General features: G+C 44.2%; 1 protein-coding gene across 1 annotated transcript; it reads right to left on the bottom strand.

Annotated features, from left to right (window-relative positions):
- Nucleotides 1-5515: 5515 nt before the first annotated feature.
- On the bottom strand, nt 5516-26205 carry Eif2s3 (eukaryotic translation initiation factor 2 subunit gamma). The gene is made up of 12 exons (XM_060376749.1): nt 25943-26205; nt 25144-25207; nt 23891-24018; nt 23668-23789; nt 21364-21458; nt 20256-20414; nt 19046-19180; nt 17010-17104; nt 15698-15842; nt 12028-12197; nt 11622-11794; nt 5516-7411 (listed from the first exon to the last, which is right to left on the bottom strand). The coding sequence occupies exons 1-12, from the start codon at nt 26009-26011 to the stop codon at nt 7348-7350; spliced, it is 1419 nt and encodes a 472-aa protein (XP_060232732.1). The 5' UTR covers nt 26012-26205; the 3' UTR covers nt 5516-7347.
- Nucleotides 26206-60948: the final 34743 nt, after the last annotated feature.

Raw genomic sequence — 60948 nt, 5'->3', positions numbered from 1 at the left:
AGGGTTAAGCAGGGTACCATGGCTCGCGCCTACAATGCCAGCAGTTGGGAAGCTAAGTCACGATTGCTGAAAGCTCCATAGAGAATTACTGGACTGCATGGAATACGGAGTGAGAACCTGTACCAAAACAAACAAACAAACAAACAGGTAGGTTGATAAATAAGCAAGCAAACAAGCTGAAGGTTTCAGGAGAGAAAGCGAGGAAACTGGTGGAAGCAAAGACTCCTTTCCACTTGAGTTTGGGCTTCTAATTTAACCAACAGGCATTATTTGCTTTGGAGATTAATTCAGCCCTTTAAAAATTTCAAATCCACTAAGGCTTTACAGTGCTGAAGTTACATTGTTTTAAGACGAGATAAGATTTCATCCTAAAACGAAATACAATAAGCATTCTTGCAACCCCCACCCCCAATTTCTATTCTAAAATTAACCCATCACGTGCTGTTGGCGTTATACTTAATTGGAAATCTAGATTTAAAAACCGGAAACAAATCAATCTTTTATTTCCAAGTAGAAACAAAAAAAAATGTGTTACTTAAGGTTTATGGCACACAGTTTAGGGGAACGCATCTAAGCAAGGAATGGGAAGCAGACATGGAGGCGTCCCAAGCAAAAGATACGTGCTGTAACACGCTCAGCGGGGCGGATGTTTTGCACAAGGTTGCCGTGCGCACCAGGAAAAAGCGGCGCATGCATCCCTGCGCACGCGTCTGGAGGGATTTGACTCCTTCAGGGCGGACGAAAGAGCGGGGACCTAAAGGAGGAGGCCACTCCTCATTCGTTTTGGACGTTCCACGTGGAACAAGAGCATGGCGTGCGGTGGAGGGGGGGGGGGGAGAGACCATAGCCTAATGGCTCCGCAGGCAAATTACAGAGAATGCGTCAGCTCCGCTCCCTGACTGCTCTGGGCCTACCCCCTTTTTCCCAGCCTCATCACTTCCTGTCTGACTAGCACACGCTTCAAGGGCTTGTTTCGGGCCGGAAGGAGTCAAATATCTTCCCTTGCTCGATCACCGGGGTGCTGCGCACTACGCAGGCTCGGCAGCACTTCGGGAAGTGGCAGCCGACTCGGGAGGGGTCGGTCTCCGCCTATACTCCCACGGTGGCGGCTGCGGCAACAAGGCTGGAGGGAAGGGGAGGGGCGGAGAGCGTGGGCCGGAAGTGAGCTCAGCGGAGGTCTGGGATTTGGCAATCCTTCCGCGTGGCGACTGCGCACGCGCGCGCCTTGGACACCGCGGCTTTTCGCCCTGTTGCCCCGCCCTTAAGACAAGGATGAGAAAATAAACTGGTTCCCAAACAACTAAGCATTTTTATTACAAAATTGTCTATTCCGGGACCTAATACTCCCATGTCTTTGGTATGGCTTTTTTGTTCAATGGATTTTTTTTTCCTGTTCAAAACAGGAAAAGCCTTTTTCCTCATTGACAACAAATGACTCCAATCAAATATATTACTGTAATTTTACATGTGGTTGTACTCTGGTGGAATGACTGATGTGTGTCTGCAGCAATAACACACTTATAAATATTATGTTTTTAGATCTGGTGAGATGAGTCAGCCAGTAAAGGTACTTGCTGCCTATTCTGACGGGGACTCATGATAGAAGTCCTCAGACCTCCACGTGGACTGTGACAGTGCCCCTCACACTATAAATAAGTGTAATACTAAAAATTGAATAAGCAAATGTTTTTAGATGTTCTAAAATGTCGGAACTAGAGAGAGAGGGCTCAGCGGTTGGAAGTACTTAACTGCGCTTGCAAAGGACTGGCATCCTGCTTTTAACAGTTCCAGAGGAATCCGATGCCCCTGACTTCTGCAGACACTTGCACACACGGGCATACCCAGACAATACACATACCCACATAATTAAAAAATTCGTACAAAGAAATCTTTAAATGGTACTATTATTATTATTATTATTTTTGACTGCATGTGTGTGCGTTTAGTGCACCGCGTGTGTGTCTGGTGCCTGTTGGAGCCAGAAAGGGCATTAAGTCTCCTGAAACTAAGGTTACAAACAGTTGGGTGGCCGCCACGTGGGTACTGAGAATCGAACCTGGGTCCTCTGTAAGAGCAGCCAGTGCTCTTAACTGCTGAGCCATCATCTTTCCAGCCCCTAAAAGAAAATCTTTAATATACATAAAAGTATATATTATATCATATATATTATATAACATATGTGTAGACTATACACACACACACACATATGTAGGACCAGTTTGAACTCTGGGCCTCTGCAAGAGAAGTAAGTAGCTTAACTGCTGAGCCATCTCTCTAGCTCCATTCATTTATAATAATAATAATAATATAAATATATTATTTTTAATTGTTTGTACATGTGTGCATTTGTGTCCTCAAACATGAGTTCAGGTGTTCACAGACACCTCCTATCCCCCCGGTGCAGGAGTTCTAGGTGGCTGTGAGGCACCTAATGTGGGTGCTGGGAACTGATTTTGGATCCTCTGCAGGTACAACATGAACTCTTTATTTAGCCACCTCTTCATCCCCCCCTCAACCACCCAACCCTATTTTTTTTCCTTTTGTTTGAGACTGGGTGTCATGTAGCCCAGAGAGGCCTGGACCTTGCTACTTAGCCAAATGTGATTAATCTTCATGGCCAGCTTCCCTGGGTTTAGAATCACCATGGATATACACATCAGGATGTGTCTAAGAGTGTATTTCCAGAAAGGTTTAACTGAGCAGACAAGACTCACCCTGAATACAAACAGCAACGCCTCCTCGTGGGCTTGTGGGCTGTGTTCCAGAACTAAATAAGGAGAGTGCAAGTTGAACACCAGCACCAGGTGTCTGCTTCCTGACTATGATACAATGGAGCTGCTTCACATTCTTCTGCTTTCACAGCCATCAAGAACTCCCAAACTATAAGCCAAGACAAAGCCTTCATTCCTTAAATTGCTTTTTTCCAGTATCCAGAAAACCGATACTGCTAAGGCAGGCTGTTGCTGTGGTAAACCTGCGTGGTTCTTGGATCTTTGGATATTATTTCCAGGAGGAACAAGGAAGTGTCTAGAACTAGGGCCTAGAAAAGCTAAAATGCTGCAAGCAGAGCTAAACTGGCTATTCTGGTGAGAATTTTTTTTAATTTATTTTTTTAATATTAGTTAGAGTTTATTAACTTTGTATCCCAGCTGTATCCTGCTCCCTCATTCCCTACCAATCCCACCCTCCCTCCCTCATCTCCTCCCTTCCCCTTTCCAAGTCCACTGATAAGGGAGGACTGCCTCCCCTTTCATCTGACCCTGGTTTATCAGGTATCTTCAGGACTGGCTGTAAAGTCCTCCTCTGTGGCCTAGCAGGGCTGCTCCTCCCTCAGAGGGTGGTAGGTTAAAGAGCCTGCCATTGAATTCATGTCAGAAATAGTCCCTGTTCCCCTTACTAGAGAAACCCACTTGGATACTGAGCTACCATGGGCTACATCTGAGCAGGGGTTCTAGGTTATATCCATACATGGTCCTTGGTTAGAGAAACAGTCTCATAAAAGACCCCTGTGCCCAGATGTATTTGGTCCTTGTGGAGCTTCTATCCTTTCCACGTCATACTAACTCCCCCTTCTTTCATATGATTCCCTGCACTCTGCCGAAGGTTTGGTTATGAGTCTCAGTATCTGCTTTGATACACTGCTAGGTAGTCTTTCAGAGGCCCTCTGTGTTAGACTCCTATCTTGTTACTTGTTTTCTCCTACGTCCAATGTCTAAAAAGACCACAATGCTTAGAGAAATATACAAGTGGAGGCCCACTTTTTGAGATTTCAAAAGGGAACATGGATTCTAGAGGTGATTCTTGTTATATATTTTGGTAAGGAGGGAACCCAAACAGAAAACAGGGGGAAAGTTCCCTGCTCTAAAACTACCACCTAGTCACAGAGGCCGCTGTAGCTTTAAGGAGGTTGACTAGAACCTAGATTGAGTTGACTAAAAACAGAACTGACAGCTTTGCCCATGTGGCCTTCATGCAAGATGCAAGAATACTAAGGGACAGTAGGGTGGTATCATAAAATTTGCTAAGACCCAATGAGACCAAGAAATGTGTGGCAGGGTGGGAATCCTTCCTTCTGAGGAGACCGAGAGGCCATTGTGTGACGATCTAGAGGTGAGGCCAAAATCGCTATGGAGACCACAAAATAGTGAAGCTGTCAGGACCATGGTGTACCTAGAATTTCTGAAGCCTGGATGATTCCCAACATGAACCTCAGGTGCCTGAGAAGGAGCTGCCTTTTTGATGTTTGCCCTGCTGGGTTTTGGTCTTGCTCTGGCCAGATCTTTTGTTCCTATGCACCTATTCCTCACTGTGCAAATGGGACTATTTATCTTCACAAAGCATGCAATTTGTATTTTGATTTTTTACAGGGGCTTACAGTTAACACGTCCTTAGGTCCCAGATGAGACCATTTAAAGGCTATGGAGACTTTTAGAGATGGACTAGATGTATTTTGTAATGAGGTGAAAATAGGGCTTTAGGGTAGATTCAAAGTGGTGCGGTTTGGTTTTATGTGTATAGTTAACAAAGGATGGAGTTGTGAAGATTAATCGTATCAATTTGATTGAGTAATGTGCAACCACCATGGAAACACATCTCTCTGGGTTTGCATATGAGCCTATTTCCAGAAACTGTGAGACCAAGGTCAGAACAAATACCTCACAGGTTGAAATAAGACCAAAACAGAGAACATACCTTGCAGGATCAGAGCTCTGTTTATAGTTAAGTTTTCTTGGTGCTAAAATCAAGCTAAGAGATAAGTCTGTTCTGTATCAAGGCCCTGCTAATTATGGTCCTGGTCTGATGCAGACTGCTGGTAAAGCAACCTCCCCCCAAACCTTGCCGTCTATCTTTGCCTTTGTTCCTCCTCCTTTCAATGTATCTTTTTAAACAATGAATAACTGCCAACTCTCTCACCCTGTGAATACCTTATCTCTATTTAAAACAAAAACATCAAGAAACCAGCGGGGGCAGCCCTCCAAAACTCCCAGCAGTGAGGCATGCCTGGGAGGGGGAGGCAGGTGGATTGTTCAAAGGCTGCCTAGGTCTACAGAGTCCAGGACAGCCAGGGATACTACACACAGAGAAACCCTGTTGCGAAAACAAACAATTGGTAAAATGTATACTTTGCTTCTCAAGATCTTTGCAGAAGCCAATTTAAAAAAAAAATGTGTAAGTATTTCGCTTACATGCATGTCTGGGTACTATGTGAATGCCTGATGCCTACTGAAGCCAGATAAAGGTGCTAGATTGCCTAGAACTGGAGTTAGAGTTATGAGCAGCCACGTGGGTCTAGGAATTGAACCTAGGTTCTCTGGAAGAGCATCCAGTGCTCTTAACCACTGAGCCATCCTCTAGCCCCAGACACTAGTTTTCAAAAATCAGTCTCATGAGTACCTTTTTTTCTTTAGACAGGGTTTGACTTCAGGCTGGCTTTGAATTCAGTCCTCCAGCCTCAATGCTCTGAGTGTTAGGATTATAGGCCTGTTGTTTTCACTTAAAAACAAAACAAAAAGTATTTCATTGAAAGCATCATTAAATGAAGTCTTTATTTTTTTAAAGAAATGAAGTTTATGATTTCAGTTATTTGCACTTACAGCTGCACTCTTTTGTAAAAACCAGCCACACATCTCATTGTTGGGGGATACATACAGAATATAGAAATAGAGAGCCTTTTAGGTAGCATATTGATGCCTCTTATACTTATCAGACTAACTTTAAATCAGGTACATTATACTGAGAATCACTGTATTGACTTAAAGTGAATTTTCAGACCACATGGTACGTTGTTGAAATTCACACAGATGCTTGAAATTAATGACAAGAGATTCTGGTTTCAGTTCGGATGAAATTACTTAAGCCATTCAATATTTTCGGCCTCATACCAGAATTTCTATTATAAAGTATCTACAACACATGGGCATAGATATAAAATTAATGCTTGATTCAGAACCTTATTTTATTTAAATATATTCTTCATGCAACCTTTCAGAGCCAACCAAATACATAATGTCAATAGGTTTTCTTAAAACTCACATCCACGGTTCTAAACCTCTATAAAGCCATTTCAGTAACCCAAAGAGTACAACACAGTAACTGTAGCATTAAATCCCATTTTATGGAAATAAAAATATTACCAACAATCAAAAGTCAGGGACACCACTATTTAGTATGTATTTCTCAACTCTCTAGAAACTATCAAAGCCTGTACTCTACCCCAGGGCCCTTTTTTTTTTTCCTTTAAACTTAAACAGCAATTCTCATGTCAGCTGGAGTTGGAAAGCATTGCTCTAACAGAGTATCTAATAGCATAATTCACACCATAATCCTGCCAACTAAGGAAAACTAGTACAGCTAGGGACAATGGAGCCAATGGTAGATTGCTTGTTCATCATTAAAGAGACTCCATGCTATCCATAGCTTACTAAAACAAAGACCTCAAAGAAACACAACCTGGACGGGAGTTTGTCAACTGTCATTCATCTCCCCGTCATAATACTATTTGCCAGTGGGGGAAGACTGAGACTTTAGGCATAAATAATAAAGACACAGTCTCGTGAGAAGTTCTGGTGTTGGATTTGTAGGGTTCCTTTCAGGAAAAGCGTAAGAAAGGCCCACCTGTGCTAAGGGAATGAGCACTCAACTTCTAAGAGCCATGCTCATTTGAGCCGCTGATCTTCTTCTCTGTTCAAATTTCAGATAACAGAACACCAGATAGGAAGACAAATAAAGGGGTGGGTCTTTAGTTTTTACTGATATAACTGTCCTTCACCACAGATGAATCATGAAAAAAAAAAAAAAGAGACTGTTTTCATTTTAGATAGGTTCATATGTATGCTATAGTAAAGGGTGATTGTAGCGAAGTTTCATTTCAAACTTTCATTGATTAATAAATCAGAATATTTAACTTTTGCTAAAATATATTTGATCCAATATAGTATATAGTATACCACTTTTCACATTTACTTGTAGGCCCTAAATTACAAGTAGAGGTTAAAATTTCATCACCAAAATGAGAATAAACTTACAGCTACTAGTAAGTTAATGAGCTACAAAATTAATTGCCTACGATTGCTTTAAAACAAAACAAAACAAAAAACCCTCCTAGGCTATTAAAAGAAATCCTAACTCCATCCCAAGGGATTGGTTTTTGTTGCTTAATTAATTTTTATGGGCAATGGTGTTGCGTGTGTGTGTGTGTGTGTGTGTGTGCTGGATCCTGGAGTTGCACACCATTGTAAGCTGACGTGTGGGTGCTGGGAATTGAACCCTGGTCCTCTGGAAGATCAGTCAGTGTTCTTAACTGCTGAGCCATCCAGCTCCTCCAAGGCACTGTTTAACTTTGATTCTTCAGTCATCATCTACAGTTGGCTTAATGGTCACTCCTCTTCTTATCTGACCCCAACCAATTAAACTGCAAAATAAAAATAGAAGAAATCATGAGCTTTATCCCAACGGCAATGGCATCACTACACAATCATATGTCTCCTTTCTAAATTCAGATATCTTCCCAAAGCTGCTTCTCCACAATGAAAGCTCACAGTTTCCTTAGATTCTAAAAACCAGATAGATGGCTACCAGACAGCATGACAAGAAAATAAAAAACCTGCTGTCATATACACCGGTAAGTTGGATGCTGTAAATTCAAGCATTTGGGAGACAGGTAAATGAGGAGTTAGTTCGTGGCTACGTATTAAGTTTGTGGCTAGCCTGGGCAACAGGAAATCCCATCTTAAAAAAACAAAAACTTGCCAGTTGTGGTGGCATTTGCCAGCACCTGGGAAGTAGAGGAAAGTAGAGTTCTGTGTTCAAGGACAGCCTAGGCTACAAAGTGAGACCTTGTCACAAAGAAAAACAAAACAACAACAACAACAAAAACCCTAAGTGCTAAAGAGATGGCTCAATGGTGAAGAGCACTTACTGCTCTTGCAGAGGACCTGGGTTCAGTTCCTAGAACCCATAAGGTAGCTCACAATCACAGCAATCCAACAATCTATTCCAACTTCCTTGGGCACTGGGGCAAGCATGTTAGTGCACACACGTAATACTCAGACACATAAAATAACAATAAAAACAACTCCCCAGAAAGAATATATTTGTCTTTAACACCCTATTAAAAAAAAAAAAAACCTCCCCAAAAAAACAATAACAGCTCTAGTAAGTTTTGTCTGTCTGTACATGGATTTTTGTTTGTTTGAGAAGTTTCACTATGTAGTTTTGGATGACTGAAAGTTGCTTTTTTAACCAGGTTGGTGTTGAACTCAGAGGTCCCCCTTCTCTGCTTCCCGTATACTGGGATTTAAGGCCTGTACCACCACACCCAGCTCAGATTTAAAAGCAAAATAAACCCTAATTTTCTTTGCTTGTCTTTAGAAAATATTTCCCACTGACAGTGCCTCAGCACTCTGTGGCCTTGGCTGTCCTGGACTTGCTTTGTAGAGCAGGCTGGCCTCAAACTCACACTGATCCACTTGCCTCTTTCTCCCTGAGTGCTAAGATACCACTCCCAGCTGACAGTGCCTCAACAGGCAACAATGTCTTTAGATATCAGCTGGGAAAAGAAAACCACAGCAATGGGGGCTGGAGAGATAGCTCAGAGGTTAAAAGCACCAGTTGCTCTTCCAGAGGTCCTGAGTTCAATTCCCAGCAACCACATGGTGGCTCACAACCATCCGTAATGAAATCTGATGCCCTCTTCTGGTGTGCAGCTGTACATGCAGACAGAATACTGTATAAATAAATCTTAAAAAAAAAAAAAAACACAGCAATAATATAAGCAGACTGTATATAAGGAGATTGCTCATCACAGTAGGACTTCACCAGCAGTGGTGCCACAGCCTTTAATCACAGCCCTCAGGAGGTGGAGGTGGATGGTCACTGTGAGTTCCAGGCTAGCTTGGTCTTGTCAGAGCAGCCAGGGCTTCATAGGGAGACACTGTCTTTTTTTTTTGGGGGGGGGGGTGGTGGTGGAGGTGGTGGTAGAGATAACAAAAGGTTAACATTTGATACACTGTAGAGTTTGACAACTCAGATAAATCTTCTTAGCCAGAATGCAATGAGAAAGAAGCCAAACACAGTGGTGCACACCTGTAATCCCAGCAACCAGGGAGGCAGAGGCAGGTGAATCTCTGTGAGTTCAAGGCCAGCCTGGTCTAGGACAGCCAAGGCTACACAGAGAAACCCTGTCTCAAAAAACCCAACCCCCTCCCAACTTCCACCCCCCACACCAAAAAAAAGAGAATGCATTGAGAGACTGTCACCTGCACAGTATCCAGGAAAGACTGACGAAGGAAACAGGCAGTGAAGAACAGAGTCAAGGCACAGCGGAATAATTTTAGGGAAAATCAGGCTGTGGGACAGTCTAATTTAGAAGGTATATATTTCAGACAAACCAACAGGCAAGGTTAAATGGATTAAAACTGCTTTTCAGAAAGATCCCAAATAGCCACAGGCAGCAATAGGACATCAGACATTCTTTACTATAGCACTATGACAGTGTTTTGAAGACTCATTCTGACTGCGACCTTAAGTAATAACAGGTAAGGCAAAGCAGGACTCTTTGGCTACAACTTTGTAAGTGAAGGCCAGAGCACTATGAACAATGATGCATTGAGGAATGGTGAAGGAAACAGTACTCATTAACTAATTTGAGAACAAAAGAATCAGAAACCAAAGATAAATGTGTGTGTTGGGGGTCGGTCTGGTTGTATTTGGATGCTAATTACTGGTCCTTAAGATCTGGCTACTGCCCAGATAGACCTATCCTTGTTGTGTAAACCTGCCTACGATATTATACCTGGCCAAGGCAGGAGGTAGCCATGGATAAGGTGTCTGTGCTTTGGGGATAGGAGAATCTCAGGAAGGAGAGAGGGGAAAGCAACCATGAGTTAACATGGGAAAGGAACCACATGGGTTGGGAGGAAGCACTCCAAGAATAACGTGAATGGAGTAAGTATTGGGGATTATGGATGGGAGGCAGCTAGATGGGATGGTTTAAGGAGATGGCACTGGATGGGATTGGAAGGTTTGAGGTAGTGTAGGTGGAATATCTGCCCAGCCCAAGGTAAATAAGGCAGTTATAAAACCGAACAGGTGCCTGTACCTTATTATGATAGTGGGTTAGATAACACCACCATAATAATTATAGGGCTAATAATTATTATTAGCCCAACACCATTTATGCTTCCTAGGTAGTACACAGAGCCTCATTTCTAAAAATTATTTCTCACTAATACTAACCCCTTAGAGAAATGGCCAATTCTAAGACTGAAGGAGAGAGGTATAAAACAACCTGGGACATCTTGTGGCAGGAAATAAGTCTGTACCAAAAACAATAAAATACAAGATGGACAAAAAGATACAGGAGCCAGCCCTAGCGTCCCCGCTGACAAAATCACGGACAATTTGTACATCAAAACAAAAGACAGCACGTACAGATCATAGCCTAATGAATTGAAACAGAACCTCACAAATCTGTATTATGAAAGCGGGTAATCAAATAATAGGGAAGAAAAAAAAAAAGAGCCAAACAAATGGACTGATGAAGTTGACAAGGGGAGGGCGATGGAGGGTGGAATCACTGTTTCAGTCAAAAAGTTCAACTCAGGCACAAAACATCAGTGAGTGATAAACACAGGAGGGGGTGAGATTTGCTGAACAGCAGGCTATTTAAATATGCAGGGTCTCCCAACAAATTCCTTTCTTCTCTCTTTCTTTCTGGCTGGGTGTCTGTGCGTGTATATGTGTACTTACATACATGTGTTTCTTTGAGCTAGCCCAGGTTGCCTGCAAACTTGATATGGAGCTGAAGGTGACTTTGGGGTCCTAATCCTTGTGCAACCACCTCCCAAGTGATTAGTCTGTGCCACCACATCTGGCCTCCCAGTTGTTTTTTCTTTCTTTCTTTCTTTCTCTCTCCCCTCACCCCCAAATCCAAGTTTATGAGAAGTAGATCTGGGAGGGGTTGGGGAGAAGTGAGTCTGATCAAAATACCTTTTTTATTTTTGGGGGGGGGGAGGATGCGTGTTCAAGACAGGGTTTCTGTGTAGCCCTGGCTGCCTTAGAACTTGGTCTGTAGATCAGGCTGGCTTTGAACTCAGAGGGCCTGCCTCTGTCCTCTGTCTCTGAGTGCTGGGATCAAAGGCATGCACCACTATTGCCAAGCAGATCAAAATACTCTTGAAAAAATTCAAAAAAAGTTTAAAGTCCAAGGCTGATAAAGATGGCTCAACAGATAAAGGCACTCATCACCAAGCCTGACTACCTAAGTTCGATCCCCAGAACCCACAGAGTGGAATAAGAAGTTGTTCTCTGACCTCCCCCCATGTATACTGAGGCATGGGTGCATCCCGACACAGACACACATAAAATAAGGACATGTAAAAGGGTGCTTGCTGCCAAGCCAGATCACCCAAGTTCACTTTTTGAAATATAGGTTACATCTAAAACAACGGGAAGCCAGTTGCAGTATTTGTCCTAATAAAGGAATACAAATCAAAAGATATTAATACAGCTCCCGAAACCATCCAAACAAGAAGGTGAGAGCTAAAGCCACATTAATTGTTAAGTTCAAGGAGAAGAGTGTCCATATAAATACCAATAAGAACTTAAGTGAACAAACTCACCGCCAATGTTTCTCAACTCTTCTGCTAAGCGCAATTTTTTCTCCTACTTCTGTGCACACAGGATTAGTCAAAACAATCTTGCCCAAATCAGCCTTGACAGCACTGACTCTTCCTCCTGTCGACAGGGAGCCTATGTTGACCATAAGCACTTCATTCTTAGACAGCTTTTGCACCTAGGGAGAGAAATTGGAGAAAAGGGGGAAACAGATAAGAAAATGCCTTCTGAAGAGTGTGGAGGCGCACACCTTTAAATCACGTGCTCAGGAGGCATAGGCAGATTGATCTTTCTGAGTCTGAGGCCAGCCTGGTATACATAGAGAGCAATACTGAAAGACTTGCCACAAAAAGCCACACAAATCAATAGTTTCTGTTTTCGTGGGGACTCTTTAAAACCTAAAGCACATACCTTTGCGGCTTTCTTGTCTCCTTCAGTTCGTACGCCCAAAAGACGTCTAAGCAGGAAATAGGAAATTTCCAGTTCTGTGAATATTTCAGGTAAAGCTCCAACGGCACCAAGTACTTGTCCCACCATTCTGTCAGCTCGGCACAAAGTGGGGTCGATCTTTGTTCCAACTCCTAATAAAAAGTAAAATGTTATGCAGTCTTATTTCTTATCTAAAATACCCTTGGAGTAATTTGCTTCAAAGTCTAGTTAAAAATCGACATCCTTCTACACCTTCTTCCGCTTTCATACACTTAGAGTAAGCCGAACAAAAAAATACTTGTTTTAATTTTGTTTTTGGTTTTGTAAGTAGTTTCTCTCTGTAGCCTTGGCTGTCCTGGAACTCACTCTGTAGAACAGGAAGGCCTCCAACTTAAGAGAGCTACCTGCCTTTGCCTGAGATTTAAGGCCATCACACCTTTCATGAAAATAAAAATTTAGAGCCTTTTCTGGGTGTTCTGATGCACCCGAGTACCATAAGCATGTAGTACCTTCAAGAGCCATAAGAGGGCGACAGATGCCCTGCAAAGATAGTCACAAACTTGTGAGCTGCTTAAAGTACTAGACACTGAACTTGGGTCCCCTGAAGGAGCAGAGCAGCAAGTGCTTTTAAACACAGAGCCATCTCTTCAAGGCCCTTATTTTTTAAGTTATGTGTCTATATGTGCCTTTGCACGTAAGTGTGGCACCAAAAGAGGGTACTGGCTCTCCTGGAGCTGGAGTTATAGATGGTTCAGAGTCACTCATAAATCCAGACATCTGCAAGAGCAGTAGCCATTCCTAACCACTCAGCCACATCTCCAGTCTTTACAGTAAACATTACACAAAGGAGAAATGAATTGCATGTATTTCCTTCCTTAGCTCAAAGACACATTTTGAACTCTTATTCAATCTTGCCTTTTTCTCAGCAATGGAAAAATGGTAAGAGATCAGAAAACCCTTTTTTGATTTGTTTGAGACAGGGTCTTACTTGAGTTAGGTCTTGTAATGGAAGTTTTGGTTTCTTTAAAAACTCAGTTATGTTATATAAATATTCTTTTTTATTTAATAACAAGCGTGGGATTTTAGCTTGGGCTTTAGTTTGTCCAGAGCCGACGATTCCTCCTGGGTGCTGGTCTTTGCAGCACAGAGAGGGGTGTGGTCTAGGGAGTCCTGGAAGAGATAGACTGAGGAGGCTGCTTGCCGCGTTTACTGTTGACAGATTCGTAAAGCCCCAAAAGAACCCATCGGGCCTAAACAGCTGCAAGAAGTAAACGGGTCTGAGCCCCCTCTCCCCACTAACCTTTCTTACCTAGGGCTAAATGGCTGCTGGAAGGGAGGTAGAGGCCTAAAAACCCCAAATAAAATGTTTAAAAACGAGTGTAACAGGGCTGGAGAGATAGGTCAGAGGTTAAGAGCACTGGCTGCTCTTCCAGAGGTCCTGAATTCAATTCCCAGAAACCACATGGTGGCTCACAACCATCTATAATGAGCTCTGGTGCCCTTTTCTGGCATGCAGGTGTATATGCAGACATAACACTGTATAATAATGAATAAATCTAAAAAATAAAATAAAATAAATTTTTTTAAAATGAGCATAAGGTCTTATATCTCCAGTCTAGTTATGCTGTCCACATTGGTCTCAACCTTCTGTGCTAAAGGCAATTCTGCTTCAGAGTCCCAAGTATGTGGGACTGTAGGTACTCACTACCATGCCTAGGTGGAAGTTGTTTTTTTTTCTTTTATTCCCACATCAGTGTGAGTATAATCTGACATTTTTTTCCTTTTTAGTAACATTACATTTGCAAAATTCACACAAAAAGCAATCACCTCCAAAAGTGTGTCACCAAACAGTAATGATAAGCCAGGTACTCTGGTGCAAACCTATACCCAGCTACTTGAAGACCATTTGAAAAAGGGAATTCAAGGCCAATTTAGGCAATATAGCAAGGCAGTATAAAACCAACCAACCAGCCTAAATCCCCAAACAAACCATATATAACCCGTGTTTTGAATGCTAGACCATCAAACTTACTTTGTGCCAGGCACAGTGGCATAGACCTGAAATTCTAGCTGTAACTGGAGAGAATGTTGCAGGAAAACCTAAAGTTCTAGCTCAGCTTGCAGTACAAAGTAAGTGAGTTTAAGGACAGCTTGGGTAACCTTGTGAGATCTTTTAAAAAGAGGAAGAAGAGTGGGGCTGGAGAGATGGCTCAGTGGTTAAAAGTACTACACTCTTCTTTTGTGGGCACCAGGCATGCATGTGGTGCGCACATACACACACAAACACTCATACCACATAAGCGAAATAAATTACATAGAGCACCTGCCTAGCATGTTCCAGCCTTTACCCAAAACTTGGCCAGAATTATTGAATAAATATCTATCCACCAAAAGATACTTTAAAAATATTTTTATTATTAATATTATGCTTGTTTGGAGTGAGCAAGCACCTTTACTTGAGCCAGCTCCAAAATGTCTTCTTCCTGTTTACAATATTCCAAGATGTACCAATAAAGCCAGGTGTGATAGTACACATCTGTAAGCCTAGCACTTGGGCAGCTGATCTAGGAGGGTTGCCTTGAAAACCAGCCTAGAGAAAATTATATGGCAAGACCCTATGTCAAAAATTAAAACAGGGGCTGGAGAGATGGCTCAGAGGTTAAGAGCACTGACTGCTCTTCCAGAGGTCCTGAGTTCAGTTCCCAGCAACCACATGGTGGCTCACAACCATCTATAATGAAATCTTGTGTCCTCTTCTGGTCTGCTGGCACACATACAGGCAGAATACTATATAAATAATAAATATACAAATCTTAAAAAAAAAATTAAAACAGGATGTGGTGGAACACACCTTTAATATCAGCACTCAGGAGGCCAGCCAGGGCTATGTAGAGAGACCCTGTCTCAAAACAAACAAAAAATTCCAACAACAAAAATAACCAAAGGGAGGCAAAGAGATGACTCAGCAGTTAAGAGCACTTGCTGGTCTCTACAGAGGCCCTGGGTTTGGCTTCCAGAACTGACAAGGCAGCAGCTCACAGGCTCTGAAACTCCCAGTTTCAGGGGGTGGGGGTAGGAGGAATCTGATGCCCTCTTTGGCATTTTGGGCATTGGCACACACAAGGTGTACAAACATATATGCAAACAAGATCATATACTGTCGGGAGCGTGACTCAGTGGCCTGCGGCCTTTACTAAAGGCAGAGGAGAACTTGCAAGTCCATCTCCTTTTGTTTGTGATAACAGGTGGGATAGCTTGTGAGGGTTACACCTCTTCCTCAGGCTCCTTATGCAAATTAACCTATTGTTCTGAGATGTTTTACTGGCTAAAGTAACTCCTCAAAGAAAAAAGTGGGCAGAAGGCTGGAGGCAGAGGATGAGAGAACACTTGAGACTTGCTGCCTGCTGCAGCAGTCTGCCTTTTGCAAAGGCTGTTGAGTCTGGACCTTTAAAAAGTTTCCTGTGTGCTGTGTGTTTATTGTATTAATTTTAATCCTCACACCCAACTCAAGAACCGTTCGACTCTGCCCGGCTGGTCCCGGCAATATACATAAAAATAATTCTGTAAAAACAAAACAAGCCTTACACTTTATCTTTGATATTTCCTACAAAACACACCATTAATCTCCACAAATTAAGAGGGAAATGCTTACCAATGAGGCCACCTGGAGCAGCATACTGAAGATCATTATGTTCCGCAAAAAGTGATACAATTTTGGAAAAAATTGGTTTACACATGAGTTTTCCTTCACTATCTTTGGAAACAATACCAGGTCTGACTTCTATCTCCTGGCCTACCTGTAAACATACCATTAGTAATGAGAATTATTGTAGAACAATGTATTATTTAGCTACCAATGTACTAACAAAAAGACCACAAAACTAAAAAGGCGATCTTTCCTCTAACTTCAAGACTACTACTTTTTTAAAAAATTCTTTATTAATTACACTTTATTCACTATGTATCCCCTCTGTGGTTCCCTCCCTCCTCCCGTCCCAATCCCTCCCTTCCTCCACCCTCTGCATGCATGCTCCTCCCCAAGTCCACTGATAGGGGAGGACTTCTTTTCCTTCCTTCTGATCCTAGTCAACTAGGTCTCATCAAGAGTGGCAAGACTACTACTTTTATTGACTTCTCCCAGCTGTGCACCACCATGCCAGATTAAAATTACATATGTATACATAAAAATAAAATACATACATACATATATATATATATATTTGTTTGTTTGTTTATTTGAGACACAGTCTCAATGTAGCTCTGGCTATCCTTTAACTAACTTTGCAGACTATGCTAGCCCCAAACTTGGAAATCTGTCTGCCTCTGCCTCCAGATTTAAAGGTGTGAGGTACTATGCTCAGCTACATTTTTTTTTAAAGGAAAAAAATGAGTCTGGCGGTGGTGATACATGCCTTTAATCCCAGCACTTGGGAGGCACAGGATCTCTTGGTTTGAGGCCAGCCTGGTCTACACAGTGAGTTATAGCACAGCCAAGCCTACACAGAGAAACCCTGTCTCAAAAAACCATAAAAAGGGAAGGAAAAACCTGACATGGAGGAGACAGATGTGTCAACAGTTACAGAGTACTTGCTGCTCTCCCCAAAGGTCAGAGTTCAGTTCCCAGCACCCTCATGGCAGCTCACAACCATCTTTAACTCCAGTTCTGAGGGATCCAACGTCTTCTGGCCTCCCTGGACACACACATACACGGAGACAAACCCCCATAGGTATTAACTAAATAAATCTAAAAGAAAATTTTTTCCTCAGTTCCACTCAACCTTTGCAATTATCAAATAAGCCTGTTGTCATGTAAAATATGCTCCACATTCACAAGAGAACTATAACTGTGGAGATCGACCCTGAAAAGTTCTTAGTTCCGCCTATGCACCATGGCACTCGCACGGCCACCCCCATATATATGATAAACAATCAAACGCATAGCATAACAATTCAATCCAGTTTACCTTTAACACTCCTTTTAGAATACTACCACCGGCTACACCTCCCTTAAGGTCATCAACTTCACAGCCAGGTTTGTTGACATCGAATGACCTGATAACTAAAAGGGAAAAAAAAATTAAGATGAAATAAAGCCATTTCTATTGATTGTAGCTTTAGAATTCTTTTCCAAGTCAACTTCTCTAAAAACAATATAATGTTACTGCTTTAATGCTTACCGAAATCTTACTTATAATAGAAACAAACAAACAAAGCAGAAAGTTTAAAAGTTCATTCAGATGGCTTATTAAGTACACTAATATTATAAGAGTCTCTACCATGGAGTATCATGCAGCTATTAGAAATTAATAGTATAAATTATCTGTAATGGTCTTGGATTGCTTTTGTCTACATACAAAGTGAGTTCCAGTACAGCCAGGGATACACCTGTCTTGAGAAACCCTGTCTTGAAAAAGTGCCAGGTGTGGTGGCGCATGCCTTTAATCCTAGCACTCAGGGAGGCAGGGGTAGGTGGCTATCTGAGTTTGAGGTCAGCCTGGTCTACAAAGCGAGTACAGGAGAGTCAAAGCTACACAGAGAAACCCTGTCTTGAAAAAAACAAAAACAAAACAATGACAACAAAGTCTTGACCTATGTATCTAAGGTTTCTGAATCTGTGTCATTCAACCAGACAAGAATCAAAAATGCTTATATGATGAGGCCCATTATCCTCTTTGCATTGTAACCGTTTATACAGCGTTCACAACCAACTGGCTATTATGACTTAAGGCATACAGAAAAGGACTGGTAATGTACCTCAGTGGTAGTGTGGAGGAGGCTGCACGTGGGCATTTTATTTTTTCATTTGTTTGAGAGAGGCTCTCAGGTTGTAGTCCCGACTGACTTGAGCTTGTTATGTGGACCACCCTAGCCTTGAATTCAAGTGCTTGGATTATAGGTATGTGCCACCATGCTTGGTATGTTATATATAGAATTTCTGTATTATATGGCTTCTACAATACAAATTTACTTTAAAAAACCGTAAGACATTTCTAAGACTGTATGACATATTCTTAGGTCACCCAGGAGAACTTTCCCCCAACAATCATACAAACAGCTCCAAATGAAGACCTAGAAAAAGAGGCCTTTGAAAAAGCTCCTGCATCTTTGAGCAGCAACCACAACTCAGTGAAATCAAACCTATCGGCTTTTCAGTAATGGTATGATATAGTGGAAATTTCAGTTTCTTTAGAAACTCAGTTATGGGGGCTGGAGAGATGGCTCAGAGGTTAAGAGTACTGGCTGTTCTTCCAAAGGCCCTGACTTCAACTCCCAGCAACCACTTGGTGGCTCAGAACCATCTATGAGATCTGGTGCCCTCTTCTGGTGTGCAGGCACACATGCAGGCAGAATATTGCATAAATAAATAATAAGGACTCAGTTATGTTACATAAATATATTTTTGTTTTAATCTGAAGTGTGGGTTATGGAGCTGCTTTCAGTTTGTCCATAGAGAGGGGAGTGGTCTTTTCCAGTTGCAGTTATGTAATTCTGACGACTCTGAGAGGGATGAATATCAGAACCAGGAAGGAGGAGGCTTTGAGGAGAGGGCTGGAGAAGGAAGAAAGCTGCTGCTGTGCTGGTTAACTGGACTGCTGGATATCCTGACTACAAAGATTGGAATTGCCCCAAGGAACTAACTCTAAAGAAGTCTACCCTTCTAACCTTCCTTCTCTCCTACCTAGGGTCGGGGGTTGGAAGAGAGGTAGAGGCATAAGGAACCCCAAATAAAACAGTTTAAAAACCAGGGCCAACAGTACAATGACATCATTGGTATGGAAACTGTAACAGTTCAACATCTTATAATCCCCTACAGAAAATACTTTTGTCACTCCAGGTTGGTCACGGAAAATACCAAATACTAACCACAATGAGTTTTTCAATATAATCAAGACATTATTTCAAATAGGTTTTATGGATTTATCACCACCTCTGCAGAAAGGAGAAACATTACAGGGGAAGCACCAAGATGGAAAAGTCCAGTTAAATGTGACTCACTTACCAATGAGACGGGGTTCTGAAGTAAAGTCTCTTGGGGGCACTGGTATTTTCTTCACTATGTACTCACAGACAACTTCAATGTTGTATTTCAGCTGAGCAGAAATTGGAATAATTGGCGCCCCTTCTGCTACTGTTCCTATGTAACAGATTTCAGAAAAATCAAAATCCTTGGGTCTTATAAAACTTGCTCTATACAGCTGCTAGATAAATCAGAACTAAAAGAGGCCTAAATATGTCTACACACAAATGCCAGTCAAAAAGCAGAAAGTGGTCTCTCTAGAAAGATGACAATATTCTCTTTAACTCCTGCAAATGAATTATTTGTCCTCTAAGGGGAAACTGCTAAATTTACATCAACGGGTTTAATAAAGGCAAAATGCTGTGTTTAAAGCAACAAAACACGGATATTCCTAGGGAGCAGCACTTTAGAAGCTAGAAGATTTCTAACAACACATAATTAACCTTTCCATAAATGTCAAAAGGAAATTAGAGTCTTCGATAATTAAAGACTGGCTGGCCTATGTATTTTTTTCTTTATTAATCATATGTCAAGCAAACTAGTCAAAGAAATAGACCAAAATTAATCAGATTTTAATCAAAATGTATTATTTTTCATGCCAGAACTGGGTTCTCAACGAGGAAAGGCTAAAAAAAATAACCAAATGTCAACAGTAATAGGCATCATGTCTTCTCGGAAAGTGGAACATGCTATGGTACTAGAGAAAGGAACTCTGAAAAGATCACTTTGTTCTTTAAGATGGACACTCTCTATGCAGTCCTTGCTGGCCTCGAACTGGCCTCTGTGCCTCTAGGGTGCTGAGATTAAAAGCATGTGTCATGAGGCCCAGCAGAAAAATTGCTTTTACTTTTTTTTTTAATTCATTTTACTACTACTATGAATTTTTTTCTTTTGGGAGGCAATGATAAATTCAGTGCCTTGTGTTTGCCAGGCAAGCACTCTACCACTGAAGTATACTCTAAGCCCTTGGAATTTAAAACATGTAATGTGACTGACAGCATCTCCAAAGTATAACCTCAGTTTTAACTTTGTACATTAAATTCAGAAAAATATATTTATCTTATCAGGACACTGTATCAGGTCACTAACAAGTACTGGGTAAAAAAACAACACTTATGATACTTAAATCTACTTCATTTTAGATGATATTACAATTTAGTGATCCTCTGATTTATTAGCTATTAAAACTTACCTTGTACAAATGCAAGAATCTGCTCATATTGTTCCTTAGCCTGACTTTCTTTGACTAGATCAATTTTATTCTGTAAGATCAAAATATGCTTGAGTTTCATGATTTCTATAGCAGCCAGGTGTTCAGAAGTCTGAGGCTGAGGGCATGATTCATTACCAGCTGGTTGACAGAGAATAACAAACATGCGTAAGAATAATTAGAAATATCGACAGAATGCAATTTTAAAAACAGCAGGCAGACTGTTGGTTGTGCGGAGCCGTGGGGAGCGTAATTGGGCGGTGAATGCTTAACAGGTAGGGCATTCACTCTGGTAGTGATGAAATTCTGAATGGACCTCCCTCACTGATATTGACAAAATAGTAAGCTTTACATGATGTGCACTCTACTGCCAACTGCTTCACCCTGTATCTTCGTTCACTGCAGCCTCACACTCCTGGTCCTAAGCCAGGAGCTTCCAATGAACAAGTTGTCTTCAAGAGTTTTTGCTGAGGCCTTCTAGCTCAATCTAGTCTGGGCGTGCTCTGGTACAGCTCAGCTCTAACGAGATGGTCAAGGCTCCTCCTTAAATAAGCAACAGTGCACCGTGGTAGGTAAGTTTTGGTCAGCCTGCCTACAGTCACCCCCCCACCCCGTCTGCTCATGTGTCCGATACTATATCCCTTTGCAAACCTCAAAATGCCACTTATGCCTGTGAAATCGCTGAACAGTTCACATAAGGAGTAACAGCGTTACCGCAGTGTGTAACTCCCAGGTTGTGTTACGCCATGGCCATTACTATGAATCAATCAGTTCTCCACCTCCACGGAGAGGCAACTCACTACACAGACCAATGCTTCAACGCTCAAATTTTAAATGGAGGTAGTATGTGCAGCTGCACCATATTATTTTCTGGATACTCTAAGACTTCGCAGAAGCCATAAACCCCAGGACTCTTTTGCTTAGTATTTTGTTTGTGCTGTTAGAAGGAAATGTCATCCTCTGTGACACATTCCTTTTCATGTCTCACTTAGATAACGGACATGGCCTCCAAAGGTTTTAGTTCTTCCTCAAATATTCCACTCAGATTAGTTATCCCTCTGTTTGTCCAAACTAATTCTGATGACTTTACCTATCAACAGAAGAGCTGCATCCATCACTGCTGCGCCATTCAGCATTGTAGCCATCAAAATATCATGGCCAGGACAGTCAACAAAGGAAACATGCCTGGCAGTCGAGAAATAACAATCAGTCTTAAGATCAATCAAAACTATAAGCAGACTGTAGATTTCTTTTCTTTTTGAGACAGGGTTTTTCTGTGTAACACACCTGGCTGTCCTGGACTCTTTCTGTACACCAGGCTGGCCTTGAACTCACAGAGATCTGCCTGCCTCTGCCTCCTGAGTTCTGGGATTAAAGGTGTACACCACCATGCTTGGCCAGGCTTTACTGTAGATTTCAGAAAGTTAAATCACATGGGAACTAGTTCTCAATGTTGTTAAAATGTGTTGTAAGACTTGGTGTTTATAGACTCTGGATCTGATGCTTATGGCTTCCACAGGTACTGGCACCTAGATAAGCGCTCAGACAAACACATCCGTATCATTCAAAATAAACATGAAAAAAGAGAGAATGAAGACTTTCATTTAAAAAAAATACTCTGCCCAAAATATCACTACCCCTGAAAAACTGGAATTGTGTGTCTGAAAGTGAGAGGACAGTACTACTTTAAACTTACGGTACTCAGAGTTATGACTTTAGAATTTACTTTTTAAGCCACAGGCAGTGGCGCACCCCTGTAAGCCTAGCATTCGGGAGGCAGAGGCAGGTTGATATCTGTGAATTTGAGGCCAGCCTCGTCTATAAAGTAAATCCACGACAGCCAAGGCTACACAGAGAAACCTTGTCTCGAAAAACCAAAGCAAGCAAGCAAGCAAACAAACAAACCCAAAAAGTGCTCTTGGTTACTAAGTCATCTCTCCAGGCCCCAAATCACAATTTTAACAAAAAGATATGCTCACACTGCCATGATCTAAAATGGGAATCAAGGATCAGCAAACTGTGAGCTCCAGACTCGGCCTACCACAAACCCATACGTGAGTTTACATGTGTTTTTGTAAAAGAAGAGAAGAAATAAGCACTAGCAACTTTAAGGCCCACAAAACAGAAAACAGTTGCTCTTTACAATAGAGGTATCCTTATCTCTGATAGTGCTAGGACCAGAGTGAGCTAAAAAAGGGTACCTCAGGTGTACATTTTAAGGGGATGCCTAAACAGTTAAAAAGAAAGCCTGGAATGTTGATCAGCGGTAAAGCATTTGCCTGCTAGCATGTGGGGCTTTTGGTGCAAGCCCTAGTGCTAAAGAAAAAAAAAATAATTCAACACTTGGATAAAGACAACTAAATTTCAAAATTAATGCCAAAATCCATTATGATCAAAGCTCCAACATTTTAAATAGAAAAAGGATTATTAACAATGACCTGCCTAAAAGGCATGTTGGCAAACACCTTTAATCCCAGCATTCAGGAGGCAGAGGCAAGCAGATCTCTAAGTTTGAGGCCAGGCAGGCTACACAGAGAAAACCTGCTTCTAAAAACCAACCAACCTACCAACCAAGCTAAAGAAGTCACAGAAAAGCAAGAAAATATCAGCAATATTGTTTGTCTTTATTTAAAGTCTCGACTGGTGACTCTTGCATTAAAGTATTTATCCTGATTATTGCGATTTCTTGGCTTCCCCTCCTTCCCTAGATTTTGGACCTAAGAGAAAAATCTGCCCACTATCTAAGATGGTCTTGTAATCCCCAAAGATGTTAGTAACTAGATACCAGCACCCTCTGGTAATGAACCAACATGTGAAACTATATTCAGAAAATTGTTTGGAAACAAAGCCATTTGTTTTAAAGAAGCAATTGAAAAAATGGCTTCATTCTTTTATCTACTAAACAGAAATGACACTGCTTAAATCCAATGAGTTGTTTTCTCTCCCTTCCTTTTTTGCTCATGCAATACTCACCTTAAAAAAAATTTTTCTTTTAAAGATTTATTTTCACTTTCTGTGAATGAGCATTTCATGTCTGGTACCCTCAAAGGCCAGAAGGGGTTGTGGGATCTCCTAGAACAGGAGTTACAGATGGCTGGGAGCAGCCAAGTAGATGCTGAGAATCAAACCTGGGTCTTCCTAGCCAGTGCATTTAACAGATGACCCCTCTCTAGCTCCCTTATGCAATCTTTCAGTTTGCAGAACTTTTAAAATTAATTTAAAAGGTCAAGTGTTGACCTTTCAATTCTTATCATATAAAATAAATGCAAAATAATGGTAAAGCAATGAAACCATTCAGCAATTAAGTTAGGGTTCAGTGTCTTAAGTACTTCAAAAGGCACAAAGCACAATGTAGTGATTGAAAAGCATAAAGTGATTTTAGCATCAAAGTTACCTCACTAATTTGAAGTTCCCTTTGGTCCCTGGAATGTCTGTAGGAAACTCATCCGGTGTACTACTTCCACATGATCTGTAACATTCTGGTCTAGGACAACTTGGGTCATCAAGTTTATAAATCTAAGTTTCCATGTAAAAGAAAACAAACAAACAAATTGGATTTGTTTACTCATGCACCAGTTAAAGTTAAGGAGTTTCTAGCTTCACTGTACACAGGTCACCTTAGCATTAGCATATCCAAGCTTGATGGTAATGTTCCTTTCCAGTTCATTTTTGAATCTGACAGTGTGAACTCCAGAAATAGCCTTGACCACAGTGGATTTCCCATGAGCTACATGACCAATTGTACCTATTGACCAAAGACAACAAAATTAACTTCAGCATGCAAGTACACCAGATATCTTTACAAACGCTGTTGAGTAGAAAACTAAAAACACTAACTATAAACGGCCTGGACGATCTGGGGAGACCTTGTCATAAATCTTAAAAAAACAAAACAAAACAGAAAAAACAAAAAAACAAAAAAAAAAAAAAAAAAAAAAAACAAAGCCGGAGCCAGGCATGGTGGCATATATCTTTAATACCTGCAGTGAATTTGAGGTCAGCCTGGTCTACAAAATGGGTGCAGGGCAGTAAGGGCTCTGTTATACAGAGAAGCCCCGTCTTGAGGAAAAAAACAACAAAAGTGCTGTGAGTGATGGCTCATGCCTTTAATTTCAGCAGAGGCAGAGGCAGAGGCAGGCAGATCTCTGAGTTCAAGGCCAGCCTGGTCTACAGGTCAGCAAGGGCTACAGAGAGAAATCATCTTGAAAAACCTAACCAACCAACAATAAAAAAAAAAAAAAAAAAAAACTTCCCCCACCCTCCAAAAAAGATTCAAACACACAGTTAGTATGACAAACTTCGATGTAACAAAAAAGAACACACTCATAATCCTAGTACTGAGAAATCTGAGGCAATGGGATTGCCTTTAGTTAAGAGGTCAGCTTGAGCTACACAGTGAATACCAAGCTAACTACATATACTAGTTAGCCAGAATACATAGCAAGCCTGTACTAACGCCCCTTACCCAACAAGAAAAACCAACCACACATTTTATACTCAAGCAATATATATCTCAACAGTTCTAGATGCCAATTAATGGGGAAAGAATTCGACTTAATTATAGCTTATACATCAAATAAAACTTCCATAAACTGCCCTTGTACGGCAAGAACACATTCTCACCTCTTTCTTCCCTACTGTATGATTACATACTGCCTTGTACTATTTTTTTTCCTTTTACTATTAAATTTTTCTTTCATATAATATCGCAAAAATGTAGCAAGGTTTTGTTCACAAGGGCTCCACAGCTTTCTTTTTGACACACTGTACTGCTCAGGACAATCTCCAAGTAAACGACCACAGTATTCAATGAATTATACAACAGGAAAGACTAAAATTACTTTTAAGTCAAGTCTCCGAGCTATCTTACCAATATTAATCGTGGCTTGTCTGCTGATAACTTCATGTGAAAGTGGTGTCAACTTGGTGACATCCTGCAATAAAACATATTTCAAAACATGATCAACATAAACCAGAAAACTTTCCTTGATGTTAATTTTTCCTTTTCCCCAGGTACAACTCTATGCCCTATATAAGCAGCTCTCTTCTCCCGCTAAAGTGTCTCCTCCCTTATAAGGTGCTGTTACACTATGAGCCCTCCATTGTCCTATAAGACAACTCCACTCACTAAGAGAGGACTAGAGATGAAAGACCACCTAATCCTGGAGGCTTAGCAAGTCCTCAAGGGTCCAACACAGCGGGCAGTGTAGTCCGGTTTCCAATCCTTTTCAAACTTAAACTTTAATGATTTTAAACAATCTTTGTGTATCTCATGCTGGCCTCCAACTCGACATGTGGCCACCTTTAACTTTTACTTTTCCTATTTTCATCTCCTAAAGTGCTGGGATTACAGGCGTGCGCTTCTGAGGATGGAACTCAGGGCTGCGTGGATGCTAAGCATACACTCTACACAGTGAACAGCAGCCCCACAGTCCTTAATTCTATTTATCACCGAAGCTTAACTCCGGGAGTTCCAAGTCTCACAATCCTTCACCAGTGCGGGCACTAGGCAAGGTACTGGCGAGGGAGCCGCCACGCCTGAGTCTCTAAGGCTTAGAGGGTACAGCTCTAGGATATCTGCTTTACATCACGATCGAGACACCCGGGCACTGCCCCATCTCCCCACTCCCTGGCTCACGATGCATTCCCGCCACAAATCGAGACCTCACCAATGTAGCGAGATCCTGTCGAGAAAGATGTGGCTGCCCGAGAGTCACTCCACCTTCACCCCCAGCCATCTTGCTCGGAGAGGAAAGGAAACTGCTCGGCAGCCGGTGGACAAAACGTAGGCCCTCTTGGGCGGAGCGAAAGAGCAGCGGCGGGAAGGCGGGCTGTGGCCCAGACCTGGCAAAAAGGATGCCACTTCTCTGTTTTAATTTGCACAGGAACTACCGGCAACCTTACTCGAAAACAAAATACAAATTTTAGAACGTATCCGTTTCCATCCTGTTAGATTTTATTTTATTTTTTTGCGCAGGCAAGGTTGAGGGCAACCCCAGGAAAGGCCCCTTGAGGGTAGGGTTATTAATGTGACACTGCGCGCTGCACGGAGAAGCCATTTCCGTTTCCTTTTTGTGCTGGCTGCAAGTTTTCCGGCATCTGGGCATCTTTACCCAGCGTGTAAATCAGAAAAATGGAAATGTCTCTTTTATTTTACTTCATTAATTTATTGACTTAGTCTAATAAAGGTATGTCAGCTCGGGGTCCTCTTTCGCCTTGCTGGGGCTCTAGCTCCAGAGGACGATACGCCACGCTAACCCTAGCGAGCTTGCAAAGAGCGCCCTCCCGCGGACGTCTGTGGAAAGGTTCAGGAACGTAGTGTTGGAGGAAGAACGTTCCTCCCTTGTTCCGTGTTAGAAGTTTCTAGGGCTGGTGAGGCGGTGCATAGTGTGACCTTAGTATGCTACCGCGTGAATTTCTGAAAACGGCACAGTTTTTTTTTTCCCCCTGAAGCTGAGCCTAGGAAGCCCTTCCCCTTTTTCTTAATTAGTATTTAAAAAAAAATTAAATATCTTTGAGATTTTGTTGTTTTTCATCGTAGGTTAAAAATAAGTAATGTTAGGCTGGAGAGATGGCTCAGAGGTTAAACATACTGGTTGTTCTTCCTAAAGGTCCTGAGTTCAATTCCCTACAACCACATGGTGGCTCAAAACCATCTGTAGTGAGATCTAGTGTGCAGGTACACATGTAGGTAGGATGCTGTATAAATAATAAATAAATCAATCTTAAAAAGAAAGATTTTTAAAAAGTAATGTTAGCTGAGCATGGTGGCCTGTGACTTTCGCCTTTAATCTCAGCAATCAGGGAGGTGGATCACTGTGAGTTCAAAGCCAGCCTGGTGGTCTAAAAGTGATTACAGGCCAGCCAAGACTAAACAGAGAAACCCTGTTTCAACCGCCTCCCACCTACCCACCAAAGGAAAAAAAAAAAAGATGTTGAGGCACAGTGGCAGACACCTTTAATCCCAGTACTGGGGAGGCAGAGGCAGGCACATAGCTATAAGTTCTAGGACACCCAGGTATACAGAAGGCTTGCTACAGAGAAACACTGTCTCAAAAAACCAAAGGGAGAGGGAGGGGGAGAGAGAAGAAGAAGGAGGAAGTGGGAGAGAGGGAGGAAAATGGAGAGAGGGAGGAGAAAGAGGGAGAAAGAAAGAGAGAGGGGGAAGGAAAGGGAGAGAGAAAGAAGGGGAGAGGGAGAGGCAGTGAGAGAAAGAGAGGGGGAGAGGGAAGGAGAGAGGGAGAGATGGGAGAGAAAGAAGAAAGTGGGAGAGAGGAGTAGAGAGACAGTGGGTGGGAGGGAGGGGGAGAAAGGACATAGAGAGGGAGGAATAGAGGGAGGGAGATGAAAAGGGAGATGAAAAGGGAGGGAGGAGAGATGGAGAGGGGGCAAGGGAGAGGGAGAGAGGGAGTGTAAGACCTGGGGTCTCACAGCTCAGGAGTTTAATCGCGCCCTTCCCAGAAACTCCCCCAGACCAAGACTCGTTGCAAAAGCAAGAGGTTTATTAACCATTGTACAATGGGGTCACCCCTGCTGGTCAGCAAAGAGTGGCACAAAGGCCTTTAGGTTTTTAAAAGAAAAATTGCGGGAGATTTGAAGTTGCAGTTTTGGCAATTTAGGATTGGATGAGGAAGCTATAAAGTAAGATAATTGGTTAGGCTTAGGTGCTCAAGCTTGGCCAGTCCTGCCAAGTGTGGCTGCAGCTGCAATTTAAGGTGGGAGTGGTTAGCTCATCCTTGAAGATTAGGGCTGCTGGCTCTTGGCTGGAGATCAAAAGCTACTCAGAAGTCTAGGTTTGTTGCTAAGAAATGCTATCTCAAGGACAAGGGTCTGGTCGTTCTTTTGCTGAGTGAAGGTCATTGCTTGCTTGCCCTTTGTTTATATCTGTCCTCACAGATAGGGTCACATTCCTTCACTCTCTGGAAAGGTACTAAGAGGCTTTAGCTTAACCTGGACCTAAAACTCAAAACTATAGGCTTTAGAGGACATATAGGTTACAAAGTTAGCCTAATCCTTTCAGGAGGAAAAGGGATCGGGAGAGAGGGAGATAAAGGGAAGAGAGAGTGAAGAAGGGAGGGAGAGAAAGACAAGGAGAGAGAGGAAGGGAGAGATAGTGGGAGTCAGAGAAGGGGAGAGAGGGGGAGAAGAAGAGAGGTAGAGAGAGGAAGAGGGAGAGAGAGAGGGAGAAAGAGAATATGAAGGACAGAGAGGGAGTTTGAGGGAGGGAGAGGGAGAGACAGAGGGAATGTGGGAGAGATTGGGAGAGAGAGAGAAACAGGGTGGGAAAGGGAGAGAGGGAGGGGGAGAGACATAGAGGGAGAGAGAGTAGGAGGGAGAAAAATGGAGGAAGAGAGAGGGAGGGAGAAAGACAGGCAGGGAGAGAGGGGAGGGAGAGAGAGGGGAGGGAAAAAGTGGGATAGAGTGGGAGAGAGATGGGGAAAGAAAGAGTGAGAGGGAGAGACAGGGAGGGTGAAAAAGATAAAGGGAGGGAGCAAGAAGAGAGAGGGAGGAAGGGATTGAAGGACAGATAAGAGTGGGAGGGAGGGAGAGATAGTGAAAGGGAGGGAGGGAGAAGGATGGGGAGAGGGAGAGAAGAGGAGAGAGGGAAGGAGATCTAGGGAGAGTATGAGGGAAGGAGAGAGGAAGGTAGAGAGGGAGAGGGAGGGAGAAAGAAAGGGAGGGATAGACAAGGGAGAAAGAGAGAGAAAGTAAGAGAGAGGGAGGGAGATGGAGAGAGGGAGATGGGGCAAGGGAGAGAGGGGGAGACAGAGGTAGAAAGAGAGGGATGGAAAAGATGGAGAGAAAGAGGTAGAGAGAGGGACAGAGAGGAAGAGAAAGAGAGTGGGACAAATAGGGAGAGAGAGGGAGGGAGAGATAGAGAGATAGAAGGAGAGAGGGAGAGGGAGGTAAAGCAAGAAAATAGAGATAGGAAGGGAAAAAAATGAGAGGAAGAAGGAAGAGAGGGAGTGTGAAAGAGGGAAGAAAAGAGAGGAAGGAAGATATAGAGGGAGGGAGAGAGGGAGGGAGGGGAAGAGAGGGAGCTATAGATAAAGAGAGAGGGAGGGAGAGTGTGAGAGAGGAACAGTGGGAGAGGGAGAGTGACAGGGAGAGGGAGGGAGACAGAGGTAGAGAGAGAGGGTAGGAGACAGAGGAAGGAAGAAACAGAAGGGGAGAGAGTGAGGAAGAGAAAGGAAGAGGGAGAGAAAAAGAGAGGGGGCAAGAGAGGGAGGGAGAGGGAGAGAGAGGAAGAGAGAGCTAGGAAGAGTTTGAGGAAGAGAGAGGGAGTTTGAGGGAAGGAGAGAGATAGGGAGAGGGAGGTAGAGAGGGAGAGAAGGAAAGGGAGAGGGGGAGAAAGGGAAGGAGAAGGAGATACATCAATGGGAAGAGAGGGGGAGAGGTAGAGATAGGGAGGTAGAGAAAGAGAGAGAGGGAGGGAGAAGGAGAAGGAGAGAGAGGAAGGTAGAGAGGGACATGGAGAAAGGGAGAGAGAGGGTAGGAGAGAGAAAGAAGGAGGGAGAGAGAGTTGGAGAGATGGGGGAGAGGGAGAGAGAGAGAGAGTGAGAAAGAAAGGAAGGGAAAACTCAATGGCAGGCTCTTTGACCCTCCCCCCCCAGGGAGGAGAAGTCCTGCTAGGCCACAGAGGAGGACTTTGCAGCCAGGCCTGAAGGTACCTGATAAAACAGGGTCAGATGAAAGGGGAGGAGGTCCTCCCCAATCAGTGGACTTGGAAAGGGCCAGGGAGGAGATGAGGGAGGGAGGGTGGGATTAGGAGGAAATGAGGGAGTGGGATACAGCGTTAATAAAAGGTAACTAATAATAAAAAAAGAAAAAGAAAAAGAAAGGGAGGGAGGAAGAGAGAAAGGGAGAGGGGGAAGAGAGATGGAGAGGGAGAGAGAGAGGGAGAGAAACAGAGAGAGTAAGGGAGAGTGGGAGAGAGAGGGAGGGCTAGCGAGAGGGAGAGAGTGAAAAGGAGAAAGAGAGGGAGGGAGACAGAGAGGGAGAGGGAGGGAGGGTGAGAGAGGAGGAGGAAGAGAGTGAAGGGGGACTGAGAGAGAGGGAGAGCTAGGGAAGGTGAGAGAGAGGGAGGGAAGGAGAGTCGGAGATAAAGGGTGGGAAAAAGAGGGAGAGAGTGGGAAGGAGAGAGAGGAGGAGATGGAGAGGGAGAGATGGAGGTAAAGAGAGAGGGAGGGGAAGAAGAGGAAGGGGAGAGAGAGAGGTAGAGAAAGACTGAGGGAGAGAGAGGGAGAAGGAGAGAGAGGGAGAGAGAGAAGGAGGAAGCGAGGGAGAGGGGTTAGAGAGAGTGGGAGAGGCAGAGAGAGAGAGGGAGGGAGAGAGGGAGAGAGTGGGACAGAAAGAAAGGGAGTGGAGAGGGAGGAGAGAGTGGGAGAAAGGGAGAAGTCAATGGGAGTGAAGGACAGAGAGAATGGGAGAGAGGGAGAGTGGGAGACAGACAGGGAGAGGGAGAAGGTGGGAGGGAGGGAGAGAGAAGGAGGAAGCATGGGAAAGAGGGAGAGTGGGAGACAGACAGGGAGAGAAGAGAGAGAGGGAAAGGGAGAGATAGAGAGGGAGAGAAGAGAGGCAGAGAGAGACAGGGAGAGGGAGAGAAAGTGGGAGAGAGAGGGGGAGAGGGAGAAGGAAGGGGAGAAGAAGAGAGGGAGCTGGAGGGATGGAGAGTGGGAGAAAGGGAGAGAGTGGGGGAGAGAGAGTAGAAGAGAGGGGGAAAGAGAGAAGGTGGAGAGAGAGAATGAATGAGGGGAGGGGAGAAAGAGGGAAATAGAGAGGGAGAGAGGGAGGGAGAGGAAGGGAGAGAGAAAATGGGAGACAGAGGGAGGGAGAGAGAGAGAGTGGGAGAGAGGGGTAGACAGAAAAGGAGGGGGAGAGGGAGAGAGTGAGGAAGAGAGAGAAGTAGAAAGTGTGGGAGAGGGAGAGAGAGAGAGGGAGCTAGAGAGAGGAAGTAGGAGGGAGAGAGAGGAAAGGAGAGGGAGGAAGAGGGAGATGGAGGGAGCGAGAGGATGGGATTTAGAGAGAGAGAGAGGGAAAGGGAGAGGGGAGGGGGAAATGAGCAGGAGAGAGGAATTGAGAGGAAAAGAGAGGGAAAGAGAGAGAGGGAGCCAGAGGGAGGGAGGGGAGGGAGGGAGAGGGAGGGAATGAGAGAGAGGGAGGGTTAGAGAGAAATAGAGAGAGGGAGAGAGAGGGAAAGAGAGACAGAAGGAGGGTCCAGAGAGAGGGATGGGGAGAGAAGTAGAAGAGGAAGGGAGATAAGGAAAGAGTATTAGGGAGAGCGAGAGGGAGAGGTAAAAAGGGAGGATGAGAGAGAAGGAGGAGAGAGAGGGACAGAAAGGAAGAGGGAGAGAGGGTGAGTGAGAGGGACAAGAGGGAGAGAGAGAGAGTGGGCTAGGAAGAGACAAGGAAGGAGCAAGGAGAGTGAGGGAGAGGGAGACAGAGAGAGGGAGGTAAGTGGAGTGGAGAGGGAGGAGAGAGGGGGGAGAAGGAGAGAGAGAGAGGGATAGGGAGAGAGGGAGGGAGGGGGACAGTGTAAGGGAGAGGGAGAGTGAGTGAGAGAGTAAGAGGGAGAGAGAGGGAATGGGAGGGAAAGAGATTGAGGGAAAGGGAGATAAAGTGAGGGAGGAAGAGAGATAGAAGTGAAGAGAGCAAGAGAGAGGGAGGAAGAATAAGGGAGGGAGAGAGGGGGTGGGAGAGAAGGAGAGGGAGAGGGAGAGGGAAGGAAAGAGAGTAGAAGAGAAAGTGGGAAAGAGGGAGTGCTAGAGTAAGAGAGGGAGAGTGGGAGAGAGGGAGAGAGAGAGGGGAGAGGGAAAGAAGAGAGAGAGGGAGGGAGAGGGAGGGAGAGGGAAGGAGAGAGAGAGGGAGGAGGAGAAAGAGGGAGAGGGAGGAAGAGAGATTGAGGGAGGGGAAAGAGAAAGTGAGAGAGAGGGAGAGAGGGAGGGAGAGCAAGAAATGAAAGGAGAGAGTGGGAGTGAGAGAGGGAGTGGGAGAGAGAAAGAGGGAGAGCAAGAGAGTGAGATAAAGAGGGCAAGAGATAGGGAGTTACAGGTAGAGAGTAGGAGAGAGAGGGAGATGAAGAGAAAGAGGGAGAGAGTATAAGAGAGGGGGAGGTGGAGAGAGAGAGGTAGAGGGAGGGAGGAGGAGAAAGAGGGAATGAGGGAGCGGGAGAGAGAGGGAGAGAGAGAGAGGGGAGAGAGGGCAGGAGGGAGGGAGGGGAGAGGGAGGAAGAGAGATTGATAGAGAGAGAGGAGAATGGTGTAGAATGTGAGAGATAGAGGGAGAGAGAGTGGGAGAGAGGGAAGGAGATGGACAGAGGTAGAGGGAGGGAGGAAAGGAGGGAGAGGAAGAGGCAAAGTATGAGAGAGAGTGGGAGGGAGAGAGAGGGAGGGAAAGAGAGAGGGTCAGAAAGAGAGGGGGAGAGAGAGGGTTGGAAAGAGGTAGGGAGATAGGGAGGAAGAGAGAGAGGGATAGAGACAGAGTAAGAGAGGGAGGGAGAGGGAGGGAGAGATAGGGAGGGATGGAGAGAGATGGGGATGGAGAGAGAAAGGGATGGAGAGAAAGGGAGGAAGGAAGAGGGATAGAAAGAGGGAGGGAAAGAGATATGGAGAGATAGAGGGAGAGGCAGAGAGAGCTGGAGAGTAAGATAGGGAGAGAAAGGAGGGGAGAGAGGGAGGGAGAGAGAGGAAGAGAGAAGGGGAGGGTGGAGAGTGAGAGGGGGAGAGGGAGAGAGGGATGAGGAGAGAGAGGGAGGGAGACAGAAAGTTGGAGAGAGAGAGAAGGAGCAAGAGAAAGAGGGGTAAGGAGAGAGAGTGGTAGAGAGAGGGAGAGAAGGAGGGGAGACAGGGAGAGAGAGGTAGAGAGAGGGATGGGGCAGAGAGGGGGAGAGATATTTGGAGAGAAGGAGAGAGAGAGGAGGGAGAGAGTAGTTAGGAGAGAGGGAGTTTGGTAGTGAGGGAGAGAGTAGGTGAGAGAGAAAGAGAGAGGGAGAGATGGAGAGTATGAGAGACAGAGGGAGAGGGAGAGATAGGGAGGAAGAGAGATAGGGAGAGAGAGTAGGATATAGAGAGAGGGAGGGAGAAAGGGAGGGAGGGACAGAGAGTGGAAGACGAAGAGAGTGGGAGAGAAAGGGAAAGAGAGAGGGAGAAAGGGAGAGTAAAAGGGAGCGAGGGAGAAGGAGGGAGAATGGGGAAGAGAGAGTGGGAGAGTGGGAGAGAGGGAGAGAGAGACAGAGGGAGGGAAGGTGTGAAAGAGTATGAGAGGGATTGACAGATGCAGAGAAAGGGGGGACAGAAGGAGGGAGAGGCAGGGAGAGAGAGGGAAGGACATATTGGGAGATAGAGGGAGAGAGTAAGATGGAGAGAGAAAGGGTTGAGGTAGAGAGAGGGAGGAGGAGAGGGGAGGGAGAGAGGGAGGTTGGGAGATGAAGGGTAAGAGAGGGAGGGAGAGAGAGAGGAAAGGAAAGAGAGGGAGAGAGAGAAGAAGAGAGAAAGAGGGTGGGAGAGAGGGGAGGGAGCTAGAGACGGAAGGAGGGAGAGAGAGATGGAGGGAGAGAGAGATAGGGGGAGAGAGATGAGGGAGAGAGTGTAAGAGTGGGAAGAAGACAGAGGGAGGTAGGGAGAGAAGGAAGGAGAGAGAGGGAGAGGGGGAGAGGGATCTATAAGAGAGGAGGGGAGAGAGAGGGAGGGGGAGAATGTGGGAGAGAGAGGAAGGGAGAGAAAATAGGAGAGAGGGAGGGAAAGAGGGAGGAGAGAGAAAGAGGGAGAGAGGAAATGTGAGAGGGAAAGAAAGGTAGTGGGAGGGAGAGGGGGGAGAGGGAGGGAGAGGGAAAGAGTGAGAGAGAGTGGGAGAGGGAGAGACAGAGAAAGAGATAGAGGGAGAAGGTAGGAGAGAGAGTAGGAGAGAGAAGGAGGGAAAGAGTGTGGGGAAGGAGAGGTGGAGAGAGTGGGAGAAAGGGAGAGAGGGAGGGAGAAAGAGAGGGAGAAAGGTAAGAAAGGTGTGTGAGAGAGGGTAAGAGAGAGAAGGAGGAAAAGAGGTAGAGAGAGGGAGGGGAAAGGGAGAGAGGCAGGGAGAGGAGAGGGAGAGAGGGAGGGAGAGAGAGAGATAGAGAGTGGGGGAGAGAGAGAGGGAAGGAGAGAGAGAAGAAAGTAAACAGAGGTAGAGGAAGAGACAGAGAGGGAGGAAGGGAGATAGAGAGGGAGGGAAAGAGATAGGGAGGGAGAGAGAGTGTGAGAGTGGGAGGGAGAGATGGAGGGAGAGAGAGGGGTCAAGAGAGGGAAAGAGAGAGGAGGAGAGAGAGGGAGAGAGGGAAGGAGAGAGGTAGAGAGAAAAGGGAGAGAAAGAGGGAGGGGAGAGGGAGAGACATTGGGAGAGAGTGAAAGACAGAGAGGGAGAGAGAATGGGAGGGAAAGAGAGGTTGGGAGAGAGAGGGAGTGTGGGAGAGAAGGAGGGATAGAGGAAGGGAGAGAGAGAGGAAGAGAGAAAGGGACAGAGGGAGAGTGGGGGAGGGAGAGTAGTATATATAGAGAGAGGGAGGGAGAGAGTGGGGAGAGAGAGTAGGAGAGTAGGAGTGAGTGAGAGAGAGTGGGAGAGTGAGGGAGAGAGAGGGCAACAGAGAGATGGAAGGTGTGAGAGGGAGGGATAGAGAGAGGTAGAGGGAGAGAGGGAGAGAGAGTGGGAGAGAGAGGGAGGTTGAGACAGAGGGATGGAAAGAGAGGGAGAGGGATGGAGAGAGAGGGGGGAGAGGAAAAGAGAGTGAGGGAGGGAGAGAGAAAGAGAGGGAGAGAGAAAAAGAGGAAGGAGAGAGAAAGGAGAGAGTGGGAGGGAAGTAGAGGGAGGGAGAGAGTTGGATAGAGATAGAGATAGAGAGAGGAGGAGAAAGAGGGAGGGGGGAGAGAGGCAGAGAGAGGGAGATAGGGAGAAGGAGAGAGAGTGATGAAGGGAGAGAGATAGAGAAAGTGGGAGACATTAGGATTGAGGTTGAGAGAGTGGGAGGGTGAGAGAGGTTGGGAGAGAGAGACACAGAGAGAGAAAGGGAGAGTGGGAGAGACAGAGGGACAGGAAGAGAGGAGGAGGGAGAGGGAGGAAGAAAGATTGCGATAGAGAAGGAGGGAGGGAGGAAGTGAGGAAGGGGGGACAGAGAGAGGGAGAGAGAGTGGAAGAGGAGAGAGTGAGAGACAGTGGGAGAAAGGAAGAGAGGAAGGGAGAGAGAGGAAGGGAGAGAGATAGAGTGGGAGAGGGACAGAGAGAGAGTGGGAGAGAGGGAAAGAGAAAGTGAGAGAGAGGGAAGGAGAGAGATAGTGGGGTAGAGAGAGGGAGTCAGAGAGGGAATGTGTGAGGGTGAGAGAGAGGGAGGAAGAGAGAGAGTGAGGAAAGAGAGAGGAAGGTTGAGGGGATAGGGAGAGGCAGGGAGAGAGAGAAGGAGAGAGAGATAGGAAGAGAAAGGGAGAAGAAGAGGGTGGGATAGGGAGAGGGAGAGAGAGGGAGGGAGATAGAGAGGGAGGAAGAGAGAAGGATGCCATAAGAGAGGGAGAGGGAGGAAGAGTGAGGAAGAGGAAGAAGGTGGGAGAGAGAGGGTGAGAAAGAGAGAGTGTATGAGAAAGAGAGAGAGAGAAAGAGAGAGGGGAGAAGTAATGTTTTCCAGGAGTGCTTTCCTGTAATTTCAGCATTCAGGAGGCAGAAACAAGAACTCAGAAGGCCAACCGGGCTATGTGCAGAAACACTCTCTTAAAAACAAAGCTAAAGGGCTGAAGAGATGGGTAATCAGTTAAGAGCGCTGACTGCTCTTCCAGAGGAGTGGGGTTCAATTCTAAGCACCCACATGGCAGCTCACAAAGGTATATAACTCCAAGATCTGACACCCACAGATATACATGCAGGCAAAAAAAAAAAAAAAACAAAACAAAAAAAAACCAATCTACATAAAATAAATAAATTATTAAAAAAAAAACAGGTCTAGGCTGAAAGTGTTTCCCTGGTATATGTAGTGTTCTAGGTTCACTTTCCCACCACCACTTTTAAAATTCTCTCATTGTTTTTTTTTTTTTTTTTGTTTTGTTTTGTTTTGTTTTTGAGTAGATTTGGTTTTGAGGAAGGCTCTTAATATGTCCCAGGCTGGTCTTGAACTTGCTTTGAAACAGGGGATGAACTCAAACTTCTGCTCCTCCTGCCTTCAACTCCTCAGTTAGGATTACAGACTTTCATTCCATGCTTCCTTTGTTGCCTGCTAGTGATTGTACCCAGAACTTCATACATGCTGGGCAACCAACTGAGCTGCAGTCCTAGCCTTATCTTGCATTCCTACACAAGTTTCTGTTTATAAATTCACTTCACCCTCCAGTTGGTAGCCAGCTTGTCCATTCTTTTGGAATGAATACAATTTACTCTTGTTCATTCAAATGCTCATTTCTCTCCCCCACTATCTGGTTTCAATCCAGACATTGCATAGTGATGGTTAATCTAAGCCTCAACCAACCTCAAGTTTGTGTAAACATGCCACCATTTGTTCTCTAAATTGTCAATTAAAACAACCAGCCACATTGCTGAGCAATGGAGAGGATACGGGGGACCCCCTGGTCCAGAGTGGGAGGAAGATGAAGGAAGCAGGGAGGGTAGAGAGGAGAGAATCTGGAGGAGAGGTCTTGGAACCCCGTGGAGAGATGAACTGGACCTAAGATATGACTGAAAGCAAGTATAATGGGCAAATCTGAATGGTAAGAAACTATGCGGGCTTGGAGATTTAGGATGGGGTAACTATTACCCAGCATTGTGCTCTAGGTTAATTAAATTAATACTAGTCTCTGTGTGGTGATTTCAGTATACAGCTGGTTTAGGAATAACCGCTGCTTTACTAAAAGATAATCAATAGTAAATATTAAATTCCAACCACACCCTCCCCGATCATGTCTTGTGCTAACAGCTATTTGTAACCCCAAATAAATTTAAAATGAATAAAAATTTAAAATTCCTTATTACATTTATTCTCACTGTGTTTTTTTGGGTTGGGGGAGTGTGTTTAGATGTGGTGGTTTGAGGCAGCCTCAATAGCAACAACCAGTTAGTTGTCTCCTTCCACCGTGTGGGTCCTGGCTATTGAACCTAGGTCCAGGCTTGATGGCAAGCAACTTGACCAGTTGAACCATCATGCTGGCTCCTGAACGTGCGTTTTATAGAAAGTTGTCGGTGCTAACTTCTACCTGAACTATGAAGCTATGTTTGAATAATGTACAATTTTGTAAACTACTGGTGGGAACCAAAAATAATGTATCCTAGTAGAGGAGGTGTTTTGTTTAATTTTATCTTTTTTTGTTGTTGTTTTGTGTAGCCTTGGCAGTCTCTGTTTCTCTGTGTAGCCTTGGCAGTCCTGGAAGTCTATAGACCAGGCTGTCCTCAACTCACAAAGATCTGCCTGTCTCTGCCTCCCGAGTGCTGGGAACACAGGCATGTACCTCCATGTCAGACTTGCTCCCTGTATTGGCCTTGGCTGGTCTGGAATGTTTCTCTGGTTCTGGGGTTAAAGGCCTTGAGCCACCACAGGACCTCTGCCCCTGTAACTTCATACCCTTACCTCTCCATTTTACATTATATTCAATTTTGTTTTATTTTGCATTCTAAATGGCTATATCAATCACCTTTTTTGTTTTGTTTTGTTTTGTTTTTTAAAGGTATTTTTCATCACCAGTTAAAGAGAAGTGATGTCTGGCTAAGCAATGTTGGGGCACACCTTTAAACCCATCACTCAGGAGGTGGAGGCAGGCAGATCTGTTGGGTTTGTGGCCGGCCTGGTCTCTAGAGTGAGCTCCTGGATAGCCAGAGCTACACAGAGAAACCCTGTCTTGAGAAACAAAAACAGAAAAACAAGAAAGAGGTGATGTTTTCTGTGTGTGCTGGGGCTCTCAGCACTCCAAGAACTCAGGAGGCCTAGGCAGGAACTCAGAAAAGCTGGGAGACAATTCAGTTGGTAGAGACTTTGTGAGGCCCTGGGTTCAAGTCCTCAATACCAAGAAAGCAAAAGGAGAAAGAGAGAGCAGCGAGTCAGGCAGAGTGGCCAGAACCTTTACCTCCTCCATTTGGTAAGGTGAGACAGAAAGATCACAAGTTCAAGGCCAGCTAGGGGGGTACGCATAGAGAAACCAATTACAAACAAACAAACAAACAAACCAGGCTGGGCACAGGGACCTAAGCCTGTAATGTCAGCACTCTGGAAGGCAGAGGCAGGAGGATCTCTGCGAATTTGAGGCCAGCCTGGTGTGAAAACTGAATCCAGGACATCCAAGGCGACTCAGAGTAAACCCTGTATCAAAAAGCAAACAAATAAAAATAAAAATGGTGTGGATGAATTTTTTTGTAATTTTTAAAAAAGATTTATTTATTGATCCTGTATCCAATGTTCTGTCTGCAGGTACACCTGCCCACCACAAGAGGGTGCCACCATGTGGTGGTTGGGAATTGAATTCAGAGATCTCTGGAGGAGCAGCCAGTGCTCTGAACCTCTGAGCCATCTCTCCAGAAACTCTGCCCTTTCTGTTTTTTGTGCAGTGATGGTTGCTCATCCTTTGCGAACATATGAAAACCAAGGGAATTATGAACTGTAACGGAGTGAATCTCTAGGTATGTGGTCTGTAGGACCATAAACCTTTAAATCCAACTACACCAAACAGAACGTAAGGTGTTTTATCATCACAGACTTTTTGGTAGTTGAAATATCACAGGGAGGCTGGCAAGATGGCCAAATGGGTAAAGAACTGCCAAGGTACACAGAGAAACCCTGTCTCAAAACAACAACAGCGACAATTAATCCAACTCCACAAGATGTCCTGTGTTTCCCCCGAATTCATGCAGCTACAAACACACATAAAAACCCACAGTAAAACATTTTTCCCAGAAAGGGGAAAAGAGGAGGGAGAGAAACACCACAGGCAACCAGGCTGGGTGTTTCCTGCCTTTCATTCCAGCACTTGGAAAGTGGACTCGAAGGATCAGCAGTTCAAAGCCTTGGCTAAGAAGAATGTGAGGGCAGCCTGGACTACATGTGACCTGTCTCAAAACAAAGGAAAACAGACCTAAAATTACCATGTCGTGCAAGCTCAGTAGTTAGAATGCTTTCCTGCCATGCACGAGGCCCTGGATTCAATTCCCAGTATTGAAAAACAACCCTTGTCAGCCATGGTGACACAGTTAACCCCAACACTCAGGAGGCAGAGGCAGGGGGATCTCTGTGAGTGACAGCCCAGCTGGGTCTAGTCTACATAGCAGGTTATAGACTGGGGTGACAATGTTGGCTTCTTTGGAAGCACAGGAATTGTATGAGAACCTGTTTTCATTTTAATCCCAGGGGTCGGGATGCGGGGCTGCTGCGGACTTCTGCAGCTGGCTAGGACTGGCCTCAGGCTTGTAGCTGAGGGTGTCTCCTTTCTGTGACTGTGTGACATTCAGAATTCTGGGAACTTTTCAGAGGGCATGGAAATGTGAGACCCCCCTCCCAAGGTTGGGTGGCCATGGTTGGTCATTTAGGGAGGTTGTTTGTGGTTTGCTAGGAGCAAAGTCAAAGAAGAAACAAAAGGAAAGGAATTAGAGAGAGGATTTTCCCAACTCCTCTCTCCCCCTCTGTCCTTGTTCTCCTTCAGGCTCCTGTTAAGGAGTGAAACTGGGGGTGGGAGGGGGAAAGAGTGGGAAAAAAACTACAAAGTAGCAAAGGTCACCTGCACTGGCCCCTGTCTCCAACACAAAACCAAACCAAACCGCAACCACAATCCTAGCCATTCAGAAGGCAGAGGCAGACAGCTCTTTGTGAGTTTGAGTCCACCCTGATCCAAAGAGTGAGTCCCAGGCCAGCTAGCGCTACATAGAGAGATCCTGTCTGAAAACACCACCAACAAAACAAACAGCAGCAAAACAGCAGAGAACAAGGTTTATTAAGAAGAAAACATTCGAAACCCTTCCTAAAGGCTGAAACAGGTGCTTCGCATTCTCAAAATGAAATGTCCCCACTAAACTTTACTCTTGTCTTCTGTGTAAGGATGTTTTGCCTGCATGAATGTCTGAATCCTGTGCAATCCTGGTGCCTGTGGTGTCTAGAAGAGGGCGTCAGATTCCCTGAAACTAGAGTGGAAATGCTATTACAAGCCACATGAGTCTTTGAAATCTGGGTCCTCTTAAGAGCAGTAAGTTCTCTTAAGGACTGAAGAATCATTGCAGCTCCATTGCTGTGGCTCTAATTTGCATTCTCTGATGACTGTTGAGCCTGTTTGAGTATGTGTGTGTGTGTGTGTGTGCTTGCAAGGGATGTGTGGGGAGGGACACGGGGTGGGATGGGGATGGAGCGGTTGGGGCAGTATTGGTTTGGTGGTGTGGTGTGATGATGCTGGTGGTCTGGTCCATCCCAGGACGTCATGCATATTAAGCAAGCACCCTCTCACCGGGATATATATGAAACACACACACACACACACACACACACACAGGTACCCAGCCAGAGTATCTTCCCATGCACTGATTACCCACAGGCTTCTCACGTTGAGTGAGGTAGGGGCTGAGACAAGCTGTTCTCAAAATCCCTACAAAACAAACAGGATGACCTTGAACTGATTCTCCTGATTTCACCATCCAATTACTGGGATTATATTCATAAATCTTTTCTTTCTTTCTTTCTTTCTTTCTTTCTTTCTTTCTTTCTTTTCCCTCAAGATTGTTTCTTTGTGTAGCCCTAGTTGTACTGAAATTCTAGGCTGGTCTAGAATTGCCTCCTAAATTTTGGGATTAAAGGCATATACCTCTCCAAAGCCCAGACATAATTATTGTTTCAGGATGTTATCTATCTATCTATCTATCTATCTATCTATCTAAATTTTATGTACATGAGTGTTTTTCCTGCATGTTTGTCAGTGAACCCTGTGTGTGCACAATGCCCCCAGAGAACAGGAGAGGGCGATAGAGCCCCTTGGACTGGAGACACACCTATGAGCTGCCATCTGAGCACTGAGGATGGAAAGTGAGTCCTCTGGAAGAACAGGCTGTAAGTACTCTTGATCCCTGAGCTATCTCTCTGCTTAGGTACCAAGTTGACTTAGACCTTCTCCCCATTTTAACTATCGGTTTCACCATTTATTTATTAATTTATTTGGCAGTGACTGTTGAACCCAGAGCCTCCTCCTACTAACCATGTACTTACTGAGCTATGACCTCAGCCCTGATGCATTTTTCTAATTAATTTATTTACTTTGCATATCAACCACAGCAATTTCTCCTTCCTCTTCCCCTCCCAGTCTTTCTCCTCCATCTCCCCCAGCACACACCATCCACTCCTCCTCTGTTTCTCTGCAGAAGAGGGAGCCTCCCCTACATATCAACCAGCCATGCCTATGGAGTTGCAGTAAGATTGGACTGCCAAGAAACCTGACAATCCTAACCAGCAGGAAGTCCCAAAGAGAACTACCCCTCCTCTCCCCACTAACATTCCTTCTCTCCTGCACAGGCTTGGGGTGTTGAAAAGGATTGGGGTGGAGCAGGGAAGAAGAAGTATAAGAAAGGTCTAAGAACCCTAAATAAAATAGTTTTTAAAGTTTGCCAACACTGGCTCTCATGAAGAGCGCTGTCATGAAGACGTTGAGCAAGTGTCCTCGTGGTGAGGTGGAGCATCTTTTGGGGATATACCCAGGAGCAGGATAGCTGAGTCTTGAGGTAGAAGGGTTCCCATCTCTCTGACAAACTGCCAAGTCCATTTTCAACGTGGCTGTACAAGTTTGCACTTCCTCCAGCAATGAAGGAGTGCTCCCTTTGCTCCACAGCCTCACCAGCATGTGCTGTTGCTTGAGTTTTTGATCTTAGCCATTCTGGTGGGTGTGAGATGGAATCCCAGAGTTGTTTTGTTTTGGATTTCCCTGATGGCTAAGGACCTGGAGCATTTCTTGAACTGCTTCTCAGCCATTAGCGATTCCTGTGTTGAGAATTCTCTGTTTAGATCTGTACTCCATTTTTACTTTTATGGTTTTTTGTTTGAGTTAGGATTCCTCTGTATAGCCTTGGCTGTTCCAGACTCGCTTTGTAGACCAGTCTGGTCTCAAACTCACAGAGATCTGCCTGCCTTTGCCTCCCTGAGTGTTTGTGTTTTGTTTTTTTTTTCCTGTACCTCATTTTCAACTTGAGTTATTTGTTGGCTGGTGTCTAGTTTTTTGAGTTCTTTCTTTATTTTTGGTGTTAGCCCTCTATCGGATGTGGGGTTGGTGAAGATCTTTTCCAATTCTGTAGGATTCCATTTTGTCCTATTGACAGTACACTTTGTCTTACAGAAGCTTTTCAATTTCATGAGGTCCCATTAATTATTTGCTGATCTTAGTGCCTGCATGATTGGTGTTCTCTTCCAGAAGTTTTTTTTCTAAATTATGAAGATTATTAATGAAATATATAATTTGCAAATGTTGTCTCATACCGTGTTCTTTGTTCTTCCCTGTTTTTGTCTTTTTAGGGTTTTGTTTTGGAATCAGTCTCCAGTAACCCGGTATGGTATTCTACTTGCTGTGTAGCCCAGGAGAATGGCCTTGAATTTCTGATCACCTGCTTCTACCCCCAAGTGCTGGGATTACAACTGTGACACACTATTCCTGGTGGGTGAGGGGGGGCGTAGGAGGATCAGAGCCTCATTCTGAAGCCTAGCCTTACACGGATTGGCCTTAAATTTGATTTCCAATTCTCTTGCCTTGATCTCTCAAATGCTGGTTGCTGGTATAATGTTCTTTTGGAATGTATATACAATTTACCCTTGTTCATTCAAATGCTGATTTCTCTCCCCAACTATGTGGTGTCAATCTGGACATTGCATTGTGATACTTATTCTAAGCATCACCTGTCTCACCTTTTTGTAAACATGCTACCATTTGTTCTCTGTGTTGTCAATAAAAACAACCAGCCACATTGGTGAGCAATGGAGAGGATAGGGTGGGACCTCCTGGTCCAGAGTGTGAGGAAGAGGAAGGAAGCAGGGAGAGTGGAGTGGAGAAAATCTGGAGGAGAGGTCTTGGAACCCTGTGGAGAGATGAACCTGACCTAAGATATGACTAAAAGCAAGTATAATGGGTGAATCTGAATGGTAGGAAACTATGCGGGCTTGGAGGTTTAGGATGGAGTAATTATTGCCCAGCAATGTGCTCTAGGTTAATTAAAGAAATCCTAGTCTCTGTGTGGTGATTTGGGTATACAGCTGGTTTAGAATTAACTGCTGTTTTACTAAAAGATACATCAATAGTAAATATTAAATTCCAACAACACCCTCCCGATCATGTCTTGTGCTAACAGCTGTTTGTAACCCCAAATCAATTTAAAATGAATAAAACTTTAAAATTCTTTATTACATTTATTCTCTATGTGTTTTTTGGGTGGGTTGGGGGAGTGTGTTTAGATGTGGAGGTTTGAGGCAGCCTCAATAGCAATAACCATTTGTCTCCTTCATCATGTGGGTCCCGGGCATTGAACCTAGGTCCAGGCTTGATGGCAAGCAATTGACCAGTTGAACCATAGTGCTGGCTTCTGAACGTGTGTTCTATATAAAGTTTTCAGTCCAAACTTTTACTTGAACTATGAAGTTATGTTTGAGTAATGCATAATTTTGTAAACTACTGGTGGGAACCAAAAACAATGTATTCTAGTAGAAGACGTGTTTTGTTTAATTTTATCTTTTGTTGTTGTTGTTTTGAGACAGGGTTTCTCTGTGTAGCCTTGGCAGTCCTGGAACTGTATAGACCAGGCTATCCTCAACTCACAGAGATCTGCCTGTGTCTGCCTCCTGAGTACTGGGATCACAGGCAGGTACCACCATGTCAGACTTGCTCCCTGTATTGGCTTTGGTTGGTCTGGAATGAATAGCTATCCACTGAATTGTTTCTCTGGTTCTGGGGTTAAAGGCCTGAGCCACCACAGGACCTATTCCTCCCCTAACTTCATACCCTTACCTCTCGATTTTACATTACATTCAATTTTGTTTTATTTTATATTCTAAATGGCTATATCAATCATCTTTAAAAAAAAAAGGTATTTTTCATCACCAGTTAAAGAGAAGTGATGTTTGGCTAAGCAATGTTGGGGCATGGCATTATACCCATCACTCAGGAGGTGGAGGTAGGCAGATCTCTTGAGTTTGTGGCCAGCCTGATCTGTTCCTGGATAGCCAGAGCTACACAGAGAAACCCTGTCTTGAGAAACAAAAACAGACAAGCAAGAAAGAGGTGATGTTTTCTGTGTGTGCTGGGGCTCTCAGCACTCAAAGAACTCAGGAGGCCTAGGCAGGAACTCAGAAAAGCTGGGAGACAATTCAGTTGGTAGAGCCTTTGTGAGGGTCTGGTTGAGTCCTCAATACCAAAGAAAGCAAGAGAGAGAGAGTAGCGTGTCAGGCAGAGTGGCCAGAACCTGTACCTCCTCCATTTGGTAAGGTGAGACAGGAAGATCACAAGTTCAAGGCCAGCCAGGTGGGGTATGCCTAGAGAAACCAGTAACAAACAAACAAACAAACAAAGAAACCAACCAGGCTGGGCACAGTGGCCCATGTCTGTAATGTCAGCACTCTGGAAGGCAGAGGCAGGAGGGTCTCTGCAATTTCGAGGCCAGCCTAGTGTGAAAACTGAATCCAGGACAGCCAAGGCCACACAGAGTAAACCCTGTATCAAAAAACAAACAAACAAAAATCAAAATGGTGTGGAGGGATTTTTTTTTTTTTGTAATTTTTAAAAAAGATTTATTTATTGATGCTGTATCCAATGTTCTGTCTGCACGAACACCTGCCCACCACAAGAGGGTGCCACCATGTGGTGGTTGGGAATTGAACTCAGAGATCTCTGGAGGAGCAGCCAGTGCTCTGAACCTCTGAGCCATCTCTGCAGAAACTCTGCCCCTTCTGTTTTTTGTGCAGTGATGGTTGCTCATCCTTTGCGAACATATGAAAATCAAGGTAATTGTGAATGTGAGGGAAGCCTGGAGTACACGTGACCGGTCTCAAAACAAAACAAAGGAAAACAGACCTAAAATTACCGTGTCGTGCAGGAGCTCAGTTGTTAGAGTGCTTTCCTGCCATGCATGAGGCCCTGGATTCAATTCCCAGTATTGAAAAACAACCCTTGTCAGCCATGGTGACACAGTTAACCCCAACACTCAGGAGGCAGAGGCAGGGGGATCTCTGTGAGTGACAGCCCAGCCGGGTCTAGTCTACATAGCAGGTTATAGACTGCGGTGACAATGTTGGCTTCTTTGGAAGCACAGGAATTGTATGAGAACCTGTTTTCATTTTAATCCCAGGGGTCGGGATGCGGGGCTGCTGCAGACTGCTGCAGCTGGCTAGGATTGGCCTCAGGCTTGTAGCTGAGGATATCTCCTTTCTGTGACTGTGTGACATTCAGAATTCTGGGAACTTTTCAGAGGGCATGGAAATGTGAGACCCCCCCTCCCAAGGTTGGGTGGCCATGGTTGGTCATTTAGGGAGGTTGTTTGTGGTTTGCTAGGAGCAAAGTCAAAGAAGAAACAAAAGGAGAGGAATTAGAGAGAGGATTTTCCTAACTCCTCTCTCCCCCTCTGTCCTTGTTCTCTTCCAGGCTGGTGTTAGGGAGTGGAACTGGAGGGGTAAAGAGTGGGAAAAAGAACCACAAAGTAACAAATGCCACTTGCACTGGCCCCTGTCTCTAACACAAAACCTAACCAAACTGCAACAACAATCCCAGCATTTCAGAAGGCAGAGAGCTCTGTGTGTTCGAGTTCACCCTGGTCCAAAGAGTGAATCCCAGGCCAGCTAGGGCTACTTAGAGAGATCCTGTCTCGAAACACCACCACCAAAACAAACAACAGCAAAACAGCAGCGAACAAGATTTATTAAATAAAAAAAAAACAATCGAAACCCTTCCTAAAGGCTGAAACAGGTGCATCACAGTCTCAAAACGAAATGTCCCCACTAAACTTTACTCTTGTCTTCTGTGTAAGGATGTTTTATCTGCATGAATGTCTGAATCCTGTGCAATCCTGGTGCCGGTGGTGTCCAGAAGAGGGCGACAGATTTCCTGAAACTAGAGTGGAAATGCTATTACAAGCCACATGAGTCTTTGAAATCTGGGTCCTCTTAAGAGCAGTAAGTTCTCCTAAAGACTGAAGAATCGCTCCAGCTCCATTACTGTGGCTCTAATTTGCATTCTCTGATGACTGTTGAGCCTGTGTGAGTATGTGTTTGTGTGCTTGCAAGGGGTGGGGTGGGGGACACGGGGTGGGATGGGGATGAAGGGGTCTGGATGGTTTGGTGGTGTGGTGTGATGGTGCTGGTGGTCTGGTCCATCCGAGGACGTCATGCATATTAAGCAAGCACCCTATCAATGGTATATGTATGAAAAAAATACACAAACACACACACACACATATACACCAAGCCAGAGTATCTTCCCATGTACTGATTACCCACCGGCATCTCACGTTGAGTGAGGTAGGGGCTGAGACAAGCTGCTCTCAAAACCCCTACACAGCTAAGGCTGACCTTGAACTGATTCTCCTGATTTCACCATCCAATTACTGGGATTGTATTCATAAATCTTTTCTTTTTTCTTTCTTTTTATTCCCCTCAAGACTGTTTCTTTGTGTAGCCCTAGTTGTCTTGAAATTCTAGGCTGGCCTAGAACTGCCTCCCAAATGCTGGCATTAAAGGCATATACCTCTCCAACGCCCAGCTCATGATTATTGTTTCAGGATGTTATCTATCTATCTATCTATCTATCTATCTATCTATCTATCTATCTATCTATCTATCTATCCATCTCTCCATCTATTTAAATTTTATGTGCACAAGTGTTTTGCCTGCATGTTTGTCAGTGAAGGGTGTGTGTAATGCCCCCAGAGAACAGGAGAGGGCGATAGAGCCCCTTGGACTGGAGACACACCTATGAGCTGGCATGTGAGCACTGAGGATGGAAAGTGAGTCCTCTGGAAGAACAGGCTGTAAGTACTCTTGACCCCGAACTATCTCTCCTCTTAGGTACCAAGTTGACTTAGACCTTCTCCCCATTTTAACTATCCGTTTCACCATTTATTTATTAATTTATTTGGCAGTGACTGTTGAACTCCTCCTACTAACCATGTACTTACTGAGCTATGACCTCAGCCCTGATGCATTTTTCTAATTAATTTATTTACTTTGCATATCAACAACAGCAATTTCTCCTTCCTCTTCCCCTCCCAGTCTTTCTCCTCCATCTCCCCCAGCACACACCATCCACTCCTCCTCTGTTTCTCTGCAGAAGAGGGAGCCTCCCTTACATATCAACCAGCCATGCCTATGGAGTTGCAGTAAGATTGGACTGCCAAGGAACCTGACAATCCTAACCAGCAGGAAGTCCCAAAGAGAACTACACCTCCTCTCCCCACTGACATTCCTTCTCTCCTACACGGGCTTGGGGTGTTGGAAAGGATTGGGGTGGAGCAGGGAAGAAGAAGTATAAGAAAGGTCTAAGAAACCTAAATAAAATAGTTTTTAAAGTTTGCCAACACTGGCTCTCATGAAGAGCGCTGTCATGAAGACGTTGAGCAAGTGTCCTTGTGGTGAGGTGGAGCATCTTTTGGGTATATACCCAGGAGCGGGATAGCTGAGTCTTGAGGTAGAAGGGTTCCCATCTTTCTGACAAACTGCCAAGTCCATTTTCAACGTGGCTGTACAAGTTTGCACTTCCTCCAGCAATGAAAGAGTGCAACCTTTGCTCCACAGCCTCACCAGCATGTGCTGTTGCTTGAGTTTTTGATCTTAGCCATTCTGGTGGGTGTGAGATGGAATCCCAGAGTTGTTTTGTTTTGGATTTCCCTGATGGCTAAGGACCTGGAGCATTTCTTGAACTGCTTCTCAGCCATTAGCGATTCCTGTGTTGAGAATTCTCTGTTTAGGTCTGTACTCCATTTTTACTTTCATGTTAGTTTGTTTGAGTTAGGATTCCTCTGTATAGCCTTGTCTGTCCCAGACTTGCTTTGTAGACCAGTTTGGTCTCGAACTCACAGAGATCTGCCTGCCTTTGCCTCCCTGAGTGTTGGTTGTTGTTGTTGTTGTTGTTTCTGTACCCCATTTTTAACTTGGGTTATTTGGCTGGCTGGTGTCTAGTGTCTTGCGGTCCTTATATATTTCGGGTGTTAGCCCAGTATTGGATGTAGGGTTGGTGAAGATCTTTTCCAATTCTGTAGGTTTCCATTTTGTCCTATTGACAGTATCCTTTGCCTTCCAGAAGCTTTCCAATTTCATGAGGTCCCATTAATTATTTGCTGATCTTAGTGCCTGCATGATTCGTCTTATGTTCCAGAAATTTTTTTTCTAAAGTATGAGAATTATTTATGAAATGTATAATTTACAAGTACTGTCTCATACTCTGTTTTGTGTTCTTTCTTGTTTTTGTCTTTTTTTTTTGGAGTTTTTTTCTGGAAAGAGTCTCCACTAACCCAGGAATTAGAGAGAGGATATTCCTAACTCCTCTCCCAGCCTCTATCCTTGTTTCTCTCTGGACTGGTGTTAGGGAGTAAAACTGGGAAGGTAAAAAGTAGGGAAAAGAACCACAAAGTAGCAAAGACCACCTGCACTGGCCCAGGTCTCAAGGATCTTATTTATTTATTTATTTAAATTTTATGTACAGGAGTGTTTTGCCTACATGTTTGTCATTGTACGGTGTGTGTAATGCCCACAGAGAACAGGAGAGGGCGATAGAGCCTCTTGGACTGGAGACACAGACAGCTATGAGCTGGCATGTGAGGACTGAAGATGGAAAGTGAGTCCTCTGGAAGAACAGGCTGTAAGTACTCTTGATCCCCAGCTATCTCTATGCTTAGGTACCAAGTTGACTTAGACCTTCTCCCCATTTTAAATATCATTTTCGCCATTTATTAATTTATTTGGCAGTGACTGTTGAACCCAGAGCCTCCTCCTACTAAGCATGTACTTACTGAGCAAATGTTGTCTCATACTCTGTCTTTTTTGGGTTTTGTTTTGGAATCAGTCTCCAGTAACCCAGGCTGGCCTCCTACTTGCTGTGCAGCCCAGGAGAATGGCCTTGAATTTCTGATCACCTGCTTCTACCCCCAAGTGCTGGGATTACAACTGTGATACACTATTCCTGGTGGGTGAGGGGGGGCATAGGAGGATCAGAGCCTCATTCTGAAGCCTAGCCTTACACGGATTGGCCTTAAATTTGATTTCCAATTCTCTTGCCTTGGTCTCTCAAATGCTGGTTGCTGGTAAAATGTTCTTTTGGAATGTATATACAATTTACCCTTGTTCTTTCAAATGCTCATTTCTCTCCCCCACTATTTGTTCTCTGTATTGTCAATAAAAAAAACCAGCCACAATGCTGAGCAATGGAGAGGATAGGGTGGGACCTCCTGGTCCAGAGAGGGAGGAAGAGGAAGGAAGCAGGGGGAATGGAGTGGAGAGAATCTGGAGGGATGTCTTGGAACCGCGTGGAGAGATTAACCTGACCTAAGATTTCACAAAAAGCAAGTATAATGTGTGAATTTGAATGGTAGGAAACTATGCGGGCTTGGAGGTTTAGGATGGAGTAATTATTGCTCAGCATTGTGCTCTAGGTTAATTAAAGAAATCCTAGTCTCTGTGTGGTGATTTGGGTATACAGCTGGTTTAGAATTAACTGCTGTTTTACTAAAAGATAAATCAGTAGTAAATATTAAATTCCAACAACACCCTCCCCGATCATGTCTTGTGCTAACAGCTGTTTGTAACCCCAAATCAATTTAAAATGAATAAAACTTTAAAATTCTTTATTACATTTATTCTCTATGTGTTTTTTGGGTTGATGGGGAGGGAGTGTGTTTAGATGTGGAGGTTTGAGGCAGCCTCAATAGCAATAACCATTTGTGTCCTTCTACCATGTGGGTCCTGGCTATTGAACCTAGGTCCAGGCTTGATGGCAAGCAACTTGACCAGTTGAACCATCGTGCTGGCTCCTGAACGTGTGTTTTATATAAAGTTTTCGGTGCTAACATCTACCTGAACTATGAAGCTATGTTTGAATAATGCACAATTTTGTAAACTACTGGTGGGAACCAAAAATAATGTATTCTAGTAGAGGAGGTGTTTTGTTTAATTTTATCTTTTGTTGTTGTTTTGAGACAGGGTTTCTCTGTGTAGCTTTGGCAGTCCTGGAACTGTATAGACCAGTCTATCCTCAACTTGCTGAGATCTGCCTGTCTCTGCCTCCCAGGTGCTGGGATCACAGGCAGGTACCACCATGTCAGACTTGCTCCCTGTATTGGCCTTGGCTGGTCTGGAATGAATAGCTATCCACTGAATTGTTTCTCTGGTTCTGGGGTTAAAGGCCTGAGCCACCACAGGACCTCTGCCCCTGTAACTTCATACCTTTACCTCTCAATTTTACATTATATTCAATTTTTGTTTTATTTTACATTCTAAATGGCTATATCAATCATCTTTTTTTAAAAAGGTATTTTTTCTTCACCCATTAAGCAGAAGTGATGTTTGGCTAAGCAATGTGGGGGCACACCTTTATTCCCATCACTCAGGAGGTGGAGGCAGGCAGATCTCCTGAATTTGTGGCCAGCCTGGTCTCTAGAGTGAGTTCCTGGATAGCCAGAGCTACACAGAGAAACCCTGTTTGAGAACCAAAAACAGACAAGCAAGAAAGAGGTGATGTTTTCTGTGTGTGCTGGGGCTCTCAGCACTCAAAGAACTCAGGAGGCCTAGGCAGGAACTCAGAAAAGCTGGGAGACAATTCAGTTGGTAGAGCCTTTGTGATGCCCTGGTTCAGTCTTCAATACCAAAGAAAGCAAAAGAAGAGAGAGAGCAGCGAGTCAGGCAGAGTGGCCAGAACCTTTACCTCCTCCATTTAGTGAGGTGAGACAGGAAGATCACAAGTTCAAGGCTAGCCAGGGGGGTTATGCCTAGAGAAACCAGTTTCAAGCACACACACAAACAAACAAACAAACAAACAAACAAAGAAACCAACCAGGCTGGGCACAGTGGCCCATGTCTGTAATGTAAGCACTCTGGAAGGCAGAGGCAGGAGGGTCTCTGCAATTTCGAGGCCAGCCTGGTGTGAAAACTGAATCCAGGACAGCCAAGGCCACACAGAGTAAACCCTGTATCAAAAAGCAAACAAACAAAAATCAAAATGGTGTGGAGGGATTTTTTTGTAATTAAAAAAAAAAATTATTTATTGATGCTGTATCCAATGTTCTGTCTGCATGTACACCTGCCCGCCACAAGACGGCGCCACCATGTGGTGGTTGGGAATTGAACTCAGAGATCTCTGGAGGAGCAGCCAGTGCTCTGAACCTCTGAGCCATCTCTCCAGAATTCTGCCCCTTCTGTTTTTTGTGCAGTGATGGTTGCTCATCCTTTACGAACATACAAGGTAATTATGAACTGTAATGGACTGAATCTCTAGGTACATGGTCTGTAGGACCATAAACCTTTAAATCCATCTACACCAAACAGATCGGAACGTGTTTTATCATCACAGACTTTTTGGTTGGAGAAATATCACAGGGAGGCTGGCAAGATGGCCAAATGTGTAAAGAACTGCCAAGGCTTCACAGAGAAACCCTGTCTCAAAACAACAACAACAACAGCGACAATTAATCCAACTCCACAAGATGTCCTGTGTTGTCCGAATGCGTGCAGCTACAAACATACATAAAAACGCACAATAAAATGTTTTTCCCAGAAAGGGGAAAAGAGGAGGGAGAGAAATGCCACAGGCAACCAGGCTGGGTGTTTCCTGCCTTTCATTCCAGCCCTTGGAAGGTGGACACGGGAGGATCAGAGGTTCAAAGCCTTGGCTAAGAAGAATGTGAGGGCAGCCTGGACTACATGTGACCTGTCTCAAAACAAAGGAAAACAGACCTAAAATTACCATGTCGTGCAGGAGCAAAGTTGTTAGAGTGTTTTCCTGTCATGCATGAGGCCCTGGATTCAATTCCCAGTATTGAAAAACAACCCTTGTCAGCCATGGTGACACAGTTAACCCCAACACTCAGGAGGCAGAGGCAGGGGGATCTCTGTGAGTGACAGCCCAGCTGGGTCTACATAGCAGGTTATAGACTGGGGTGACAATGTTGGCTTCTTTGGAAGCACAGGAATTGTATGAGAACCTGTTTTCATTTTAATCCCAGGGGTCGGGATGCAGGGCTGCTGCGGACTTCTGCAGCTGGCTAGGATTGGCCTCAGGCTTGTAGCTGAGGATATCTCCTTTCTGTGACTGTGTGACATTCAGAATTCTGGGAACTTTTCAGAGGGCATGGAAATGTGAGACCCCCCTCCCAAGGTTGGGTGGCCATGGTTGGTCATTTAGGGAGGTTGTTTGTGGTTTGCTAGGAGCAAAGTCAAAGAAGAAACAAAAGGAAAAGAATTAGAGAGAGGATTTTCCTAACTCCTCCCTCCCTCCAGCCTTGTTCTCCTTCAGGCTGGTGTTAGGGAGTGGAACTGGCGGGGGTGGGGGGAGCGGGGTGGGGTGGGAGGGGTGAAGAGGAGGGTAAAGAACCACAAAGTAGCAAAGGCCACCTGCACTGGCCCCTGTCTCTAACACAAAACCAAACCAAATTGCAACCACAATCCCAGCCATTCAGAAGGCAGAGGCAGACAGCTCTCTGTGAGTTCGAGTCCACCCTGGTCCATAGATTAGTCCCAGGCCAGCTAGTGCTACATAGAGAGATCCTGTCTCTAAACACCACCAGCAAAACAAACAACAGCAAAACAGCAGAGAACAAGGTTTATTAAGAAGAAAACATTCAAAACTTTCCTAAAGGCTGAAACAGGTGCATCGCATTCTCAAAATGAAATGCCCCCATTAAACTTTACTCTTGTCTTCTGTGTAAGGATGTTTTGCCTGCATGAATGTCTGAATCCTGTGCAATCCTGGTGCCTGTGGTGTCTAGAAGAGGGCGACAGATTCCCTGAAACTAGAGTGGAAATGCTATTACAAGCCACATGAGTCTTTGAAATCTGGGTCCTCTTAAGAGCAGTAAGTTCTCTTAAGGACTGAAGAATCGCTGCAGCTCCATTGCTGTGGCTCTAATTTGCATCTCTGATGACTGTTGAGCCTGTGTGTGTGTGTGTGTGTCCTTGCAAGGGGTGGGGTGGGGGAAACGGGGTGGGATGGGGATGGAGGGGTCTGGATGGTTTGGTGGTGTGGTGTGATGGTGCTGGTGGTCTGGTCCATCCTAGGATGTCATTCATATTAAGCAAGCACTCTCTCTCACCGGTATATATATGAAAATACACACACACACACACTATATATATATATATATATATATATATATACCCAGCCAGAGTATCTTCCCATGCACTGATTACCTACCGGGCATCTCGCGTTGAGTGAGGTAGGGGCTGAGACAAGCTGCTCTCAAAACATAGGTAAGGCTGACCTTGAACTGATTTTCCTGATTTCACCATTCAATTACTGGGATTGTATTCATAAATCTTTTTTTTTTTTCCCCTCCAGACTGTTTCTTTTTGTATCTCTATTTAACAGGAAATTCTAGGCTGGCCTAGAACTGCCTCCCAAATGCTGGCATTAAAGGCATATACCTCTCCAATGCCCAGACATAATTATTGTTTCAGAATGTTATCTATCTGTCTATCTATCTATGTATTTAAATTTTATGTATAGGAGTGTATTTCCTGCATGTTTGTCAGTGAACGGTACGTGTGTAATGCCTCCAGAGAACAGGAGAGGGCGATAGAGCCTATTGGACTGGAGACACAGACAGCTATGAGCTGCCATGTGAGCACTGAGGATGGAAAGTGAGTCCTCTGGAAGAACAGGCTGTAAGTACTCTTGATCCCTGAGCTATCTCTCTGCTTAGGTACCAAGTTGACTTAGACCTTCTCCCCATTTTAAATATTGGTTTCACTATTTATTTATCTATTTATTTATTTGTCAGTGACTGTTGAATCCAGAGCCTCCTCCTACTAAGCCTGTACTTACTGAGCTATGACCTCAGCCCTGATAGTTTTTTTCTAATTCATTTATTTATTTACTTTGCATATCAACCCCATTTTCTCCTTCCTCTTCCCCTCCCAGTCTTTCTCCTCCATCTCCCCCAGCACACACCATCCACTCCTTCTCTGTTTCTCTGCAGAAGAGGGAGCCTCCCTTACATATCAACCAGCCATGCCTATGGAGTTGCAGTAAGATTGGACTGCCAAGGAACCTGACAATCCTAACCAGCAGGAAGTCCCAAAGAGAACTACACCTCCTCTCCCCACTGACATTCCTTCTCTCCTACACGGGCTTGGGGTGTTGGAAAGGATTGGGGTGGAGCAGGGAAGAAGAAGTATAAGAAAGGTCTAAGAAACCTAAATAAAATAGTTTTTAAAGTTTGCCAACACTGGCTCTCATGAAGAGCGCTGTCATGAAGACGTTGAGCAAGTGTCCTCGTGGTGAGGTGGAGCATCTTTTGGGTATATACCCAGGAGCGGGATAGCTGAGTCTTGAGGTAGAAGGGTTCCCATCTTTCTGACAAACTGCCAAGTCCATTTTCAACGTGGCTGTACAAGTTTGCACTTCCTCCAGCAATGAAAGAGTGCAACCTTTGCTCCACAGCCTCACCAGCATGTGCTGTTGCTTGAGTTTTTGATCTTAGCCATTCTGGTGGGTGTGAGATGGAATCCCAGAGTTGTTTTGCTTTGGATTTCCCTGATGGCTAAGGACCTGGAGCATTTCTTGAACTGCTTCTCAGCCATTAGCGATTCCTGTGTTGAGAATTCTCTGTTTAGATCTGTACCCCATTTTTACTTTATGTTTGTTTGTTCAAGTCATGATTTCTTGGCTGTTCCAGACTCACTTTGTAGACCAGTCTGGTCTCGAACTCACAGAGTTCTGCGTGTCTCTGCCTCCGAAGTGCTGGGATTGCAGGTGATTTGGGTATACAGCTGGTGTAGGAATAACCCCTGTTTAACTAAAAGACAAATCAATAGTAAATAGTAAATAGTAATATTCTACCACAAATGTGGTACCAACGCGGGGCAGGATTATACAGAAATCTAGCAAGTACTTACATAGAAAGTTATAGATCAGTTTTTTAGTTCTGTTCCTTAAAAACAAAGCCACCACAGTTCTTAAATAAGGAGCTCACAGATTCCTGAACAGACAGACCCCCTGCAGAGCAGCAAGGCCTCCAGCAGGCTGCAGAAAAACAAAAATTGATACATACCAACTCCAGAGAGGCAGTTTCTTTAGGTAGAGAAAAAAAAAAAGTGGAAGCTTCTCAAAGCCAGACTTTGTGAGCCAAGGCAGAAAGTGAAATCCCTTTAAGAAGGGGTTCCTCCCAGTATGAGGAGCAAACATTTGTGGACCCAATCACTTCCTAGAGTGAGGAAGGGGTCAGGATCCAGTGAGGGAGGCAAAAAAAATACCTCTCCCTGGAAGCAGGAGCCAGAGACAGACTGAGATTCCTCAAGCATCTGAACTGGTAAGGTTTGAAAGGGAAGGTGAGTGCCACCGCCAAGGCCGCCTTAGAAATGTCTTTATTATTTTAAAGATTCTTTGATAATGAGACAGGTCATCTCCTGGCAGCACCCCGCCTACCACAAAGAAGATAATGGCCATCTAAGAGCCTCCATATGGAGATGGCTTCAAATGTGACAAACGAGCCACCCAGGCAAAAAGAAAATGCCCTCATTTTCACGATAGACAGCATTCTGCCAAAAATGGGCAAGCTGAAATGCAGGACAAGTAGACTGCCGAACTCTGCCAAGACAGGGTAAGCAAGTCCTAAATAGTTCCTGCTTCATGTATATGTCTGTCAAATATACTGCACCAGAAGGCTGAAGATGATGCTCCAACGTTATAGAGAGTTATAGGTGACTAACTGTTCAGCAGCAAACTGACTCTGTCAATTTTTTTTATTTTTTGGAAGCTGCTAAAATGCACTTCTTATTTACTCTAGTAACTAATTTTATTCCTTCTCAAGTCTCTGGTGGGGTTGAAGACCAAACAGATATATTTTCACAATTAAGCTTAACTTGTTTAGAATTTAAGAAAATGTTTTCATATAGCTAATACTAATAAGAATAAAAGTTAATTTAGGTATAGAACTCTAAACTTGTCAAGATAGGATAAATATACTGTAAGACCTGGGGTCTCACAGCTCAGGAGTTTAAGATCGAGCCCTTCCCAGAAACTCCCCCAGACCAAGACTTGTTGCAAAAGCAAGAGGTTTATTAACCACTGGGCAATGGGGTCACCCCTGCCGAGTGGCACCGGGAGACAAAGGCCTTTAGGTTTTTAAAAGAAAAATTGTGGAAAATTTGAAGTTGCAGTTTTGGCAACTTAGGTTTGGATGAGGAAGCTATAAAGTAAGATAATTGGTTAGTCTTAGGTGCTCAAGCTTGGCCAGTCCTGCCAAGTGTGGATGCAGCTGCAATTGAAGGTGGGGGTGGTTAGCTCATCCTTGAAGATTAGGGGCTTCGGACTTTTGGCTAGAGGTCAAAAGCTACTCAGAAGAAGTCTGGGTTCGTTGCTAAGAAACACTATCTCAAAGACAAGGGTCTGGTCCTTTTTGCTGAGTGAAGGTCATTGCTTGCTTGCCTTTTTTCTATCTGTCCTCATAGATAGGGTCACGTTTCTCCATTCTCTGGAAAGGTACTAAGAGGCTTTAGCTTAACCTGGACCTAAAACTCAAAACTATAGGCTTTAGAAGACATACAGGTTACAAAGTTAGTCTAACCCTTTCAATACTTTGTCCTAAGCTGCCAATGCACATGGACTGGATTGCACATGTAAATCTTAATAGTTTTCATAACGGTTTTATAATTATTATTTTATTAAAGAAAAAGAGTCTTTTATTGGCATTAAAGGGGAGAATGTTGGTATAATGCTCTTGTGGCATGTATACAATTTATCCTTGTTCATTCAAATGCTGATTTCTCTCCTCTACTATCTGGTTTCAATCTGGACATTGCATTGTGATGCTTATTCTAAGCATCATCTGCCTCAAAAGTGTGTAAACATGCCACCATTTGTTCTCTGTAATTTTAATAAAACAATTAGCCAATGTTGCATAATGGAGAGAATAGTGTGGGACATCCTGGACCAGAGGGGAGAAGAAGGAAGCAAGTACGAGGAGGGGGAGAGCAGGAGGAGGGAGAGGGGCAGGAGAGGGCTTGGAACCATGAGGAGAGAGGAACTGGACCTAAGATATGACTAAAAAGCAAGTGTAATGGGTAAAATCTGAATGGTAGTAAAGTATGCGGGCTTGGAGGTTTAGGATGGAGTAACTATTGCTCAGCATTGTGCTCTAGGTTAATTAAATAAATCGTAGTCTCTGTGTGGTGATTTGGATATACAGCTGGATTAGAAATAACCACTGTTTAAAAGTTAAATCAGTAGTAAATATTAATATTCTATAACAGCTGTTATCACTAGGATTACCTGCATGCTCTATAATATTCAGCCTTTCCATTTCTTGGAGTATTCTTTTGCCAAGCAAAAGTTTTAAGTCTCATAAAGTCCAATTTCTGTATTGATTTTTGTTTATGGATTATAACTTTTGCATTCATGTATAGGAACAAAGATTTACCTGTTATGCTTTCATCTTAAAGGCTTATATTTTAGCTCTTTTTAAAATACGTTCTTTTGCCGAGTGCAGTGGCCCAGGCCTTTAATCCCATCACTCCAGAAAGCAAAGGCAGAGGAAGGCTGATCGCTATGAGCTTGAGGCCTGCTTGTTCTACAAAGTGAATCCAGGACAGCCAAGGCAACACAGAGAAACCCTGTCTCAAAAAAAATGTTGTTTTAAAACTTTATGTATTTATTTTATGTGTATGAGTGTTTTGCCTTCATGTATGTACATGTACTGTGTGCATGACTGGTGCCTGGGGAAGTCAGAATTGGGAATCAGGTCTAGAATTAGAGTTACCAAGAGTTGTGAGCTGCCATGTAAGTGCAGAAAACTGAACCCAGGTCTTCTGCAAGAGCAGTAAGTACTGGCTGGAGAAATGGCTCAGCAGTTAAGAGTATTTGTTGCTGTTGCAGAGGACCAGGGTTCAATTCCCGACAGTTCCAGGGATCCAATGCCACCATCTGAGTTCTGTGGGAACCAGACACACACAAACGGTACATAGACAAATATGTTCAGGCAAAGCATTCATGTACATAAAATAAATACATCTAAAAACTTTAAAAAAGCAATAAATGCACTTAACTGATAAGATGTCTCTCCACTTATGCTTTTGCGCTTACATTTAAGTTTATTATCTATTTTTGAGTTCAGTTTTTTTTTTTTTTTTTAGATGATGTTTGACTGGGTAGCCCTGGCTGTCCTGGAAATCACTCTGTAGACCAGGCAAGCACTCTACCAACTGAGCCCAGCTGCATATTTGCTTGTTTTGAGACATAGTTTCATACTAGCTCACCTGGCCTTGTCTCCAAAGTGCTGGGATTACAGACAAGCTTAACTATGTCCTTTTTTCCTTCCTTCCTTCCTTCCTTCCTTCCTTCCTTCCTTCCTTCCTTCCTTCCTTCCTTCTTTCTTTCTTTTTCTTTATTTTTTGGTTTTTCAAGACAGGGTTTCTCTGTGTAGCTTTGGCTGTCTTGAAACTTGCATTGCAGACCAGGCTGACTTCAAACTCACATCTGCCTCCCTCTGCCCACCTAGTACTGAGATCAAAAGTGTGCACCACCACTTCTGGCTAACTGCGTTCTTTTTCAAAAATTTTATTTTATTTATTTTTTTTGCTATTCCAAGGCCTTCACATCTCCACATCAATTTTAGAAGTAACTTGTCAATTTCCATTACAAAGAAAAAAATTCCTGCTTTAAAAAAAATAGTTGTGTTGACAACAATGAGGGCTATAAGGGGCCCCTAGCAAGAGCTGATCCTAACCAGCAGTGGCAGCAATGACGACTGTTAATGTGAGCCAGCAGCAATAGGGGAGACTCCTGGCTAAGGGCCCCTCATACCCCTATCAACAATAAGAACGCCGAACAGCAAGGCTTGATGACAAAAGTCTTTAATCCTAGCACTTGGGAGGCAGAAGCAGGCAGATTCCGTGAATTCCACACCAGCCAAAGGCTCCACGGTAAGATCCCGTCTTGGGGTGAGGGTGGAGTTCAGTGGAAGAATGCTTATCTAGTATACCCAAGGCTGTAGGTTTGCTCTCTGTTGCCACATTAAAAAAAAAAAAAGTCATCCACATGTGCCAGAATCGCCCTGTGAGAGAGAGCCTACATTTGATTCAATGTGCAGTATAGTGGCGTGACCTATATGTACACTGTGCTGCTGGTTACTAGATAGAACCTTTTCTCTTCCATCTTACGGAGCAGGGATTCCATACTCATGCTTACAGGGCTGTGTTTGTTTTCCCTAAGACAGGCTTTTGCTATCCTGTCCAGACGGACCTGGAATTTGTTGTGCAGTCCAAGGTGGCCTCAGTCACTCTAGGACTAGAAATTAGAGGTATGTGCTCTTTCACCCAGCTTGCCTAGCCTTCTCTTCCTCTTCTTTCTCTCATCTCCCTCTTTCTCTGTGAAAGTGACTTAACCTAGGGCCTCAGGTATAGCTAAGCATACGCTTTATATGCACTGTACCATTGAACCACGCACCCTCAATTTGGCTGAGATTGTTTTGAATCTGTAGATCAGTTTGGGAAGAGTTGGCAGTCTCACAGTATGGAGGCTCCCCAAAACTTCTGAGATTTGCTTCACCCATTAGAATTCTGCTATCTGTCACCAAGGCAGTAGCTTCCCATGTCTCTAGTCAACATTAAGGTCTGTGTTCCTTTAGGCCAAGTCTGAACCCAGTGTTCATATATGGGTACCCTGTTTTCTAGTCAGCAACCCAATTCAAAACCAAGAGAGCCAGAAATGACTTACTTAAAGTCCCTCTCTGCCTTGTAAACTACAAAGAAATTTGTGTTTATGTGTTGCAATAGCTATGCTATGCAATCACTGGTGGTTTTTCTTTTGTTTGTTTGTTTTTCGGTTTTCTTTCTTTCTTTCTTTCTTTCTTTCTTTCTGTCTTTCTTCCTGTCTTTCTTCCTGTCTTTCTTTCTTTCTTAGAGACAGGATTGCTCCATGTAGTCTTGGCTGTCCTGGACTCTTTTTGTAGACCAGGCTGGCCTCACATACTCACAGAGATCCATCTGCCTGCCTCTGCCTCCCAGAGTGCTTGGCATTATAGTCATGTGCCACCAGGCTTGCCTTATTTTTTAAGTTTTCAAGACAGGGTTTCACTGTGTAACAATTCTGGCTGTCTTGAAACTCATTTTTTAAGACCAGGCTGGCCTCAGACACAGAGAACTAAGCTTATTTCTGCCTCCTGAGTGCTATGGATAAAGGTGTGCGCCATCATCAACTAGCTGGTTTTTAATTTGTTAAATATTTATTTATTTATTTTTAGGGTGGTGGTGGTGGTGGTGGTGGTGGTGGTGGTGGTGGTGGTGTGTGTGTGTGTGTTGGTGCACATGTGTATGTCACAGAGTGTGTGTACAGGTCAGAGAAGACTTGTTAAGAGTTGGCTAACTCCCTCTAACCATGTGGATTCTGGGAATTGAAATTGGGTTGTCAGACTTGGAGGCAGGCATCTTTACACACTGAGGATCAAAAGGCCTACAGTCACTTAAAAAAAAAAGAATGTGGTTATGTCCAGGTGTGGTGGTGCATGCCTTTAATTCTAGCCATGGCAGGAGGATTTCTGTGTGTTCAAAACC

Source organism: Meriones unguiculatus, assembly GCF_030254825.1.
Source record: "Meriones unguiculatus strain TT.TT164.6M chromosome X unlocalized genomic scaffold, Bangor_MerUng_6.1 ChrX_unordered_Scaffold_30, whole genome shotgun sequence".
Classification (NCBI taxonomy): domain Eukaryota; kingdom Metazoa; phylum Chordata; class Mammalia; order Rodentia; family Muridae; genus Meriones; species Meriones unguiculatus.
Note: the sequence above shows the minus strand (reverse complement) of the source record. Positions and strands in the feature narration are given on the sequence as shown.

Bases quoted from the DNA above. Each gene is read 5' to 3' on its own strand.
- Eif2s3 (XM_060376749.1), bottom strand. From the start codon at position 26,011: ATGGCTGGGGGTGAAGGTGGAGTGACTCTCGGGCAGCCACATCTTTCT. The intron at 25,208-25,942 runs GTGAGGTCTCGA...GTTTTATTGCAG, and splicing joins GACAGGATCTCGCTACATTG to GATGTCACCAAGTTGACACC. The intron at 12,198-15,697 runs GTAAGCATTTCC...ACTTTTTATTAG, and splicing joins TGCTCCAGGTGGCCTCATTG to GAGTTGGAACAAAGATCGAC.